Source organism: Watersipora subatra, chromosome 11 (assembly GCF_963576615.1).
Source record: "Watersipora subatra chromosome 11, tzWatSuba1.1, whole genome shotgun sequence".
In the NCBI taxonomy this organism is placed as follows: domain Eukaryota; kingdom Metazoa; phylum Bryozoa; class Gymnolaemata; order Cheilostomatida; family Watersiporidae; genus Watersipora; species Watersipora subatra.
In genome coordinates this window covers 10939074-11001236 of record NC_088718.1, presented here as the reverse complement: position 1 = coordinate 11001236, position 62163 = coordinate 10939074, and the positions used below count along the sequence as shown (strand labels likewise).

The following is a 62163-nucleotide window of genomic DNA, read 5'->3' as shown; positions in this document are numbered from 1 at the left end:
TTTGTCAGATGTGCTTGTGAACAGCAACCAATGAAAATCAAGCTTTAGCTATAAAGTGACTGTAATAAGAATTGCTTTTTCACTCATCATTGTAAATACAGATAGCAACAGAACATGGTGTTGCAGGTTTACATGAACTTAAAAAGAATTTTTAGTGAATTGGTAATTTAAGTTATATGTATAATGCAGTCAAATAAGACCTACAGTAACAAGAAATCTAAACTTTTCACTCATTGTCTTCATTGTAAGTTTTTAAAGACACGATTACTTTTATGACCAATAAACAGATTTTCTGTCACACTATAGTTGGTCCAAGAAAATTATTGTAGATAAAAAAACTTAACTAATCAAAATGAAAATAATAAAATGGTGGGTGTACAGTAATGAAATTAAAACTTCAAGTAGGTAAATTAACAGAATTTTGCAAAATATTTTATTTGTTAGACAAAAAAGGCACAATAGCACAAAGGCCAAACGAGCTTTGACCTTTGACGGCTATTATTGAACCATATAAAAAATTTAAACCAATATCATAAATGCAAAGAATTCAGATTGACAAAAGATGTGGCCCATGTATGCGATTTTTTAATATTTAGTGACCCTTTTTTCAGCGAGGCTAACAATAATATTCTCTATATCATATTGGCATGTCAATTCTTATTGGCATAGAAGTGGCGTTTTAGCGTCTCATCCAATAAGTTGGTCATGCTGCATCAGATGTGTTTTAGAATTTTTTTCAAATCAAACCTTGATCAAGTAGGCATTTTATAGCCTAAGAGTCAGTATCTTACCACTGTAAGAGACAAATTACATCTATGAGACCATCATGATATGGATCAGTTGATATCACATAATAAAGGGCATGCAATTCCGAATCCTCTAAAAAGTCGCACTTCAATTACTTGTGGTCAATTGTGTGTCAATTACTTACAATTACTAAATACTTCAATTATTGTGGTGAAGTCGTAAAAGTAATCTCAGTAATAAGTCATCATTTAAAGTGTGTGAAGCTAGGATTTTTGTGAAAACACAAATCATTTTTAGTTGCAAAAAGTAAATATTTATACTATTACTACGCAGTTTATAGCTTCATTTTTTGTATATTCACATTTGTTTATGAATTGGCAAAAATTTAAACCAAGCACCTTCATTTAATGGTAAATTTTATGGTAGTTTTTTATCCCACGACCAAACACGAGCGAAGCGATTGGTTGAGAGATTTATGATAAATGCACATGTGCACACAACTCTCGAAAACTATTCATCAACAATGAGACGAACCCTTGTCTCAAAATTTCGTCAACAAATTTAAACATCGTTTTGTAGAGTCGTTAAAGTATAATAACGAAACAAAACACATACAAACCTATTTAAATATGTTACCAAGTTTTTGTGCACTGTCGGCATTATTGGTTCCGTTTTGTTAGTTTTTTATGGTAGTAAATATATGATAGTATTTTGGCTTGCTTGATTTTAAACAGAAAATGACAAAACCAATAAAAGTTTTTAAATTTATAATTTGAAATGTAATCAAGTATACAAACCAACAGTGTAAGCAGTTGGTTTGCTATTACGAGAAGAAGTATGCAAGCAATTTTTAAAATAATTTTAAAAATATTTGCTAAATATTTTAGTTGAAATTTCAAAGCAAATCTCAACCAGCACATCTAGTAAGTACATATTGCCCACATTTGTTAAGACGATTGTAATGAAACTGCTACTTCTGTCTCTTTAAGACTTATCTTCTCGCTGAGTACATAACTCTTATGATATTCAGCTCAATTTGTAGTAACATGTTCAAATTGTTTGTTAAATACCATCATCCATTGATGACAGTTTTAATGTTTTTTTATGGTTTTCAAAAAGAGTAAAATTTAGTTTTGTTGATTTCAGCAAGGTACCACATAATAACAAGATCATATCAAAAGCTAATTTAAAAATAGTTTTCCACAGCTTGCAGTATTTTGACCTCAAGCATGGCTGGCATAACTGTCTACTTCGTTCGATTTACAATAATTAAAACTTTATTCTCATGAAACTAACAAGTTATCATCCCTTCTGGCGCAGACAATTACAAAATAGAATGAATAAAATGGTCATTTTCTCATGCAGATATGCTGTTTATCTCATATTTGCTATCAACATACAGCCAAAATCTTTTTTAATAAACAGTTTTATTCAGCTGCAAACAAATTTTTTTATATTACGCATAATGTTTTTTATTTAACCCTTTGAACTTTATTGGCCATTATTCCGACATTGCGTAAGGTGTGTCAGAAGCCCTAGCGACCGGAATACTGGCATTCACATGGCTCTGTTTACAAAAGCTGTTTCTGAGTAACAGTGTAAACAAATCAAATTAATTCTTGCACAGGATGTTAAACCAAAAATTTCACTTCTATTTGAAACAGTTTTCAAATATCTTTATGTACTTCCTTCGTTATAATAACAAATTTTATTTGAACGGCATTGCAAAAAAATCACTACGACTCATTTGTTGGTAGGTCATGGATGATTGTGATGCAAATGAAAATTTTTATGATACTAACTATAATTTTCCAGTTTATTTTGAGTCATGAAATGATGATGAACGTCTGCTCGATGGATATGATACTACTGTAAGTATTTCAATGAGTTTTTTTTAAATCATACAAATTTTTCTAGTTTCAGCTCGATTAATAGTGAAATACTGTTTTTTTTCTGTTTCATGACATTTGCTGTGGGCTGCTCGACTTTTCTTTACTAGTGTTTTACTAAATATCATTGTATTATGAGCATATTTAAATATATTAAATAAAAGTTTGAAAACTTCAGATTGTTAGACAAATTACTTAGATACTTAGACTTAATTACTTAGAAATACTGACAAAAACTGCCAGGATTCAAATGGTTAACTTTGTAAAAAACTCCTTTTGAACAGAGACAGCTATTTTTTCTAGTGTAATGTCTCAAAGAAAAATCGAATTCCGACCCCGTCTACTCTTCCAATCCAAAACGTTTTCTCGTACATACTTGAGCAACACTCTAACACGGTTATTGTTGCTAAGCTCAGCGGGAAACATTGTGTGAACAATCCTTCGAAGGTCTAGTATAACGTCTGCTTATCTTACTGCAAGCAGAGGCGACAATTTAACATTAAAGACATTTTTAACAGCATTTTATAACAATGCTCCTAAAAACTTTTTTAAGAGCATTGTACAAACATAGACATACAAACATAGACATACAACATTGTTGTACAAACATAGACTCTGATCTTGGCGGAACATGTTTGAGTCTAGTAATAGAGAAACCTGAAGACATGCCCAGTTGCAAAGAGCAATTTAAGATTAGATGTCATTCCTGTCACCTCCAGTAGACCTTTTAGAAATTTAACCCCAACCAACTGTTTATAGGTCAGGTGTTCTAGACCTTTACGCCACGATTGTTTTTATGAAAAGATTTTTAACTATTATGAGGTGATCAGTGGCGGATAGTCTATACATACTAAAAAAGCATACTTTGGGACATTAATCTATAAACCTTGATTTCTTTCATCTTTTGAAAAGTGAGAATGTAATATGTATGCCCTTGACTTTGTAGAAGTTTCTTGCAACAGCAAACTTGTCATGGCTTTGACAGACTTAAACCTTTTTCTGTTAATATTGAGAAGCAAACTGGTTACTGTTAAAAAGTTCTGTTAATTCATTCACTAACATAATTAATTTTTAGTCAGGGCGTAATTAATTAGTTAATTAATTAATCAACAAAAGCTATTTAAATAACCTAATATAATTCAAATAATATTTCACAGAACATTGCATAACTTTTTTATTACACATTTAATCTGCGTAATCAAAACAAGAAAATGACCAACAGAAAATTTTTTTTTCATTGATATGATTTCTATCAGTGTTTTGAATCATCATTATACATATTTCACTATTAGAATATCAACTTTGAAAATCAGCCAGCATATTCCAAGTTTACTTCGAACTAGACAAAAAGTTTACTGTAGAACACATATGAATCTAATATAATTTTGTATCAAAACCTATAAATAACACTCTCTTTAAACATTATCATGCTAGCTTAAACAGTTTAGAGGATATTCGCATTTGAATCAATAGTCACAATATACTGGCAATTTACGAACCGGAAATGTGATTATTACTGAAACCAAGAACTTTATACAAAGGCTTGCCATATGTGTTCAATTACAATGGAAATGAAATTTTTATGTTCTTAGTTTAGAGCAGATCTGTGCAGGATGGTTTGGTATGAGCTAAATGTTCACAGTATAGTGTGGAACTGCTCAAAACAGTTTTTCTGGCACAGGTAGCAGTCACAGTGCTCGATTTTATAATGGTTTGACATCCCTTATCAGGAGTGCTGCATACTTTGCAGTTTCTGTGCTCAACAGAGTAGAGAATAAGGTGCTGCTGAGTTAAAAGGTGTTCAACAACTGGGTTCAGAGATGACCTTTCACCTTGTTGTTCTCAGCTTCTTGGGTTACCACAGGTAACTAACTCTAAGCACAGTTGATCTATCAGAATGCGTTTGAAGTTCAAAAGTGGTACCCATTTGGGTGTCTCAGCACATACAGGATGTGTGCATTCACCTGCAATACTTCCAAAATCCATTGAAACAACCTCTTTCACCATTTCGCAGTCTTACACGAAAAGTGAGAATAGTGATTCATGGCTTGATCTAGGGGTCGCAACTATTCATCAAATTGTTATATGCTGCAATCATGGATGGTATCATCACAAGCTGTCATTTTTGCCGCACCGCTTCTAGTTCAGGGGTGGGGTATGTGCTGCCACAGTACCATACTTTTTAGCCTTTTTATTTTGCGAGGCCACACACAGCAGGTCTTGATCTGCTGTAGTAAAAGTGTAAGCTCTCTATGAGCGAGTTTTAGAGCTTGTTTGGATAGATGTTGGGAATCTTACACGGTTTCCCGAATCACTAATCCTACATGAACTCTACATGAATCCTACATGAACCCTACACGAACCCTACATGAACCCTACACAAATCCTACATGAACCCTACACGAATCCTGCATAAATCCTACATGAACACTACATGAACTCTACATTAATCCTGCATGAATACTACATGAATCCTACATGAACCCTACATGAACTTTACATAAATTCTGCACGAATCCTACATGAACTCTATATGAACTCTACATGAATCCTGCACGAATCCTACACGAATCCTACATGAACCCTACACGAACCCTACATGAACTCTACATGAATCCTGCATGAATCCTGCATGAATCCTACATGAGTCTTACACGAATATTACATGAGCCCTACACAAATCCTACATGTTGACAGTTTTATATAAAACATGCTAAAATAGTTTTCATACATGCCTGCGGCGCTTGAATTACTACAAGCAAACTACTAAAAGTACGCTTGAATTACTGAAAGAAAGATATGTGCTCAGACTTCCACAAAAACAAGGCCTGCAGTCCAGTGCGCCATGAAAGATCATGTGTACTGATTATAAGCACAATTATTCTGAATCGAAGCAAGGTGGCTGTATGGTTTAAGGGTTGACTTGCAACAAAATTCCCATTACAGTTATTTGATATCAAAAAATTCACCATGTCTTACTCTGTTGTGTTGTAGGTGCGAAATATGTGGAAATGTGATTACAAGCTCTTAAAAGCTAAAAAACGAACAGTTAATTGCAGCCACACGAGACAGCCATAGTTTGGATTATCTTTCCAAAACGGCTCAAATGTGACGTAGTTGTGGGAGATGGTTTCTGTTTACACTTTCATGCAACCTTATTCGTCGAAATATTTTCACAAATATACTTCACACATTCAATCAAACCATGCCTATTGTTCTTACACGTCTGTTTTATCGTCATTGTAATGCTGTCCCTTTTAGCAGTGATATCTTACAACTTACCGTTAAAATTCATTTAATTTTTTAACCTTACCTCGAAGGAGTACATATCATTGTCTGATAATCGAGACGAGCCTGTTGGTCACCTGTGATAATCGAAAAGTACTGCAAAAATTGTTTGCGAAGTATTGGTTCGCATAATCAGATTATGACTTGACGATTAGATAGAGCCGAAACAAAACTTTAAAGTAGCGAGCATCTATATTTGATACGGAGTCTTCGGTAAAACCCGAAGTGTTTGTCATAAACTAGTGCTACGATAAGTTTTATATTGAGCTTTTTATTGGCCTTTCAATTCACGTAAGAACATCACATGACAAGGCAATAATCAACTGTCATGACTACGTCAGAGAAATAAACAGATTCCAATCTACAGCGTCTTTTCGTTTTTGAGATTTTAAGAGCTTGTAATCACATTTCCACATATTTGGCACCTACATCACAACAGAGTGAGACATGGTGAATATTTTGATACCAAATAACTGTAATGTGAATTTGGTTGCAAGTCAACCTTTAAGGGTAGTGTCTTTGGCTAAACATTCCTCGCTTACATGCAAGTGAATGTATATGTTTGATTCCCGTGAGGTGCAATCTTTTTCTTAATGCCCAGATTGATGGATAGACACGCAAAGCAAAGTTTAATTCTTTACTATAATTTTTAATTATGCAATGACTGGACACAAAAAAATAAACAAACATCTTAATTTAAAAGTTAGAAAAGTAAATGTTGTCCTTGTTGATAACAAATACATTTTCTGCGCTACAGTTTTTTTATTACCAGTGCAACACCGGGCATTTAACTAGTCCACAATAATTCTGCAAGCCTGAAAGATGAACAAGTGGGAAGGTGGTAGTCCGTCTGACAGCAAAGTGTGTGACAATTTAGTTGTCACCATATAGATAATTTGTGGGATGAACCCTGCATGATGTGGTCTTTTCAAAATTTTCAATAGACAGATGGTCACAGCTTTTATTATAGTAAAGATTTTGACTAGTAGTTGAGCTTAGAATAAGTAGAAGACAATAGTATCCTTCAAACTATAAAAGACTACTGAATTCCCGGCGTTGCACGTGTAACAAAAATGTTTCTGTACAGAAAGTTTACTTTTAATCAACATTTTCAACATCAACATTTATCATTCTAATTTTTAAGTGAGGGTGTTTGTTTATTTCTGTTACTGTGTTATTTATGTTTGCTGAGTTTATTTCTGTGTACTGTGTTATTTATGTTTGCTGAGTTTATTTCTGTTACTGTGTTATTTATGTTTGCTGAGTTTATCTTTGTGTAATTCAAAGCAGACCGGCTGCAGGGCCTTCTACAGATCTATACTGATAGCAAGTCTTATTGGCTATATGAGTTTACGCAATTTTCTTCACTAATGGGCATGAATTGCTCTTCTGGTATGGCTTTACGCATAATGCTAGGTGCAGAGTTTAACGAGAGGCCATGAATGGTTGGCACGTATTTCAAGTATCTGCCAAATTTATTCCATGGTATAGCCAGTTGGATATTATAGTGTATTGGATATATGGAGGTCTGCAGAACTGGAGGTTGTGAGTTCAAATCCAGTTCGCAGCGGAAATCTCAATCTTTAAACTTGATCGCTATAGCTGGACAGACAGAAGTACAGAAGGACATACAGGCAAACATTGAGAATTGTAGATAAATATAAACATTATAGTTAACTTTATAAAAATATACACTAATATACCATTAACATTGTGGGAACAAAGAGGGGACAATAGACAATAGTAGTTTTCACATTGTCAACAGAATGGAGCTCTAACAATGTGAAAAACTAGCAATAATACGGTCTGCAACATAAACAATAGATGATAGTATAGTTCACCATATTTATTACTAGTCAAATGCTCAGTGCAACACTGAGCATTTGACTAGTAGAATAATTACCTAATGAATGTGAGTAACTTACCTGGAAAGCTAGATTTTTACTAAAATAATACCCTCATTTTGGGCCAGCTTAAAGGTTGACTTGCAACAAAAATCACTTTACAGTTATTTAGTATCATAAGATTCACCATGTCTTACTCTGTTGTGTTGTAGGTGCAAAATATATGGAAATGTGATTACAAGCTCTTAAAAGCTAAAAAATGAACAGTTAATCGCAGCCACACGAGACCGCCGTAGTTTGGAATCGCTTTCCAAAACGGCTCAAATGGAACATAGTTAATTGTTACAGGATGGTTTTTGTTTACACTTTCATGCAACCTCATTCGTCGAAATATTTTCACAAATATACTTCACGCATTCATTAAAACCATGTCTATTGTTCTTACGCGTCTGTTTTATCGTCATTGTAATGCTGTCACTTTTAGCACTGATATCTTATAACTTACCGTAAAAATTCATTTAATTTTTTATCCTTAGCTCGACGGAGTACATATCATTGTCTGATAATCATGACGAGCCTGTTGGTCACCTGTGATAATAGAAAAGTGCTGCAAAAATTATTTGCGAAGTATTGGGTCACATGATCAGATTACGACTTGACGATTAGATAATGCCGAAACAAAACTGTAAAGTGGCAAGCATTCATATTTGATACGGGATCTTCGGTAAAACCCGAAGTGTTTGTCATAAACTAGTGCTACGATAAGTTTTATATTGAACTTTCTATTGGCCTTTCAATTCACGTGAGAACATCACGTGACAAGACGATAACCAAACTGTAATGACTACGTCAGATAAATAAAGAGATTCCAATCTACGGCAGCTTTTCGTTTTTGAGCTTTTAAGAGCGTGTAATCACATTCCCACATATTTTGCACCTACAACACAACAGAGTAAGACATGGTGAATCTTTTGATACCAAATAACTGTAATGTGAATTTTGTTGCAAGTCAACTTTTAATAATCGTTATGCATTACGGCCACCAGTGCTAGTTATTAGCCTTTTGCAAGCGCTTCAATTGTGAGTATCTTCACCAATGTAAGGACTATTTACCCAATTAATTCATTCTAATCCTGGTAGCATAATTATCAAGTTCGCTGTCTCTAGATCTGAAGGTCCCGAGATCAAATCCAGTGCTGTGTGGATTTTTTAATTGCTAGATTATAATTGCTAGAACTGGACTCAGGGTGTAACAAAAAGACAAACACTGAGATTTATATATATAGAATAAGATTTATATATATCTATAGACTATTATATATAAAATAAATTCTCATTTTGTCCTGATTTCGAATATATAACCCGAACAGCTGTAAAATTATGTTTGTGAATGAATATTTAGGCTAGATTCTAAACAAGCACATGACTTATAAAATGGATTTGGTGAGATCATATCTGTAAAGCTATGTTATATTAGTATTATTTTCAACCATTAAATTCAACCATTCAACCTAATGCCAGTCGTTGCGCCAGCAATAGAATAACTACTTAATGAATTTGAGTAACTTACCTGGAAAGCTAGACCTTTACTAAATCGTTACTACAACAATAGTGGAGAAGCAGCCCAGAGCTATCTTTCACTCTTATTTATATAAACATGGAGAATAAAGTAAGACTAGATTCTTGGCCAGAATTTTATGCTGAGTTTAATGATATAGTTTCTACACCTATAACTGGTCACACTTAGAAGTTCTAATACGATTTTATTTTGAGGGAGGACAACTCCTAAAGTTTCGGAAAATCGGTATTTTTCCGTTTGAAATTACTGCTACGAGTCAAGGTTCCACATTTAAGAGTTAAAAAAGCATGGATGATAAGGAGTGTGTCTTCCATTGTTTGAAAAATTGTGGGGAAACCTTGGTTAGAGTCCCAGCACAGCAGTGAAAAACTGCTCAGGGGTACACACAGAAGTGGACTGAGTTGGATGATGAACTTAACATAGTAATTGCAGCAAACTTTCTTGAACATGAGTCAAATGCAAACCTTGTCTGTCACTATGCATGCTACAAAAAATACTGCAATAAGTTACTATTGGAAAGAGCTGAGGCCAGACATACGAAGAGAAAATCAGCAGAGGATACTGTCAGCTCTGAAGAGGTGGGTACTGTGGTGTCCATCCATTTCACCACTGGGCACTGAATAATGTTGCTCCTCATTGTTTTTATTGCCATTGTGAATTTGTGATACACATAAATTATATATTTACCATTAATAAATCTCTATATTCATATTGTTTTACAAGTTTAGTAAGAGCAAAGCAATGTCATTTGTGCCCCATTTGTTAAAACTTATTTGAAAATCTACATGGTGTTTGGTGACCAGGCCTGCCAACCCAAGAGTGGGGCAATGCGTGAGATTTGGTTTTGGGGCAATTGATGTATCAATGATAGTATGTGTAAAATTGTGGAAATTGGGGCAAAAATCTCACGCATTTTCATTTTTTCTTTGGGGTGATTGCGTGAGTCTCACGCCCAATGCGTGAGAGTTGGCAGGTATGTTGGTGACTTACGTCCATGTTATAGTCATGCACTGTTACAATGACTGATTATTTGTGTCATGGGTTTATTCTAGACAACCACAAAAAGAACAAGGTCATTTGGCACTGTTAGAGGAACTGATCCTCTTTTATCTCAGTTGTGCATCATATGTCAGAAGAAAGATAAATGGTTGAAGAAATCGGGAAAGAAAACTGTAAGAGATACGCTAATCAAAGCACAAACCTTGACAGCAGGTGATGAATCAAGTTTTGTTACATATAAGCTGCATAATTATGACGACCTACTCAGCCCTCTATTACTTCCAAAGTAACCAATCGACATAAATCTTTGGCATTCACTTTTTTATAGGATTGCTGATTGACTCCGCCAGAAGACGGCCAGATGGACAAAAGGTATTGGATTTAATTGGTCAGGACCCTGGCTTGGTAGCTATGGAAGCGAGATACCACAGAGTATGTTTCAGAGAATTCACCCGCCAAGACACTAGGACAACACAGCCAGCCGTACAAAGGTAAGCCATTTTGTTTGTCTGCAATCAATCTAACTTGAACATATACTGTATATCTTATATTATCTTAGAATAGAGCTATCTAGCAATGGCACATTACCTTGCCAAATAGACTGATTACTCTGGGCTTTTTGTGATCATTGGTAAAAGTTTTTCATTGCTTTTTATATTGATGCTTTCAGAGAATCAGATAAATACAATGAAACATACCGGAAATACTTTATGCCATTCTTGAGTAAGGAGTGGAGCAGTGCACAGATCAAACAGGATCTTGATGTATACATAGCATTTTCTTCCAAGTGCAACAAGATCAGTTTTCAAATGGATGGGAAAACCAGTAATAAAAATATAGTGAGTCTATCATCAGATAATGAGGAAGCTGACACAAGAATGATAGCACATATAATGTCCATCATGGAAGAAAAAGGATGAACTGTACGGTGATGATAAAGTGTCAAGATACAGATGTGTTTACGATTTGTATATCTTTGGTACATGAGCTTCCATCAGATCAATTGTACTACTTCTGTGGGAAGAAAGAACGAATGCGATGCATACACATTGGAAATGTATCAGGTATTCTAACACCGCCCTACTGCCAGGCACTTCTGGGTCTACATGCACTCAGCGGTTGTGATAGTATCAGCGCATTTCATTCAAAGGAAAAGAAATTCTTTTTGAATTTGCTCAATCAGAACCCTGAGTTCATCAACGTATTAAGCTCTTTGGGCTTTGAGGTAGGTGATGATCCTCAGTACTCTATAGAGAAACTCATATGCAGACTTTATAATATTGACACAGCTGAAAAGGTCAATGAAGCAAGATATTTGGTTTATTGCTCTCCCTCAAGGATTTCCCAAGCTAACCTTCATCCAACCCAAGATGAATTGAGGCTGCATGTAATGAGAGCTGGTTACCAAGCAGCCATATGGCGTAGAGCTGTGCAGCCAACAATTGATCCTCCCTTACCCACTAATCATGGCTGGACTTTGTATAATGGAAATCTCAAAATCACATGGATGACACAGACCCAGCGCCTTCTGGTGTGATGAAAGACATGTTTTGTCGATGTAAGACAGGATGTTCATCCAATAAATGCCAGTGCCAGAAGGCTAGACTCAAATGTAAAGGTATGTGTCAGTGCAAGGACTGTGGAAACAAAACTGGTGTTGAAGAGGAGAATACAGATTTTGATGAGGATGCTGGTGAAGGTAGGTTATTATACTATACATCAAGTATCAGGTTATTTCTTTGAAAGTTTGCAGAATATTTACACTCATGATACCTTTCCCTGATACCAAACAGAAAAAAAAATTCTACATCTTGGTCCAATCTTTAAACAGCTGTGACAGTTTTTGATTCATTTTTCCTTCTTGTAGATGTGTAGGAGATAACACACAGTCATGGTGCTACATCAGACCAACAGACAAATTATGTAATCCATTATATTATATAATATCGTGTATATGTTAAACTCTATGCAACTTGGAAAGATATAAATATTAAATCTGAAATATACTACAAATTCTGATCTTGATTGATGTATTGCAACCTCTTTGCTTTCCCCAAATGATAAACTGGCGAAATTTGAAATTATATCATTAAATTCATGTATTACATAATACATTATGAAAATGTTGTGGCCAGTTGAGAGAATTGTCAATTACATCCTCGGAACAAGCTCCAAATTTTGGTCCAAAAACACATGGAATTGAGTGGTATTTACAATTATATTTAATACATACTTCAAGTTATGCATATAACTTACATAATAATATTATGTAATATAAATTCAAATCCATGCGTTTTTGAAATCTCATAATATGATATTTGAAATCAGCTACAAATTTGGATCTAGTTTAATGTATCACAGTCCCGCTCTGTACTGGTCGAACTTGTAAATTATAAAAATTATATTATTAATTTATTTTATCACGTAATACTTTATAATTAGTCTGGTGGCTAGTTTAGAAGTGTAGAAACTAAATATTCAGAATCAGCATAAAATTCTGGTCTAGAACATTATTTCAGCATATTGTCCATCCTAATATAAAATAAATCACTTTTTTTGCGCACTTTATGGTAGGCTGCTGCTCCACTACAATACTTGCATATCGGATCAGCATAACAATGGTTACACGTAACTGTCAACAGTGCTAGTTATGATCCTCAAGCAAGCGCTTCAAGCTGGGGTATCTTAACCAATGTAATGACTATTTGCTCAATGCCTATTGTATTCCGTGTAGTTTAATGGTTAGGTTCGCCGCCTCTAGAACTGAAGGTCCTGAGATCAAATCCAGTGCTGCGCGGATTTTTCATTGCTAGATTTTAATTGCTAGAACTGGACACAGGGGTTAACAAAAAGACAAACACTGAGATTTATTTATATAAATAGACACTAGTATAGTCTACAATATAGAATATAAACCATAGTATAGTCTACAATATGGATTATAGAAAATAGTACAGTCTACAATATGGAGTATAGACCATAGTATAGTCTACAATATGGATTATAGAAAATAGTAGTCTACAATATGGAGTATAGACCATAGTATAGTCTACAATATGGATTATAGAAAATAGTACAGTCTACAATATGGAGTATAGACCATAGTGTAGTCTACAATATGGAGTATAGATCATAGTACAGTCTACAATATGGAGTATAGACCATAGTATAGTCTACAATATGGAGTATAGACCATAGTGTAGTCTACAATATGGAGTATAGATCATAGTACAGTCTACAATATGGAGTATAGACCATAGTACAGTCTACAATATGGAGTATAGACCATAGTATAGTCCACAATGAGAAATATAGGCAGCAGTATTCTAGTCCACAATACAAGCAACAGACGTGGAGCAGAAGGTGAGTGTGTTGTCTACAATGGACAAAAGAATTACAAATACGATTTGCTCAAAAGGAGTCCCGTTATCTCGATAATTGCGACAAGTAAACAATGTGAGAGTTATAATAGAGCGTACAAAGCATTTGTACGCTCTATGCATTTGTATGCATTGACTAAAAATGACCACCATTGTTGCATTTCAATATTTCGCTAACACAAGTGTTTGTTTAACAGGTTGATGTGTATTTTACATACAATGAGGTATATTGGCCTACTATTGAGGGAACCATTATATCAATAGTGTGAAAACTTTAGCCTGGGCTAGTAGGATCAAGTGAAAGCTACAGAGTGATTGATGCTTCTGATCCTAGGTGAGTTGATACACTTGAATTCTTGGCAGCGTCATCAGGGCGAGAGATAAAGTTCGTTGTCGATATAAAAGGGAAAAGTCAGTCAGCTTTAGAAAAGAACTTACACAAAATTTTTTGTAGATTTTATCGGAAAGTTTCAGTATTTTTCTATCATTTGAACATTGTTTTTCATGTTAGAGGTGGCCTGATTGCCAGGATATTTCAATATTAAAATTGACAGAACTTGAATAGGGGTTAAAACGCTCAGACAACATTATTTTCGACATGACATCACTAGTTGTTATCATTACAATAGTTGATATCGGCTATTGTGTGTCTATTGCATTACGGATTACGCATCTCTATTCTGTCAGTCTTTTTACAACTCTAGATGGCAATTGCACATTCGTTTGATCTGAGTATTTTAACTGCAATCAGGTGTTGTTGATTTTAATCTTAAAAAATCCTGTCAGTCAGATCACCTCAAATATAAAAAAAAATTGCAAGTGATAGAAAAATACTGATACTTTCTTATAAAATCTACTAAAATTTTGTGTAAGTATAGCTTCATTTTATTGTATTCCTGCTCAGGCCTTCTATAAAGGAATTATTGCACCAATTGCATATCACTACGAGCGACTTACAGAAGACAACTCCAATCGATGTTTTTTGAGATTCGTCATGCATAAGAAAAATTTGGCTTTATTAACCAATAAAAGGGTCATTCTTTGACTCTTGGTTAATTGGGTTTCTTACTTATTAGATGTTATTTTTAATAAATTGTGGCCACTATTTCCAAGCATGCATTGGAACTGACACTAGATAGTTGCGTTCATCAGAACATGCTGATAGCATCTGCAACCGTATATGAAACATTATGTCAACGTTATATTTGACGACATGTAGTAGTGCTTCTTACACCTTAACACTGTTGACAATGTCTTCAACATTGGCTTTCTTTTTATACATGACACTTTTTTGGGTAGCAGGTAAAGCTGTTACAACCATGCGGCGTGTTGAGCCACAGACACTGTGTGGCTGGTCGAGATAGTGACACTGTGTAACTGGTTGAGACACTGATACTGTGTGGCAGGTTGAGACACCAACACTGTGTGGCAGGTCAAGAAACTGACACTGTGTAACAGGTTAAAAAGCTGACACTGTGTAACAGGTTGAGACACTGACATTGTGTAACATGTCAAGACACTGACACTGTGCCACAGGTCGAGCAGTTGGCAGTGTTTGCCGGTCAATTAGCTAACATCAGGTAGCGGCAAAAGCAGCTGACACTGTGTATCAGGTTGTTTTACCTGATAACAAAAGCCAATAATTCAATGTGCGTCGTTTATTTCCTCTAGGGAATAGAACCAGCATTTTAGTGACAATAAACACATTGACTAAGGCTCACATAAATAAAACATGGCGGCATATCATTGTTGATGTAATCATACCGTTCAAATGGTCACAGCATCATAGCATTGTACTACTATTATTGATGTAATTTATATTCACTTTTGATATCTGTTTGTTCCAAAGATAACAAGACAGGAAACACACAATGCCCAGTTAGAAAAACATTCTTGATTGCAGTGTGAGAGCCATAGGGATGGAGCAAGAATTAGAACTAAGGAGGGACCAAAGCGAGGAGAATAGGGAGTTGGTCAGATGCTGTGATATCCATGATTTGAAGATGGTAGCGTTGCTGCTTATCTGCTGGGCATTACTGCTGCTCAGTTTGGCAGCTCTTACGACTTTCTTTTGGACTTTTGCTGTCGGTGAGTTCAACATTCGATCCATTTTATTTACCTTTATTAAACTTTGCATTCTTGCTGACAGAATTATTAAAGACATGGAGTTACCTTATTCTCCTCATCTTGCAGGTATGATTTTATTTTTTTTACAGTAACGCAACTAGTAGTGAAAATGATAACAAAATTAATAAAACTAATAATAATAATACATGTATAAGCGGTATAAAAAAAGAGTGACAGAGATCCAGAAAAAAGGGAGAATGGCAGAGTTGGTCAAAGCACTGAGAAAGATCTGAAAGACTACCATATAGGTTTCTACTGCCGTAGTTAAGGCATTCAGTTTATTCCGTAAGAACACATATTCAATAAGAACAGCACCCGAAGACAATTAATCTTCTGTCCTTGGTAAGTCAGCTAGAATACACGGAAAAAAAATATTTGAACTTTCCAGACCAGAAGCTCTGATCTGAGACTCCAAAAATATTTCATACAGTATAACTCAACAGCTTGTCATGTATTCTATCAATAATAACAATAATAATAATATTACTAAAATTAAAAGTAATAAAGAACAATGAGACGATGAAGAGATTTGTCAAAAGAATTTAGAAAGGAAGAACCTTTCTCATTCTCATTTTACATTCACAGAGGAAAACCTTTGATTACAGAGGTTCTCCTCTGTAAATGTAGTGACTATAGTGATGGAAGAGGTTGAAGCTGTAGAAGTTTAGGAAGATGTACTGACTAGACAGAAAGATGAAATAGACTGCACAAATATAACTTGCTGCAATGTTAGGATCATCAAGATTATTGAAAATTTTGAGACTCCCTAGTTAGTTGTTTTAATCGAATTTCAGAACTAACAACCGGCTAAACACTAAGCATTTTGTACTTATGCAATGTTACTACTACTACTACTACTACTACTACTACTACTACTACTACTACTACTATTACTACTACTACTATTACTACTACTACTATTATTATTACGACTACTACTATTACTATTATTACTACTAATACTATTACTACTACTACTACTATTGCTACTACTACTACTACTACTACTACTACTACTACTACTGTTACCACTATTATTACTACTACTGCTATTACTACTACTACTATTATTACGACTACTACTATTATTACTACTAATACTATTACTAGTACTATTGCTGCTACTACTACTACTATTACTACTACTACTACTCCTACTATTACTACTACTACTATTACTACTACTACTATTATTATTACGACTACTAGTATTACTATTATTACTACTAATACTATTACTACTACTACTACTACTATTGCTACTACTACTACTACTACTACTACTACTACTACTACTACTACTACTACTACTGTTACCACTATAATTACTACTACTGCTATTACTACTACTACTACTACTACTACTATTATTACGACTACTACTATTATTACTACTAATACTATTACTAGTACTATTGCTGCTACTACTACTACTACTACTACTACTACTACTACTACTACTACTGCTGCTGCTACTATTACTACTACGACGGTTACTGCTAATGCTACTATTAGTACTACACAAATTTAGTTACAGGTGATTTCCGTGTAGTATCTCTTAGGTCTACATGTCTCGATGGCCCTTTTGTTTTAAGAATTGTTGTGATTTTCATATTAGGCGCTTTCTGACAAGCAAAGCATGTAATTGTTTTTTTAGATGAATTATTGGAAAGGTTATATATAAACTCAAGGAAATCTCATTCAGAGAAACATATAATAATATATTCGCCAGACCTAGCGTTTGCTTGTAGGATATCGCACCAATACACATTGACCTCAGCATTATGGCAACATTTAAAGCTCGTCCAGATTAGAAGCAGCAACAAAACTTAAAATGAAAGAAGTGCCATGAATAACAATTCTTCTAGCAGCACCGCTGTGATAGTCTTTTAAAAACATTGGAATTATGTTGTGTCAAGTGAGAGTGCAACTCCAAAGAAACAGGGTTCATTGGAGGTCAGCTCTTACCCACTAGCAAGAGAGTGTAAATTGGTTCAAATGTCTGGTCGTTTTACCATAAAATGAATGGCATAAGGTTTATTCTGGCAAAAACTAGATATTATATTTTACATTACATATTATAATATGATGTATTATAAATAATCACCACTATAAATAAACTAATAATAATGATATGAATAATCATCCCTATATTGTAAATAATCACTATTAATTGTAGTTTTAAACAAACTGCAAAACTGTTTAAAGAGTAGAGCGAAGACAGTTAAAAACGGGTGAAGTTAGAATTTCCTATTTATTCTTTATTGGTTCTAACAAACTGTGAAACCTGTGACAATAAAATTGGTGATCAATTGACAATAAATTCAGTGAATCACAAAATATTAATCAGTAAATAAATCAAACAATTCCTGTAATAGCATAATTCAAGAAGAAATGACAAAATGTTAAAAAAAAGCAAAACAAAATACTTACCTGTGCCTTTATTTAATATAATCAATATTCAATATTCAGTTAAAACAGTAAAGCTGTATAACTGTACATCAAGGGAGAATTGTATAAACCTTACGTTGCGTCATAAAGTTTGACATTAAGAAATCAGCATCATGTCAGTACTTTCTTACTCAGAAGACCCATTCATAGCTGCTATTGGTCAGACAAATAAGCCTGTGGCAGAAACAACCAATGATAAAACTATATAACAAGAACTGTGCAACTAATTGATAAAATAAACAGCTACGAATCTCAGTTCAATGTTAAAATGGATAAAAATTGCTTTTGTTCTTTTTAAGTTAAAATTCAAAAAAATTTGTTACAAAGAATCTAGTTGCTGCCTTGCATTTGTTGTTCTTGTAATATAGAACATAGTACAGTAGTTGATAATAATATTATGGCATATATAACAAATTGTAGCAGTAGTGAGACAAAAATCTTACCTTTTTAAAAAAACTTATGACACTTGTAAGTGTTATAATATAATAGTAAGTATTGAAGATATTTAAGACAATACGTGAAAGTATAGGCCAAGTAGTGTTATGATTAGATTTTCGAGATAATTTGAAAACTAGATGAAGCTCTCAGAGCCAAATATTGAATCAATAATTGATTCAATGGGCGTCCCAAAGAGAGGTTATGCTAAGGTTGAATATTATTTAACAGGGAGATGTTTGCTAAAGTACATGTACATAATGTACATACTTCGTATGTACACATTTGTACATACACATACTTTACCCAAAAGTCCCTTTACATGCAAAAGCACCTGTAAAAGAATTTACATGAGCTTTACACGTACCACATGAGAATGTCCTATCTATTTTTGTTTAGTTTAAATAGACCGGAGGCAAAGACTTTGTACTTCCAAAACCTATACCAATAGTAATAATACTACTAACAATAATACTAATAATAATGACCCTATGTTAAAAGTTGAACTGTTGTTTGAGAGAATACGAATGTCAGCTTTGCTTTCACGGATACTGATGTACACTCAAATGGAGTGATAAGTTATCAGAAATAAATGTTCAGGTGATCCGAGAAGTGGGTCCCTGCTTCAGATAATTACCCCACTAATAGTATTATTAATAATTATTAGTAATGGTATTATTAATTATAGGTATGACTTTGAATCATTACGTATTAGGCTTGAACAAAAAACAAATTCATGTCATGTGGTCTAAGAGAGCATAACTCCTAAATGAGCCTGTATTTTGTAGATATGACAACTCACGCCAGGTGCTCAAGCAGACTGCTCTTTGTACCTGGACTAACTGTAGCACTCACTTCTTTATTCATGACTTGTGTTGGTTTTAAAGTTGGCACCAGATTTCTCCTGGAAAGAGTTTGATGCCATGACCTTTAGACCTTTGACCTTTAGATCTCTCCATCATTTCGTCTACTTGTTACCTCAATTTTCGTCCACTTTTATGCATTTTAAGAATTTTTTAGCCAAACAAAGCTCATTTTTAAAGTTATTAATAAGTCATTATAATTGTAGTTTGTCGAAGTTATGTGGCTCTGCAACATCCATTCTTTATATTTTAATAATAAAAAACTCCTGTTATGTACTATTGCAATCAATGCACATTGAGATGGTAAATTCCAGGCATAACAAAAATGCTGCAGTGATGTAACCAGTAGCCCACCTACACACAATCGCAAAGTGATAGAAATACTAGTCCCACAGCCAATTATCATGAAGGAAAATATAGGTCAAGCAATCCCAAGCCAATCATCATCGCTGAAGCGGTACACAGACTGTCATGGATGCACGGCGAAATATTGAGAAAATTTGACAGCTGCAATATTGCCCAACATATCTGCGTAGTCTCAGTTATGTCATCGGTTTACGGTGCACATAATCAACAAATAATTGCCGAGAGACAACCCCGACATACTAGTGTAAACCAGCCTTTATGATTACAGTTACACTAGAGCTTTGCGGTACTAAGTCGTCTGATAAAATAGATGCTGTTAAGCACTTCTTGCACACCGCTTCAAGTTGACAGGCTTTTCACAAAAATTTTGTTGTACTCTATAATATTTGAGAATTGCCAACAATTTGGACTTTAGCCTAACAATAGCCTTGGAATTTTTCTATTCTCCTTGCTACTTACTGGCATGACTAAAGTGTATTCACATGTTATTGCCAACACAAAATGCTGCGGCGAATGTTTGGTTTCTACTAAGACTTGTTGACACTGTTACCATAACAACAAACATTGTTGCCTTAGCGATGCTATTGTTAAGAAATCTCCCCAATAAACGCTATTTTATCAACTATGCAATAATTCTGAGAATTCTATCTGTTCAAAGATGCTAAGATTATTATGAAAATGTAAATTAATTGTATAAATTACTTATTGTACTCTGTCTTAGCTCCCAAGTTTTGCCTGGGAGCTAAGACAGAGGCTGTTAGAGAAAAGAATAAGGGATTGTCTCTACATGATGAATGTTACTTCTCTTAACTGTTAATGTTACTACATTTAACTTTGCTGCTTAAGGTAACTACTAAAACAGCATTTATTGATTATTGTTGAGTGTTACTGGGGACTCAACATCATCTCATTGTTAACAAAAATGCCTTAGAACATAATACATGTAGCCATCTAACTGTACCATGTTTAATATTACATATGCATGTGTTATCAACAGCACTTGGGCTAGTAGTAACACCTACCTGCATGTGTTATCAACAGCACTTGGGCTAGTAGTAACACCTACCTGCATGTGTTATCAATAGCACTAGGGCTAGTAGTGAACCAAGTAAAAAAGTAAATAAGAAATAATTGAGATTGTGCGTTAATAGTTTCCTAAACTAATATCATCACACAGGTAATATGCCATAGACCTAGTTATTTTACTGCAGAATAAGATATACAATATATCTTCAAGTGCTCATTCAGTAAAACAAATATTTCAACAATTAAAACCAACATTTTCATTAAACAAGTGAGAGTAAACAACTCCTAATAGATACATCATCATAGTTAATACGCTTTTATGCAAGATGCAATAGCACATTAGTATTCACCATCTTATCTTTTAGTATAATACAATAAGCAACAAGGCATAATAATAATAATACCAATCATTTTATACTATCATTTTATAATTTACAATAATATGACAGCTAAATTACATGCCAGCCAATAAATAAATATGGTGAGACAACTTCAACTTCTTATGAACCCAACCAGCTTAGACTAACCAGCAACTTTCAACCTTGACATTCGTATCATTGCCACTTTTGCCAAAAGTAAACGCAATGTGGCCTCAACAGACTCTCTATTAAAAGTTTAGTACTGTTGTACTTTCTAGAACCCGGGCTAACAAACTTACTTGAAACTTAATGCCAAGTGTTTTAGCGCATAAGGTTAATAACAAATGCTTACTGTACTCGGGTGGCGCATTAGGGACTCTCGCTTTTACCTTCGTGGCAAGAATGTAAACAGCCAAAATATCAGAGGTAAATAGAAGATAACTCCTCAAACATACAAGTAACACATAAATAACACTCTATGTGTTATTTTGCAATGGTAGTTGAAGCTTACACCCAAAGATCTGCAGATGAGTAAAGCAGTATAACTACATAGCAAAACGAGACTAAGTAAAAGTAAAGCTAGAAAGCAAAGCTTTCTAGCTCTGAACTGCTCAGTTTTCTGTTGATTCTCATACCGCTCTCCTAGTTGACAGCTTTGTAATAAAAGTTTTATGACCTTTCAGTTGTAAAGGTTTTTTAATGATACGCATTGTTAGCTGTTCAAAATATGCTTAGAGTCAAATGTTATGGTTATTTCTTTCACCATAACTATCAAACCCTTCTGCTACGCATACAGTGATTTGGAATTGCACAGTGACACATAACTCCAAAGTGATTATCAAATCTTTACAAAAATTACAAATCTGTTTTGAATTTTTCAATCTGAGTTTGAACATAAACATTTTAGTGTTGCTATAATTGTGAAACTATAGTGAGAGTTTTATTTTTTAGTAAACTTGAAACTGCGGTATATTTAATGTTTGGATCCTATTTGCACGCAAATACAAAGTTAGGACATGAATAATACAAAGTTACTTGACAATTATCTAGATAATTTTTATAATGATGAAAAAAACTAGTTTAATATAACAGTATTATTTAGACAGTTTTTGGTTAACAGAATTCAAATTTTAAAAATTTTAAAAAGCCATAAAAAGTCACCTCAGTAGATTTTTGTTATCAACTAGCAGTAAACCTGGTGATGCTAAGAGCTTATTTCAAGTTTAATCAGATAGTCTGTAGGTGGGTGTTTATGAGGCTGATTTACAAGAGCTAGACAGAATTATGAAACCAATATATTTAATGACCTGACTAAATGTGTGCAAAATTTGGTTGAAATCAACTGAAAAATGACATACATACAAACTAAAAGGCACACACAGACAATCACTCAATTTTATCATAAAATATAGTATTGAATCAACCATAATAAACAGATGAGACTAAACCTGTATAACCTTCTTGAGACCAGCATGCAATGGAATACCAAAGAACTTCTGATATGGACCATGCACATGTACAACTAATGTGGGGACCAGCAGCATACAGAGGCACTGATCATGTGACCAGCGGAAAATAGCTTGTCAGTGTGAAAAGATTTAGCCTGTTGCATAAGAAATCATTAAAATCTGGTACATTTTGATTTCTTCTAAAATGTTTGAATACCGAAGAGAAAAATCTACTAACAGTTTTAGAAAAGGAACTAAAGGAAATGCTTCAATAGCATTTATATTTAGAGTAAAGAGAGTATGTCGTGCAGAAGCGATTTATGTGACATCTGAAGTCTAATAGGATGTAATTTATTGAGTAGTTGACTTCAGGGTTTCATTGCTGGTAGACTGAAATACTTTGTTGGCTGATTGCCTTTGTATGAAAACATAACCAGTGTCGGATATATTTCCCTTTACACGTATCAGTAACGACAGCGTCAAACAATTTTTCTCAAAACATAACAACTGAATTTTATCAAATTCTTGCAGAATTCATTATATAATTGCTCTATGTATATCTTCTATGTTAAAAATATCCTTGATAAGTAAATTTTACTTGGCTGTTAATTTTTTCTATTTATAGGATTGCAAAGGTGGATAGTGCTAGATCTGAACTAGAAAGTTCATTTGTTAGGCTTTGAAAGGTTTCAGTTAATATCAGAAAAAAATAAAAAATTCCCCAAGTGACAGACATTCTTATCTTATGAGTTTACAGTTAAAAGTTGACAAAATTGACAAACTTGACAACTTGTGAAATAAACGCTCAAGTTTAGTTGGTTCTCAAACATATTTTAAGCTATGGTATGCACGTTTTAATTATTGCATAAGAATCACAAAGTGACAAAAATAAACACTATCGCACAAATCAAACAAATAAACACACAATAATGTTTTCACAATTCTGGTGAAGACATTGCGTGATGTCTTCATCAGAATAAACACTTCTAGGCAAAGCTTGAATACGCATCTTAAGATAAAACTAATGCCATAACTACCAGACTAAAAAGGTAAAACTCGCAACAAAACTGAAGACTTTCATCAATCATGTTTTTAGCATCAACGCAGAGAGAATTTGTTGCAAAAATACAAAACTATGATTTGCATGTATTTTATGATATTTTAAATGTAATTAATACTGATTTTATCTTTGCAGTTGCAAGAAAATTATAAAAACTTATATTTAGTCATCATCATGTACTTGTTATTTCCATAATATGTTATATAATATTTTAATATTATATAAATAATTAATAATAACGCATGAAACTGATTAATGAATAAAACTGACTATATAGAAATTTAAAAATTTTAACTGTTGAAAATAGCTCATGGGATCCTATTGTAAAGTTCTAATAATGAATAATATAACATAAAATATAATATATTATAACCTAATCAAATGTAATCTATTCTATTACAATATAATATATCATACTAGAATAGATTAATATATATATAGTATCCAGTTTTTGTCAGATTAACACTTCAGACACTAATTCATTTGGTAAAATGCCAATAAGCGTTTCAACGGCTTTCCTCTCCATTGCTAATGTGCCAGAGCTGAGCCACACAATGACTCCTGTTTTGGAGTTGCTTTCTCGACCTACATAGCTTCAGCCTCGTTTTCAAGGACTATCACTGTACTGCTACCAGAAGGAGCTGTATTAATTGCCCCTCTTACATTTTAAGTTTTTGTTGCTGCTTTTAATCTGGATGAGCTTTAAACTTTGGCGTATTGTTGAGGTCATTGTGTACAAGTGCTCCATTCTGGGAGCAGATGCTGGGTCTGACCAAATATATTATTATATGTTTCTCTAAATGAGATATCCTTGGGTTTATATTGAGCCTGTTCAATAATTTTGTTACAGAAACAATGAAATGCTTTGCGACGATGTGAAAATAACAAATATTTGTTATTTTGCCAACTTGAATAACAACTTAAAAAGAAGAGAGTCATCGATACATTTAGACTGGATAGATACTGCCATCATTTGTAACTAAATGTGGGAATATTTTGTCATTTGAAGATTGTTACATTCCATTCTTCATCATTCCATTACATCACTTTTCTGAGCTTTAACTTTTTCTTGCATGGGTATAGCCGTCACTGAGCTAGAGGAGAATAAACAATCAAAAACTGCACATTTACTCACAAAATACTCAAAACATTTATTAATTTACTTCTACCCCATATCAAACATATATTAAAAATAATGTCCTCACTAGAAGACACTATGCAGTTATGAAACAACGCGGTCTGTCCTCGTACGAGGACAAACAACAATTGGTTAGCAGCAATATAAGTTGCAGTCAGACAGAGTCACTTAGTATGATGCTGATGGTAATTTGCAGATTGTTAAATTTCCATTCTACATCATTTCTTTACATCACTTTTCTGACCTTTAAATATTAAAAGCAGACATCTAATCTCATTGAAGTGACTATGTCCTGTTTTCTGTAGATCCTCTTTTCTGCTATATTCTGTAGCAGAACATACTAACCAGTCCTCTTATAGCAAATTTAAACTCTTTTTTCACTTTAAGTTTCACCACAACTTGGATTTACAACGCTTTGAACTAGTTATGCCAGTGCTGATCAAAGAAGGACATATTCATCGAAGTCTCTGGCCTTATAACTAACTACTCTAATTGCATCTATGAGAGGGCTCGGGGCAATTATTGTGTCCAGGCCAGCTCATATGTACGAGTTATAAATATCTTTTATAATTACTTTATTTGATCATCTTTAGTCTCAATAGAATAAAACCTTTTTGAGTTTTGATTAACGCATCACATTTCCACTAATTCATAACGTTCCCAGACTAATATAGGTAACAATAAAATCATAAAAGCGAGTTCTCAGAATAACGCAAATATTTCAAAGTGCAGGCAGTACAGTTATGAACAGGCAGCATTGCAGATTGCCTAAATGTCACACGGCAGCTCATTTATCTTCATTCTTAATCTTTCCTTCTGTCAAATCACCGCTGCCTCAAGGTATGCAAACAGATTCTCCACACGAGCTTCTAGAACATTCTTCTACCAGAAGCTAGCTAATCTATCGGCTTCCTCTGTTTCTTCCAGAATACTCAACTCTGACCGCTTCTTTGCCGACAGCGTGCTCAAAACCAGTCAAGCATCTGATGCGCGACGTGGCGGTCAGCGAGAGCCCCGCCTAGTCATTGCGGGTCAGCTTCGATCTTCAGTTCTTTGGCAACGCTTTGCATCCATGTGACTGAGCGAGCTCCATCAGGTCTCCTAGCCTTAATGCTGAGAATCAGTAGGTGGTTGGAAGGGCTGAGACACGCGATGATGTAGTGCGCTCCGTTAAAAAGAACCATGGTTCGGTCAGACAACTCCTTGACACAGTAGTAGAGTTTTTCTAGGTGGAGAACATCTGTGCATGCGTCACCATTGATGAGAATGCTCTGAATCCTCTACAATATAAACAATAAATTAATGATGGGAAAACAACAATAGTAATAATAATAATGATTTAGTGACATCAGTTATCAGTGAGCAAATAAAATTATATCCTTTCGCCATAGGGCACCTACAGCAATACGGCAACAGTTAATAATGCAACCTGTTGATATTTTGGAGCTGAGATTGATCTGTCTCCGGCAAAATAAGTATTTTTATTACTACACAAAATATTATCACACTCTTGGCAGCAGATAAACATAACATAGCAATGGGGTTAAAAACCTCTTAGCAAGTAAAAATATCATATCGGTTAAGTTTTACGTTAATGTTTGATAGAATTAAAAAAACTTGGAAAAAACATTGCTTATATCCTTGTTTAGCTTTAAAACTAATTGCTTTAGTATTTGTCTAGCGTTTAAACGAAATATTGTCAACTAAAACCCTTGTTAAGTGTTACTACTAAAGACCTAAGGCTTACCTGGATGTCACATGATGTCAGCTCTACGTCTCCTTCTCTCACAATGGACGCTCCTTCTGGAGATATAAACATTGCCTCTTTGAGTTTAATCCCAGACCTCTTGTAAACTTTGATGTGATGTAGAAATAGCTTCGCCCACGGAGATTTCCTCTGCTTGTTTGTGTTCAGAAGGTTAGCCAGGAGTCGTTTTACCAACATGATTGAGTCTAAATAGACAAGAAGAATGCTATATGATGCTAACAAATTTCTACTCAAGATGTCTATGATTAATGACTGTTGCTTATATTATAGATTGACTCAGTTTTTCTTACCTTGTAAATCTCTAAGATAGATGAAAGAGCTGATTTATTTTCTATGACAATGCGAAACCTTTTACAAGCAGTTGCTGTATGCTCACAGCGCTAGGGCTCTTCTATTTATATATGCCACGCTCCATCAATCATCTCTTCTGATTGGCCAATGCAAGGTGAAAGCTGTGATTGGCTAAGCGGATCATTGTGTATCAATATGAAGTACTGTGACCTTGCTGTCTTGTCAGCCTTAAGGCTGGTTCACACTATGTCGCCGTATCTCGGCGTTGGTGCAACAATACTTCGGTGATTGTCGATGATGACAATGTTCACACTAGCACAAAGCCATCCGCGTTTGTATCAAGGAACAGTCGTCGACATTACGTTTTCATATATAACGCAGTCACTGGAGCGACAGCGATGGGCGTGGCCTAATTAATAACAGACCATTGAGACGCGCGTAAACATTCGCGTTTCGGTTTAGTAGTAAAAGCTAGTACCACGCGCATCGAGTGATCGCTTTTGTTGAAGATGGATAGAAAATTAAAACTAAGAAAAGTACTTGTCTTAGCATTGCTCAGACGAAGCAACCGACTTAGACAACAGCAGCAGCAGAGCTTTACACCTGAAAGAGGCATAAAAGAAGATGGTGGGTGCGTCCAGCCTAAAAGAGAAGAAATCAAGAAGGACAATTTAACGCACTCAATTATACATTGCGCAATGAGAACTGTGAAATGTTTTTTTTGTGAGTAAATATACATAGGCCTCACAAGAATATTTTCATAAATTTATTATAAACAAAACGAGTCAGTATAAAAATGTTGTCGTGTGTCTCTGGTCCCTGCTAGTCCAACGAGTGTAATATAGTCCTGCAGCAACTATCATAAACAGAAACCACGCTATCCGCGATCGCGAATTGTCTTCGCCGAAATGGCTCACATTACACGTGCTGTCGTCGATGCTCTGCGAACTATCGGGAAAGTTTGACAGCTGCAAACTTTCCCGACGTGTCCGCGATGCTTCGTCGATGCCATCAATTCACGGTTCACATAATCGACGATGAACGCCGAAAGGGAAACGCCGAGATACGGCGATATAGTGTGAACCGGCCTTTAGTGAAAATGCTTATTGCATCAGAGCGGATTACTCCTAGAAGCTTACTGTTTCAGCAAATTTTGGGTACCAATATAATAAGACAGCAACATTTTAGTTAATATTTTTTGTAGGTAAATACATATATTCGAACTGACATAGAGACATTCTTACTATTTGATTCTTAGGTTAATTTTGAAAATAACTGAGGCTCTTAGCGTCAAGTACTGAATCAATAATTGAACGGCGTCTCAAAAAAGGGCACACGAAGGTTCAATAATATTTACCAGATTAATTATTTGGGAGAGTACACATACATACACTTGGAAAGATCTTATCTATTTCTCTTCAGCTAAAATAGACCAGTGATAGGAAGAAATGCTAACTCATAGTTGTAAATCCTATAACAATGTTCATAGTAATAATATTATTAACAATAGTAGTAATAATCATGACTCTGTTAGAAGTAGAACTGTAATTTGACAGAATACAGATGTCAGCTTTGCTTTCACGGATATTGATATGGTTTTAAAGATAAGCCTTCACAACATCTTAGTTGATTTTATCAGAAAGTATCAATGTTTTTCTATCCTTTGCGATTATTTTTGATGTTTGAATTTATCTGACTGCCAGGATTTTTCAAGTTTTAAGTCGATCAAACTTGATTGCGGTTAAAGCGCTTAGATCAAGAAGTGAAAGTGTGATTATGATGTCTATAGTTGCAAAGAGACCAACAGAATAGAGACGCGTAATGCTGTAACTTGAACACAATAGCTGATATCAACTATAGCAATGATAGCAACTAGTGATATCATTTTACATGTATTCCTCTTCTGAGCATTTTAACTGTGATCAGTTTTTGTTGGTTTTAACCTTAAAACATCCTGGCATTCAGATCACCTTAAACATAAAAAACAATCACAAATGACAGAAAAATATTGATACTTTAATAAAATTGACTGAAATTTTGTTTAAGTTCATTTTTAAATGGGGGAATAAGCTAAAAGATAAGTGTTCAGGTGACTTTAGGCTCGTATTACAATATATACAATGTAACTTCAGATATGAAAAGTCTTTCACATACCCGAAGTAGACGCTGCCAAGCCACTCACTTGATGCGGATCTTAATGGGATCAGCAAAGTGATATTCGCATCTCAATGTTGACACATTTATTCCCTAGAGATGCTGAAACCTTACCATAGTCCAAATATAGATTCCCAAACGTGAGCGAAATTTGATAATCCATAATTTGGAGAGACTAGCCTATCATGAGATCGATATTACTTCCTGTTAACTGTATACGTAAAACAGGAAAAGCAAGCTTAATTTGTACTAATGACCGTCTGAAGCTAACAGCTTGCATCTCTATTTTTTCGCTTTATACCTGCAAGCGGAAGAGCTACAATTTTGCCTCTAGACACATCTAAAATCCTCGACCAATAGCAATGCTTGAAGCAGCTGCTACAAAGTTCCATACCTCACAGCAGAAAAAAATCCTAGTTTTCTTTCCTAAATAAATCTATCAGCTCCTATTTATGAAATTCCAACTAAATTTAAGCTGCCAATGTTAGGAAGTGGTACCGCTGTATCCCTTCCTTTGTGGCCAGAAAGAATATATTCATGACTACAGAAACATTTCATAATATTGATGTTCAATAAAAGCAGCGTGCTGGTGGTGTAGTGGCTACGCATGTCGCTGATGTTTGTTATTTTGCTATTTTTAATAATGCCCAGGCTGTTGATTCACTATTCAATAATGTTTCATTTTCAAAGCCGTTTTTAAATGATATTTATTTACAGTTGCCAAAATAATTATTGCGGTGACAGGCTCATAGTTTCTAGGAAAAATGAAAAAATTGGGAACAGTGGTAACGAAATTGATCAATGATCGATGAAAAATGAATATATGTCAACATACCAGTATTAAAACTGATGCCATCAAAACATGGACGGATCAAATCAATGGCAAACATTAGCAAGTGTAGTCAAAGTTTTATTTAGAGATGACCTTTGAACTCTCAGCCTAACAACAGTGACCGATTGTTAAGGACACTAGTCCATTTTTCAGAGATTTCGGAAACATGTAGATTTTGTAATCAATCATTGCGTGGGAGTCAAAGAGCTCTATTGCTAAGTGCCTATATCCGCTATTTCTGTTTAATCTAGTTCTATCACTAATCAAGGTCATGGTCTGCAAATATTCATGCATTTTCTATACGCGTTCGCTACGACAGCCCTAGCATAAGTGGAGATGAGAAGTCAATAAAAAATTCACGGCAACAAATGGCTACAGCGTGTTATTTCCTCTGACTCTAGAGAGTTCAGTTATTGATTTCTTCTTTCGCATGACAAGGATATAATCAATCGTTACCATATGAAATTGCAGATATTTACGCAAATGCTAATAGTGGTTCCGGCATGACCCAGCAGTGAAGAAAATAAACTTTTCAAAACGGAATCTTTCTCACCAGTCGCGACGAGAGAGGTTAGTGAGAACTGAGGCTATGAGGTCTTGGCTTCTTAAACTCTGCCGGAATAATCTAGGCTGCATAAATAAACCATCGACCTTTGGAAAATTCAGTGTACTCGCTTATTCCCTTCAGAAAAGAGAGCCAGATATAGGGGCTTGGCTCATTCAACCCTATTTCTATGGGGCTGATGTATCTAAAACTCAATAAAAAGGTGCTTAACATTTGAACGCTGCCGATATGAGTTACTACTAGCTAACAACATGTTATTGCCTACGCTGCCATTACTGGGAGCTATTATTATTAATGTCTAGATGGTATTTATAGAAATAAAGTACTTTTGTTCTGGCAGCGCAGCCTTTCTGCTGCCGCAATAAACACAATGGCTGCTCATCACCAGCATATCAGCAAGGATAACAAGGAAGACCAAAAGGCTACATAAGCAAAACATGCTAGCAGAACTCGCTCATTCATGCTGACTCTCCAAACAGCGTCTGTCTCAACCTCGTAAACACTGCTGACGATATGAGTGATATGTATGTTATGGCTGTGACAGCATTATTAGATGCCTATGAACTGATAGTGTCTATAGATATGTAAATAGTGTCTATAGATATGTAGATAGTGTCTATAGATATGCACATGTAGATTGTGTACATAAATATTTAGATGTGATCTGCATGCTATCTTAGCAACACTTTTATGACAGGTTTTTGACTATCTATTGAGATAGTCAGAAAGAATTAAACATGTATGTTTATATAACTCTTTATTGGCATTAATAATTATCAACAAAATGAAAAGAACAAACCAAAAAATAGAAAGTGCAAAAGCAGAAATCAGGAAATATTTTGTGAGTTGAACAAAAGTGTTTTAAAAGTTGGTTATCTAATAGTATTGAATATAATAGTATCTACTGGATAGTGAATGGTAGGTTGTAGTAACAGTAAGTTTTTAAACTGAAACATACAATGGTAGATGTACGGTAGTATGTTGGTGTCACAGAATAGAAAACAATGTTTGTCGTGTGTAGAAAGATAAATACAAATATTTTGGGTAGGCAGTTTACGCAGCATTTGATTCCTGTAACACAAATGCAGAAACAAGCAAGTTTTGGATAAGGCAAAATAGCTGGAATACATGATCCCAGTTGCAGAAGTCTTCTCCTATAGACTTCTATGGGAGGAGACTTTCTGCATATGAGACTTGTGAAATTGATTAATGATTTATACAAAAAAATGCACAATACAACTTAAGGAGACTCTGCCATACTTATTAAAAATATCTACAAATATAGGGATGGAGAAACGGCAGCGGTTCAACTTCATTAATGCTATAAAAGTCATATAAGCTTATTAGTTGGTGTTATATCTCTTTTGATAAGCTTCATTACAGGTTTCTGTGCCAGGCATTGCTTATTGCTGCAGTCTCTAACCACAGCACTCCCATATAATGTCATATTATTATATTTTCAGACGTCACCCAATCATCTCTGGTTTGTACTGACTGATTGATCGTCATTTAGGTGTGTTAGTACAGAGTCTTGTACCATGCTATTTATTCCACCAGAGATCTCAATCTACCATAATCCCTTTTGCACTGCTCCCTTCCTTCTACTTCGCTTTGCCTGTCACAAGGCATCCGGAAGGTAATCTAACCTACCATTTTACAACATAAAGCTGATTTATAACGCTATGCCAGAGCATACGTACTTTAGTATGCAATAATCAGTTATAATGTTTAAATTTTATTATAGTTTAGTGCCCGTGCTTTGTTACAGTATGTTATATTATATGATGAACTATTATATGGCATGATATAAGATCACATCGTGTATTATCAATCATATATTTCATATTTTGTACCATATCGCATCACGTCATATCATATATCTTATCACACCGAACTATATTATATATTACTATTTTGTACTGTGCTGTATTGTACTGTATTGTACTGTATTGCACTGTATTGTGCTGTATTGTACTGTATTGTACCGTATTGTACTGTATTGTACTGTATTGTACTATATTGTACTGTATTGTTCTGTATTGTACCGTATTGTACTTTGATGTACTGTGTTGTACTGTATTGCGTTGTACTGTATTGTACTGTTTTGTACTGTATTGTATTGTACTGTATTGTATTGTACTGTATTGTATTGTACTGTATTGTACTGTATTGTACTGTATTGCACTGTATTGTGCTGTATTGTACTGTATTGTACTGTATTTTACCGTATTGTACTGTATTGTACTGTATTGTACTGTATTGTACTGTATTGTTCTGTATTGTACCGTATTGTACTTTAATGTACTGTGTTGTACTGTATTGCGTTGTACTGTGTTGTACTGTTTTGTACTGTATTGTACTTTATTGTACTGTACTGTAATGTATTGTACTGTATTGTACTGTGTTGTACTGTATTGTACTGTATTGTATTGTTTTATATGTTTTAAATAACATTATATTATACCATATTTTATTGTATTATATTATTGACAGGTCAGGTGCTTGAACAGTTTTATACATATGAATAGTTTATAAAAGATTGTCTGGTTTCACCCTCTGACCTGATGTTAGTAACTTACAAACAACACTTCAGAGTGTGTATGAATATCCTCTCAATCACTTCAACATGTCCCCTAGTAATTCCTGCTTGTCCACTCCTAGTTGCACTGCATTACGCTGCTGCTAACAGCTAACTGCTGCTGCTGTCAGTAATATGAATTTACCTGGTAGATTCTATTGTATAGACTTCTATAACCACCAGGTTTGAAAGTGCTGACATTTTTGAGTGCATCCTTTATCAAATTTGTGTACCAGCTGTTTGTATACAAAAATGGAGTTTTTCAAATTTCTCAACTAGTGGTTTGGATAATTATCATTTACTTCTTTACAGACATGGTGAGATTTACGCTTCTTAAAATGTGGGTGTAACCACAAGCATGGTAGGAGGTTTGAGGGTGTTTGCTTGTGATAATCTATATACATCTGTTTGTTGTAGGTCCAGTTAATAGTGATTGGTTGAAATACTCATGCTTGCACGCTTGCCGTTTCATGCACCTGGAGAGATCATTATATGCACAATTATGCCAAGCTGTGGCAAGATGACTGCATGGCTTAGTGACAGTGCGCTTGGCTTAACATCCACGCATCTAACTCTATGGGTTCAATTGTCATGAGATGCAATGTTCCTTCCCACCGCTCTTGACTGGGTTCAGACAAACATGGCTCCAATTATAGAAAGGACTGGCTGAATGCCCAACTTCCATGCGTAATAAAAAAAGTTTTTCCATAGAAAACTTATTTTTAAGCAACATATACAACATTTACCATTCTAACTTTCAACTGAAGGTGTTTGTTTATTCCTGTGTGGGTCCAGCCAATGCATAATTCAAATATTCACAAGCTCGAGGTATAGCTAAAACAGATTGTTGAAAAACAAGTCTTACTTCTTATGCTACATATTCACTCAAGGTTTAAAACAGCTTATAAACAGTGACAGGCAATGTAGTTGTCATTGGTCAAGTTTCTTTACCCAATGAATTTTAGTAACTTAAGCTAGCCGTTACTATAATAAAAGCTGTGTTTTCCGTTTCTGAATTCATGCCAAGAGTGCTAGGAAAACGAATTGCCTCACACGGGAATCAAACCCCATATTTAGATTCGAAGCCAAGCACACTACCACTGCCCCACCCAACCACCTTTCCAAATCTAAGAATACTTGTACACATAGGTATTACACGTGAAGGTCTCTCACGATGCAGAGGGCTGCCAGCGCGCTAGTCTTTACTATAATAAGAGTCGTGTCTGAAGCCAGGATTACATAATAAAAAATATTGCTTTCAGTAGGACTCGAATTTATGACATTTAATTGGTAGACCAGCACTTAAACATCCGCACCAACCAGCCATCTGTGTTTCAAAATAACTCTGCAGATATTATTCTCTGCGCCATACTGGCACATCTGACAATCTCTCACACAACACGAGACTGCCAAAGCACTAGTAAAGATTCAATTGCGCAATGTCTCCGAGATGTTCAGTAACTCTCGCTGAGAGCAGAACTACGGAATGTTAAGTAGACAGATACAGATGAACCGAGCCGCGGATAAAGCGGACAACGGTTTATGTAAGCTCCTCTTGCGCCATCGGTTGACTGTGGTTGGTGTTTTATATCACACAGATTATCTAGATACATTAAGAGATTTACTCAGACCGATAAACTCTATAGCAATGATTAGGCAATTAATAAAATTTATTGCCGTCTAAGAACATTCTAAACAGTTTTCAGAGAATCTCAAAAGTTGCGGGATTAATAATTCATGTTAAATCGTATGCTGCTATCACAAATGCGCTCATTTCTGCATTTATGTTACAGGTTTACAGATCAGGCGTAAACTATGCCCAGAATATTTGTATTTATCCTTCCACACAAACGACAAACGTCATTTTTTATTCCATAACACCAATATACTACATCCACCATCGTATGTTTCAGTTTATCAACTTTTTGTTACTACAACCTTCAATTTATTATCCCAACTCCCCTGCGATACTATTAGATTACCAACTTTTAAAACACTATTGTTCAACTCACTCAATAATTACTCATTTCTGTTTTTTTCATTTTGGCATGTAATAAATAACTTCATTTTTTTTCAAGATTACTAATGCCAAAAAAAACTTATACATATATCAGTGCTCTCTCTTTCTGAAAGTGTTTAGACAAGTCCAAACTTCAAGAAGTTGATAATTGACCTCGTTTACAATATCACCAAATTGAAAATCATTCCATTTTGTAGGGCTACAGTGTAATACGCCTTAGCAGTTTGTTTCAAACTCTGGTTATATTATCACCAAACTGATGGCAATATTAAGGGTTTTTGGACTATACAGATCCTAACATGCAATATTAGGAATTTTTGGGCTTTGCAGATGATGACATCAATGTCGTGATTTACCCTAATAAATGGTGTAAACAAATACTAGCGGAAGTGTACAAAGAATAATAATAATAATACAAATAATTATAGTGGTGCAACCCAGAAGCTTTTTAAAAAGTTTGCTAACATATATTAATGCCATAACATTACGCAACTGATTTTAGATGCATTAGAATGACTCATCTTAGCATGCCAAAGAAGGCAACTCCAAATTACATTAAAGTCGTCTTCTCTTCGGAATCGAACTGTTTTATGCAAATTCACAGGTCAGCTGCAAACATCTGTTAGCATTTTCAAGAAGTGTCTTCACCAAGTTTTTAGTTTAATTTTAAAGTTTATTCATTCAATTAAGATTTTTATTCTGCAAGACGATGTATATTTAGTTTATAATATAAACTTATTATATATTGTTATGTCTTATGTTATTTGTTGATATTTTATAGATAATTGTAATTTAGCAAGCGTGAGAGTGCATCAAATATTATGTAATTGGTTTTCAACTATTTCAATTCTAAACTCTACTAGTCTTCAATTAAACAAAGGCCATGTTTCATATGTCGAATTTGAAATTCTTGTTCAGTCTAATGTAATCCCAAAGACACTCTAAAAGTTGATGCCAGATGAATATAGTACTATAATATAGTATAGTACTATAGTATATAATATTCTTAAACTTGATACGTGGATAAACATGTTCAAGTTTTGTTTGAAAAAAAATGATACGCTTGCTACTTTTTATTCTATTATTTTTTGAACCGCAGTATGGGAAAACCAATTTTTTGAGTGCGATTTTTCTATTTTTTACCATTTTAGTACAACTGGTTGTAGCTTCCTTTTGATGTTCTCAATTTATGAAGACAAAGAGTACATAGAAATTGCAATGCTGCTTTTCTACAGTACACTTGTTATAGTAAGTTGCTGGAGTCAAAAAGTATTTCTGCTGCTGATGAAAGATCATTCAGTAAAGAAAGACGACTCCGTCCATATTAATAAATCCTACATCATCATTGTGTGTGTCTGTTAGTCCGTGTAAACACGAGGCAGCCGGGGTTCAGTGGTTAGCTCACTGGCATATAAACAGTAGATCAGTGGTTCGAATCATGGACCTTTGGTGGTGTTAAGAAGGACATCCAGCCACAATTTCTCAGGTGCCAAACCCCATGCACAGATGGTCACAGTGTATTTAGTTTCAGAATAAACCTGGCTCGCAATAAAGCGCCATACATGCGACAGAGAGGGAATAAATCTGGATAAAATTAAACGCAATGAGTTTCCACATTATTTGGCTGCATTCTTTACACGCATATGCTTTGGAAGTTTTGTGGGTGAAGAGCATATCGCTTCTCGGGCACTTTCTGTGCTTTATAATTTCATAACATTTGGTTTTAAAACCTCATCTGGTTTCTGAGAACCAGCCTCATAAACACCACCCTGAGAATGAAATTAATCCGTACATCATCAGGCTTACTGCTAGCTTGTTACTAAATAGTATGGGAACTCAGTCTGTGTTTAAATCCTAACTAAGAAGTTTATGGTTCCCTCATACATATATGACAAAATTTTAAAAGTTTAACAAAAGTTTCATGATCATAATAAATTCGGAAGTCAAATTTAGTCTTGGGTTACTAGCTGACACACATAAAAATATTGGAGAACGGTCTCTTTTGTACTTAAAAACCATTAAATTCAAAGGAAAAGACATTCGTCAATCTAATAAAAAATTTCAAAGATACATATACACGTATCTTTAAATTGACATAACTATATGTATATGCGATAAGTGTTATAAATGAATGCATTTTTATAAAAAGCTGAATCTCAACATTGACAGTATGACTCAAACCGTATCGTGTTAATAGAAGATGAAGCGAAAGTTCACCACAAAAGTTCATGAGAATATGTACACTTTCTTTGCAAAAAGTTGATAAATTTACAAAGAACCATGGCGTGACAGCTTAAATTTAATGTTTACAGGTGTCATCTACCTCATTTAACAATTCAAATACTTTGCACCACAGTAATTTCCAAAATTTAAATGACAAACAATTCGAATTACTCTAACAAGATGAATAAAAAAAAAATTGTTTTGTAAAATAATTAGACCACTCTCAAACTGACTTTTTGGGTTAATACTATGTAAACTACTAAAAATTATTACTAGGGAATGGAATGCAGAGGATTAAGTTGTGACACTGGTGATGCAATAATGTTGTCTTCAACGTATTCTTGTCCCACTGTACAAGAAAACCTGTCCGCTGTAAACCAAATAAAAAAATCAAATGTATAACAGATATTCTCATCTATACATTACTAGCGAGATATTGTAAAGTATGTTACAATATGAGGGCGATTAGAACAGAATATGAATCACACTGCTCAACAAACATGGACTCACTTATTACATCCAGCGACGAGGTTTAATAGGAATTCAAAATTAAATGCTCAGCACTTATATGGCTACGGAAGGTCTTTCAAATTGCTTACAAGTACATAGTATAGAACATTTTATGTAAAATGCTATTTGTCAATAAGTAGGAAAGACACCTGCCTACACATGACAACAACAAAATTGAGACAACGTGTGTCGTTACCAAGCTAATTTATTCGAATCGGCTTCGTTAATCTTGATAAATGAGTTTTTTTCCCTGTTTTGACACGTGAGTCGAAAGAGTGGCGTTTTTTTAATATCAGCCCTAAGAGTGGCTGTAGCAGGTAGCAAGTAAAAGGTATAACAAGTAAACAGGTAGCCGGTGAGGATGTAACAGGTAGCAGACAAAAGGTATAGCAGGTAGCAGGTGGAGCGAGGGTATGGCAGGTAGCTGGTGGAGGGCAGAGCAGGTAGCCGTAGAGGGTATAGCTGCTGGTTGCACACGGAAGATATAGCAGTTAGCAGATGGAGTGCATAGCAGGTAGCGATGTGAAATGTTTTATTGTTCCTTGTTAAGAGTGTAAAGTGTGAATATTTTGTAAATTAACTTTCAGCTCTACAGGGGTGCTGTCGCTGCCCCTTTCACTCCAAATCAACAATTGAACATTTGACTGTTCTTAGACATTACTTCTCTTTTACCTCTAACCCTTCACCTCTACCTTTAACCTTTCACCTCTACCTTTAACCCTTCACCTCTACCTTTAACCCTTCACCTCTACCTTTAACCTTTCACCTCTACCTTTAACCTTTAGCTTCTGCCGCTAAAATTTTCCAAATATCTCTAACAACCTTTTTTTACCTCTCCCCCTAGCCTTGTTTTCACCTTTAAATTTTTACCTCCGCTTTCATTTTTGCTTTCAATAACTCCCCCACCTTGAAATTTTTCTCATTGCTCCAAACCTCCCACTTGTCACTTTTGCCTCAATAAAAAACGTTAGCTTCCTCTCCACCATTGACCACTTTCCATCTACCTCCAAGGTTGCCTCTTGACCTCTAACCTTTTTGCTTCTAGCTTTTCAACCTCCAGCTTCCAACTCAAGCATGGACTAAGCTACAAGCTCTCGCCACTAGCACTCAATATTTGCAGTTAGTCTAAGAGCTACGTTTGTCCATCCATCTGTGAGAAGCCAAGCTTGGGGGTTAAAAAAATGTTACTTCTAATGAGATTCAAACTCCTAATTTTCAGCTACATAGACCACCAGTCCACCAACCAACCAATCAACCTCATCTTGCAATACCACCATAATTGCACAGATAGTGATTCTCTGTGTAATCGGTGCGCTTGCCGATTTCTCACTGGCACACTAGACTGCCAAACAATATGCGCTGCAGATTTCCATTAGCGACAAGACATAATTTGCAACCATGGCAAGTGCAGTAATTTATTTGCAAGTGATGACAATATTCCCTTTTTAACTTTTCTTCAAATGTTATTAGAAGCTGTACCCTTCCGTAACACTTCCTTAATAGAAGGATTGTGTGTCTTTCATCCGCTTGTCTACTGTAAATGAGTATTTGAGGTTAAATTTTTTCCTAATTAAAAAACCCCATGCAATGGTAAACCATTAACTGATACAGGACATCTTTAGTTCAGCAATGATATGCTATTATTCAATTCACAACCGTGTAAACTATCAGATCACACAAAAGTTTTCTACAACAATAAAACAATATTAAAATGAAATCAGTCAACATTTTACTATATTAAAACTAACATAGCAACCACAAGAGCTTAGTTATTGTACATAAGTTAGTCCATTATCTTGCTTAGTGTCATGGTTTGGATGGAGTGGCCAAAAAAGCTCATCCAGGTATTTACTTGCAAGTACAACCAGGGATGCCGAGAGCAGAAGTTATTGTTGCCACTGTATGGATATCCACAAAAACTGTAAAATAGTAAAATAAACTGACGCAATATAATAGATCACAAATAATGCATCATAATGTAGTGTGACATAACACAAAGAACTAGGTGAATGCCCTTCATTGTACTGGTTATAAAACAGACAGCTTATAAACAGTGGCAGGTAATGTACACTGTACATGTAGTTGCTATTAGCCAAGCTGACTAATTAACCAATGAAAAAATTTGAAAACTGGCTAATTTAAGTAACTTAAGCTAGTAACTTAGGCTTGCTTAGATTGCTAAACCTACTATAATATGAGCCATCGAAGCCATGAAGCTGTGAAGTTGTGAGCTGCATAGCACAATGTTGTTATACGTAATTTGACCGCTGTAGTAATTATGCATACAACTATTCAATTATAATGCAAGCAGGTGTTATGGTTAGCTCGCTTGTCTCCAAAATTGAAATTGCTGAGTTCAAATCCAGTGTGTAGCGGATTTTTCGTTTCTAAAACTTTATCGCTATAGCTGGACACACGGACGACATACTGACAAACAAATCGCAAACACTGAGATTTTTATATACTAGAAATTCCACTGTCATACAGCCCACGACCAAAGTGATATTGGAAAAAAGAAAGGGTACTGATGGTTGAGAAATGCAATATTAGCAGTCAAATGACACTGAAGTGCAATAGGATAACTGCAATGGTAGCTGTAATGTACTGGGTGTGGGTGTTATTGTATACAACAAACAGCAATAATGAAAGAAAAGATTATATGTTTATATCTCTCCCCCTGCAATAGGAGAAATGCAATATTGGCCAATATTAGAAGTAAAATGCACTGATATTATTAGAATAACCAATATCATTAATATAGTAATAATATAAAACTAATGCACAATTTTGTTTACATTTCAAAACGTCATAGCTAACAATATCAAGAAGTGAAATTTATATAGATTTTTAGAAAATCTATTTAAAAAAGTGTTTGGTCATGACAAACAGCAATAATGAAAGGAAAATATTATATGTTTACATCTCTCCTCACTGCAATAAGAGAAATGCAATATTAGAAGTAAAATGCACTGATATTATTAGAATAACCAATATTATTAATATAGTAATACAGTAATAATAGAAAACCAACGAACAATTTTGTTTACATTTAAAAACGTCATAGCTAACAATATCAAGAAGTATCAAAAAGAATATCCAAACTTAGTAATACAGTAATAATAGAAAACCAATGCGCAGTTTTGTTTACATTTCAAAACGTCATAGCTAACAATATCAAGAAGTATCAAGAAGAATATCCAAACTTATAATTAAATACCGTAATCTCATAAAAATCGTTAGAAAAAAATATCATCATCATTTCCTTTACTTACACTGCGTTGGACATCAGTTAGAACACCCAAATACTAAAGTGTGTATGAAATGTCAGTTAATTTGAAATCGGAAAAAATGAAACGATTTCAGTACTCCTACGTTAATCACCAAAACCTTCGGCAATTCGACAATGCTATAGACTCGTAAAACATGCACGTTATTTTTTCGTGAAATGCGCTTGATTTAATCGTTCTATTCTTTTTCGCTCGGCGTTTCAGATTCCGGTCTTTTATAACTATTCCGGTAACTTTTATAAAAGTGAGGCTTGGCAAGTTTGAATAACGATTTTCGTCCAAATAAATCTGTCTATTTGTGTATAATCCGATCAGATGGGTAAGTTTTTAGAGAATTTCGATAATTTACAAAGACTTGGTAACATATTTAAATAGGCCTATATGTGTTTTGTATCGTCATTATACTTTAACTAATCTACAGAACGATGATTAAATTTGTTGATGAAGTTTTATACAAGGGTTCGTCTCATTGTTGATGAATAATTTTCGGAAGTTGTGTGCACATGCATTTATCATAAAAACTCCCAAACTTCGCGTCCGCTCGTTTGGTCATGGGATAAGCAAAACATGATATATAATATAATTATCTCAAATAAAATGCTATAATATATTATGAGACTACATTGTGCAACATTCTATAGCATAAATAACCATTTTTTAACATAACGTAGTACAACATAGTTTAATGCTATGTAATATAATACAATATTATAGAATTACATTATTGTAATATATGGAATATAGAATATTACAATACAATACATAGAATACTATAGAATATGCTATAACATGATATATTGTAACATGGTAAAATATAGAATATTTCACTATAATATGAGATAGTATGATATACCATTACATGATTCAGTGTAATATAATATGAGATAGTATGATATACCATTACATGACCCAGTGTAATAGTGGCTCGTTGAAAACCAGCCACTGTTTTAGTAAAGATTTAAAGTAGGCCCTACTAGCTTACATGATAAGTTAATTAAGTTACAGGTAATTATTATATTACCCGTGCAGTGTCGGGCATTTGGCTCATCATAAAAAGAGCCGTTTATCTGTACAATACCACTCTTACAACGTTAAAGAAATACATCGCACGAGAATGGCGCATCGATATCCGGCTTTGCAGCCCAGAGCTCTACCAACTGTGTCACTAGACCACCTTTCCACATCTAAGAATAACTGCGCACGTAGTTATTACGCATGACGATTTCACTCAGTGGACAGGACTGCCAGCGTACTAGTCATTACTATAACAGCTGCATTTATTCAAAGCCACGATTGGAGGTTGGGAAAATAGATTCCGCCATACCGAAGATCATTCTCACAACCTTTGGAATGGTAGACAGACGCTCTAACAACTACGCCAATCAACCACTTCTTGGCATTCCAGAATAATTGTACGTATAGTTATTACATCCGACCACTTCTCATGGTACTAACGCTGTATGAGTGAGAATAATTAGAAGCCATGAGATGATAAAATTTAACAATGAGATTACGCTAAACTGCCAAAAGTTGAAAAGCTTTTTACTTTGTTTAAAAATTACATTCCAAATTTCGCTTATCCTATAATTCTACCCATAAAAACAGCAAAACATTTGTAGCAAAAAAAATCCCATAGAAATTAGTCAATTTTTTGCCATATTTAAAAAAATGGAAGAATTTGAGTATACGTCATGCTGGATTTTCGGCAAAAAAATGAGTTGAAAAAGTCGTGCATAATAAATACTAATAATTGAGATCTTTAAAGAATCTTACAAAATATTTACAAGTTTCAAAGTTTGCTGAAATAACTCATCAGAATGCACACAACAACGTTAAAACAATTTTTCAGGTTTAAAACGACATTGTCGTCAGACTAAGCTCTACCAAATAAACCTTGTTTGTTATTAGCCAAGAATCCTATATCTCTAAATCAGGGGTTTGCAACCTTTTTCATTCAGTTTCCCCATTATGCCTTTTCATAAATTTGATTCCCCATGCAGTTTCAGCCCACATGACTAAAAACAACCGATAAAAGTTACAATCCAATTCTATTGTACATATCTAAACATATAACAACATATTATTAATTTTTATACAGCACGAATACAACATGCAACAATACATAACCTTGGTCTATGACTACGTTAACTTACTATCCAATCAAAATCTGGATGGACGTGCTCACATATATCTGGGTTTTGACTAGTAGCTCATTTTTAGCAACTAGTGTTATAGATAAAACCAAAATGTTAAATAATGAAACCCAAACTCACACGGCGCTGCAGGCCATAAATTAAAAATTTAACAAACCAGACACCTCTCTGTTCTCCCTTGTATATCCAAAATTCCCCCTAGGGAGAATTCCTCCCTGGTTGGGAACCCCTGCTCTAAATGTTGGCAACAGCTGCTTGTCTATGGTCATCCACTAATTAGTTTTTTGTCTTCATTACAAAAACTTTATATGTAATGTACAAAAAACCTATAATGATGAGTCATTGTTGCTTACGAAGTGTATTTTCTATTTAGTCATTTTACATGCTCCGATATCATGAGATTTTTACAGACTGCTTTGCCAAGCGTGAGAAGGAAATGCATTTAGTCTTATTTCTGTTTGCAAACTCTCCCTGTACTCAAGTGTTTAAATCACATAGGGTCATCATCCTTGCATCTACAAAGCTGTGCTACACCAGTACAATTTATCACAGCTGCTTCTACGTTGACGAAGTCTGTTTGGCAGAGAATGAAATACGGTTGTAAAGACGGCTTTGATCTAGTCACTGAAGCAAGATCGGTAAAATGCTGCAGACTATGTCTGTCAGTTTTTGATGGCTGTCATTGATGGAGAACAACATGGAATTAGACAATGATATCTAATATCATAGTATGATATGTAATGTTAACAGCGCTGAAAATACAAGCAAATGTAATGGATATCAAAGTTGTATTTTATTGGCTAAAAAGGTGTCTAAGTTTGTATAGTCATACATTAAATTAGTTTTCTGTTGTCTTTGCAATAATGTGTTTCAAATCATCAACAGACTTGAAGGCATTCCATCTTTCTCATTTGGAAACACGACTTCGACACATCGTCCTGGTGTAAACGGAGTTTCAGTAACCTAATAACAAATTGCCTCACAAGATCAGCCCAATTTTTTTGACAGACCTGTTAAACTGCATCTGGGTTTCTTTGGTAATTTTTGCAAATAAAATATTTTTATGTACCAACAAAAAACAAAAACTAATCTAAAATTAATTGTTGTATGATGATCGATTCTATCAGTTTTTACAGTTTTTATTAGTTTTAACTTTAATTTTTATTTTTGATTTATCAGTTCCGAGAGTTTTTATAACCAAGTGTGTGGCTGCTGTGATAAATACACTTGTGGCAACTGTTCCAACTGTTTTTAAATGATTGATAAAATGACTTACCGAATATCTGCGCAGTTATTTCTACATAAAGGTTTTGTCCCACATATCGTTTCACCAGCAAAATTTTTCGAAAGCAAAACAAGGAAATTTTTTAGCAAAAAAGTTTTCATGGCAAAATACTTCAATATATGAGAAAGAAATGCGTCAGAGATTGAAACAAAACCATTGATTCAGCAGAATGAAAGATTATTGACCAAGCTTTCAAGTTTTCAAAAAAGAAACTTAGTTTGGCTATTGTTGATGTTAGGCCCCGTGCACACTATCGCTTAAATCAATGTTTACCTGTACGATGGACCACAATGATTAGCTGCTTTGCTTCATCACCAACGATAAGATGTACACACCGCGAACGATTACCTGTCGATGATCGCTAACCAACAACCAATAAAAAATACGAATTTGCATTCTTGATATCGCAAGTTCTTTTGTTATTTTTACATAGATCTCGTGACATCACATAAATAATGATTAATTCATCACCAGTGCAGTTTTTTTGCCAAGCTTGCCAATTACATTGATCTTCAAAATTGTTGAAATTAGATTCTTTGCCGTCAACAAACAGCTAGTCAAGATGCTAATAGTTGCATTCATCCGTGTCAAAGTTCAACAAGTTAAAAGTCCATTGCATCGTCACGAGCATCGATTAAGCTGGGCACTCATCGCAAAATGACGTCATAACAGCTTATTGTTGTGGTCTATCATGCAGTTAAATATTGATTTAAGTGATAGTGTACACGAGTCTATTCTCATAGTGATCAAGACATCATACAGCTTTCTTTGTTTAGTTGTACTAGATTATTACCGTCAGCACCTGATGATTTTAAATAAAACTTTATGTAATATTTTTATAAATATAATGCTAGATATCATTAGAAGCCTTGGTAGGCTTATGAGAAGCATAAGTATGTGATTGCTGTTTTAACTATATAGCAGGGAGTTAGAAAGAATTTTGTAAACCAATTTTTTTTTAAATCATACACATATCACACAAACACGCAACTCTTCACACTAAACTTTATCACGCTACGCCGCACCACCACACACACTCACCCACCCACTCACTCACTATCTTCCTCACTCACTCACCCACACATTCACGTCATACCACGCCACACCGTACTATTCACACCACACACACCGCACACACCGCACACACACCCCACACATCCCAAACACACCGCGCAAACACACCGCACACGCACGCACGCACACACAAATACCCACGCACACATACCACATGCTACGCAACACCACATATTTATATATAAATTTGTGATTCTTTATACAACTGTGTACACCGAGAATTGATTTTTGTAAAGTCAAGGTTTCCTTACCATCAAAAGATCTACATATACAAAAACATTTCCATGAAATCCTAATACTTCAATATACAGTGTGATCAGCAGTTTCCATTAAATAGTTGATACAAACTATAACAATTACCACTTACCAAAGCTGACTAACGTGGAGAGTATAAAGCCAAACAAACCTTCCGAGTTCTTAACACAACAGGCACAATAGAAACAATAAGCTGCTGTAGGTAGTATCACACGCTTGGGATATTCTACAAGAAAAACCAACAGTTTAGTAGATTTTTTGAAGTTATCTACTTACAACTGGTTTTCTTCCCTAAACTATCTGAATACCTGACCTGTCTAGCAGTTCCTAGTCTGAGCTCAAAAACAAATAGGTAATATTGAGACTAAATCAAGCGATTAATAATATATGACAGTCGCTGTCAATCAGGGCATCTCTGTCAGTTTGACTACCAAAAGGTTTTTTGCAACTAGTCATTTTGAACTCTCCGATGTCATGAGATTTTTAGAGATTGCTTTGTTAAGCGTGACAAGTAGATGTATTTAGAATGTTTTCTGATTGCAAACTCCCCATTAACTCAAAGGTTTTTAAAATCAAATAGGATCATCATCTTTGCATCTAGTCAGTTTCATTGGAAATGCTATAGCTTTGCTGCCTTTTTGCGGTTTGTTGGCTTTTTGCCCTATAAATGCCCTAATAAAATTTGAGCGCTCTTCACAACAGGGCATAGTTTTTCAATGAATTACAAAAATACATCAATCCCTTTAACAAATACACCCTAAAACTAAATTACTGCATATTTGATAAAAAAGTGAACACAAGTTACTATACACATAAAGTTGCAATAAACTCCAATAGAGTCACATCAATGTTCCTTTTGTGATTTGAACCACTGACCTACTGATTGTATGCCTGCGTACTAACCACTGCACCTTGGCTGCTCCCTCTATGGGTGCTATGAGTGACAACTCTTTGAAATTATCGCTTTTCATATCTTGAAATTTCTTTTTGTAACAAGAGGCAATATTTTTCCAAATCGCTTCAAAACCTGAAAACTTTGTATGTAGAGTTTTTCACAAGTAGAAGTAGCCTACCGCTATATTCGAATCGACCAATTAAAGTACTTCAGCCTTTAACTGAACGGAAGCTGCCTGTTGCTTACTATAATTCAGCAGGATACCAAGAAGTAGTTTTACAATAGAGGCAATGACAGTAGCTGCCCACAATGCCATTGAGTACTCGCAGTTTCTCTGGCAGTAGAGGCACTCCACACTGACTACTGCCAATAGAATGATTGCCAATCTTTGTGACCACATTGCTCTCATCAAAGGCTCTGCAAGTACAGGTGTAAACAAATCAGTGAAGTTATGGTCTTGTTTTCCATATATGGCCATGTGTTGTAGGGATTTTTCAAGCAACCCTCCTTACACATTGAAATTTATTATAATGCATTTTGTTATATGTTGTGCTATGTTATTATTGAATCATTTCTTTGAATTAAAATTGTGCCATGTTATTATATCACATCATAATCATATATATATTGTATATATGACATAAAAATATATATGGTGTATATCGTATCGTATTACATGTATATCTGGTTTGCACAATGTTTTCTAAATATTTCTGTACACCTAGGTCAGACAGTCATTTTGGGTAGCACCAATGTTTGCAAGAGTGTATTATCAGAGATGAACAAACTAACGCTAGTAAAAGTCTGACAGTCAGAATGCTCTCAAGTTGAGGTGTTATGCGGATGTCTTGAATATGGACTTGCATAAAATCTTTAGTAAATTTTATCATAAAGTAAGCGTATTGTTCTTTCCTATGCGATTGTTTTTTGATGTTCGAGGTGATCTGATTGCCAGGATATTTCAAGATTAAATTCGACAAAATTTGACAACGATTAACACGCTCAGATCAAGCGAAAATTTGATTATAATGTTGCGAAGAGATCAGCAGCACAGAGACGCGTAATGCTGTAACTTGAACACAATAACTGATATCAACTATAACAATGATAGCAACTAGTGACATCATTTTGCATGTATTTTTCTTCTGAGTGTTTTAATAGCGATCAAGTTTTGTTGATTTTAACCTTGAATCAAATTTTAATCAAACATCAACAACAATCACAAATGATAGAAAAATACTGATAAGCCTATTTTCTGATAAAATCTACAAAAGTTTTTGTGTAAATTAATCCTTAAGAGGTCTCTCTAGACAACTCTACAGCCAACAAGTATAATAGCCAACAATCAGACAGATTTGGTCTAAATTCTGGATCTGGCCATAAATTCGACAAACATACTTTCGATTGATAAATTTTGCCAAACTTATTTTTGGCTGACTAAAAATCTTTTTGACGAATCAGCCAACTTGAACTCTTCCAATTTTAAAATAGTTGTTTTGTTTTGGCAATCAATCAGAGCTGATCAAATTAAGTTCTATTTTTCTCACAAAGTCAGTGTGTGGTTATAACCAATAAGAATGGCTAATGTATTTTTGCCAGTGTAATATTGATCAGTGGTGTAAATTGGTCAATATGTCACAAAAAATCAGTCAAAAGCTATATGCTAAATCATTTATTTGTTTTGGTTGACTAACTGTTGCCCTTTTTTGTAATTCTTGTATGGCATACATTGGAAAGGATTTCTGCTTGAAATGAAATGTATTACCAATAAAGTAATAAAACAGAAAAATACTGTGACCTTCATTTTCTATTAAAGTAGTTGATATAAACTTTAACAATTACCAAATAAAAAAAACTGCGTAACAAGGAGTACTTTAAGTCAACACCCCTTCCAGAGATCTTAACACAGTAGGCTATTGTAGGTTTTATTATATACTTGGGAAAATCTACACTAAAAACCAATAGTTTAGTAGTTTTGTTGAAGTTATCTACTTACTACAGGTTTCCTACCCTAAATTACCTGACAGATTATTTACAGATTATCTACAGATTATTGACATATTATAGGCAGATTATCAACAGATTATCACAGATTATCGCCATATTATCGACATATTATTGATAGATTATTGACAGATTATTGGCCAATGTACACTCACTTTGATGATACAGAGAAAGTTGCAGCAGGCAGATGCAAGCTCCGAATATGAGCTACATTTAGCTGCTAAGAAAGAGAAATATTATCATGACCAACTAAGGTATAAAGGAAATGATTAATGACATCATCAAGCTCTGGTTTCCTGCCGCAAAGAGTGAGAATACGGCACAGATAATATTTTTGCCTACTAATAAAAATATTTCTTTTGGCATAACACGTGAAATGTGACAGCTAGATCTATCAACTAATGAGGTGGGCCTCTGCCAATTATTCCACAGCTATTAAGGTAATTGTATAATCTATTAGCCAAGTATTTACATATTTGCTTATTTATCTGAACTTTGATCCAACCAAACAAACTGCCACATAATTTCGCTTGCTTCAGTTTTCTAACTAATTTTAGCAACCGCTTGAAAAGATTCTTTCAGAAGCGCCAAAAAATTGGAACCATGATTTTCAGATATTGATAGTTCAAAGAACTTTTAACTCTGCCTGCAGCTGTTTTGATAAACAGTTGAGTTTGATTGAGACAACCGCAACTTTGCTTTAGCCAATCAGTTGGAAGGCTTGATTTTGTTACGAGTTCATCAACTAAAGTAGAAAAGAATTAATTTATTAACTAATTATAAGTCAACCAAAAAAAGAAGCAAAGTAGTTTATCCACATTTTATAGGTCAACAAAACTGAAAGACAACTAGTCTCTCAACTTTTTAGAGGTCAACCAACACAGCAGAAAACTAGTCTATCAGCTAATTGTAGGTAAACTAACATAAAAAAAAAAGTTTTTTCAACATGTGATAGGACAAATAGCATGAACAAAAAGTGGTTTTGCAATTTATTATAGGTCAATGAACATAAAAGGGTAGTTGTTCAACTTATTTTAGGTCAACTATCATAGTAAAGAACTAGTTGTTCAACATATTTAGGTCAACTAACATAATAAAGAACTAGTCGTTCCACTTAATTTAAGTCAACTAAAGTAGAATGTAGATTACAAGGACACAACGCTTTTAGAAAGAAGTACAACAGATTAGAGCAAGTAGTTTATTAAATTTAAAATGTTGAATTGTCATGACATCAGCCTTTATTCCTAAACACAGTTGATGATATACCTAAATGTTTTAGATGCTTAAGCCATAACTGACACGCACAACTTTTATCGTTATTGCTAGGTAAATCAGACACGCTGATTCCGATTTTGTACTCAAAATAAAAAATTGGTCTACTAACTTTTAAAGTCATGAAGGCTTTTTACAGCCTTTCAATACCGGTCTCGAAAACAACACAATCGACACAACAAGCTCCGCCTATAAATGTGTGACGCATGCCAGCTTTTTAGGAACGGAAGTTGGGGATTTTTAGTCCGATTTAAAATGATAAAGATGGGTGTCTTAAAACCTATTATTATCTAAATTCCGCCTTAAAAATAATCTCAGTCTTTTCTGAAAGGTAGATAAGCTATTTAACATTGCTCGTAGCTTTTTACAGGATGTTTAATAGGCTGAAAACCAAGAAAAATGAGCTTAAAAAAGCGCCATTTTATCACAAGCTAGTGTTGTTATCGCGCTAATTTGATTTACCTAAAAAAAAAACGACAAAAGCTGTACGTGACAGTTATGGTTTAAGGACCAGCTCAATAGAAAGATAGACAAGTCAAAGCGAAGAGCGAGAGTTTAGAAAGAAGAGCGTAGTATATTCAGTTGCAGAAGGACGGTATTTCGCTCACCTTGCGGTTGTTAGAGCTGACTCCTGCTGCTAAGTTCCCAGTGAACAAGTAAACACACCTGGTTGATAAAATAATAGAATGCTTACATTGTCTCAAACTACAGCAAACATATACTGTTATTTGTTTTATATTAATTCCAGTTAGACTGAGTACCAAATATGAACTAGTTAGCTAGCTTATTCTGCAATGAGATACTAGCAATGTTACATGAAAGTAGATCTATAGATATATTGATCACAGGTAGAAAGTCAGCATTCAGATTGGGTCCAACTTATATTTACGATCAGTTGAAGTTTCTGGAATGCGACGAGAATTTGAGCATAAGTTTGTCAAAGTGATTTCCAGTAACTTGCCCAACCAAATTCGTGATTTAGATATATTTAACCAAATGCTGCTTTGAGCATGACCAGAGATGTTTGACTGTTCAGGCTCTTCTCAACCAAAGCGTTCAATTTTAGCCACTTTTAAAGGCTACAGATGACTTCTAAGATATAATCTTTTAATGTTGACAAACAACTACTAAATCAATCAAAGTCTCTACATAGAAAGGAAAGTAATGGTTTTTGCAAACTTTCAAATAGAGAAAAAAACTTTTGTTGCTTTTGCAAAAAAGGAGATGTCTCTGTCATAGAATCACCACATCACCACGTCACCAACACATTTTTTACTTTACCATTTATGATCAAGCAAACAAAATATATAAAGGTTACTAAAAATTTTACTATAATAAGAGCTGTATCTGCCTGTCCATTCGTCCGTCCGTCTTTTCGAAGCCGTGTTTAGAGTGTTAAGAAAACGACGCATCATACGAGAATCAAACTCATATATTCGGCTTATCACCAACTGCACCACTGCTTAGTAAAATAATTGTGCGCACAATTAGTACACATGATGGTCTCTCATGGCTCACAGGATTGCTAGTCTCTACTTTAATAAGAGCCAAGTTCATTGGCCACGGTTAGAGTGTGAAAAAAGGATTGCGTCGAACAGGATTTGAACTAATGACCTTCGGCTTAACAGCCCTACACTCTTGTGCCTGCACAGTTATCCATTGTGCTTCATCGGGACACCTGATGATCTCTCACAGCACAATTGACTTCCAGGGTACCAGTTTGTTGTAACATGTTTAAGTACATTGTATAACAGAATAACCATAGTTACTCGATAAAAGGTTGGAGGTGGGCATTGGTAATACGGTAGTTGGTTTTTTTCATTGGAGGAACTTGGCTTGAGGCAAAATCATTTTAGTTAAGTGAGTACAAACAAGTGCTAAAAAAAGTCATGAACTCAAAGGTGAAGATTTTTTTATGTCACAGAACTTTATACACCTACGTAAATATACGCGAATATACGACGGCAACCTAGCCACAAATATTCCATTAACTAGTCTGCCACTACGATGATAGCATAGCGTACTTATACGATAGTTTCTCGTGGTTATCTGTTAGATTATTGTGAGCAGCCATTGTCTAGTGGTCTAGAATGAACGACATGTAAACAACAGGCTGTGGTTTAAATCCCAAAAAAGTCTACTGGTGATGACAAAAATGACATCCAGCCTTAAAGGTTGACTTGCAACAAAATTCACATTACCGTTATTTGATATGAAAAGATTCACCATGTCTTACTCTGTTGTGTTGTAAGTGCCAAATATGTGGAAATGTGATTACAAGCTCTTAAAAGCTCAAAAACGAACAGACAATCGCAGCCCAACGAGACGGCCGTAGTTTGGATTCCCTTTCCAAAACGGCTCAAATGTGATGTAGTTTTGAGAGATTGTTTCTGTTTACACTTTCTTGCAACTTTATTCGTCGAAATATTTTCACAAATATACTTCACGCATTCAATAAAACTATGTCTATTGATCTTACGTTTCTATGTTATCGTCATCGTAATGCTGTCACTTTTAGCACTGATATCTTATAACTTACCGTAAAAAATCGTTAAACTTTTTAACCTTACTTCGAATGAGTACATATCATTGTCTGATAATCATGACGAGCCTGTTGGTCACCTGTGATAATCGAAAAGTGCTGCAAAAATTATTTGCGAAGTATTGTGTCACATGATTAGATTACGACTTGACGATTGAATAATGCCGAAACAAAACTGTAAAGTAGCGAGCATCTATATTGGATACGGGGTCTTCGGTAAAACCCGAAATGTTTGTCATAAACTAGTACTACGATAAGTTTTATAGTGAGCTTTGTATTGGCTTTTCAATTCACGTGAGAATATACGTGACAAGGCGATAACCAAATTTCGTGGTTACGTCATCGAAATAAAAAGATTCCAATTGACGGCAGCTTTTCGCTTTTGAGCTTTTAAAAGCTTGTAATCACTTTTCCACATATTTGGCACTTACAACACAACAGAGTAAGACATGGTGAATCTTTTGATACCAAATAACTGTAATGTGAATTTTGTTGCAAGTCAACCTTTAAATTGCCTTCCGCAACTGGGCATGTTTTCAATTATTGAGCTTCCCTTGTCAGTGAACTCAAACATGTCCAGCCATAGTCATTGTTTTTGCCACAATGCTCTTAAAAACACCACAGCCTCTGCTCGCAGTAAGATAAAGGCTAGTTCACCCTACATCGTCGTATGTCGATGTTAATAGCACAATACTTTGGTGACTGTCTGTAATGTCCATGTTCACACTATCACAATCCCATCCGCGTTTCCATCAGCGAATAGTCTGTGACCTAATGTTCTCATTATACGATGCGAGCACGAAACGAGGTCATAGTAGTCCCGCAGCAAAAAATATAGATTGATCCGAGATGGCCAAGCATCATCACCGAAGAGGTGCACGTTGTACAGGCTGTCCTGGATGCTTGGCAAACTATCACGTTTGACAGTTGCAATCTTTCCTGACGTATCTGCGTTGCCACGCTGCTACTATCAGTCTACGATACACACAGTCGACGACTAATCGCCGAGAGGGCAACACTGACATATGGCGATATAGTGTGAACCAGCCTTCAGCAGACATCATATTCCATCTTCTACAGGTATTTCTCATGCATTAGATTGTTCCTGAGACCACTGAAACTAATTGTAACAGGACAAAACAAAAGTTTCATGAACGAAACAACAAAGTTTATGTAATACTAGTACCCTGGCAGTCTAGCGGGCCTTGAGAGATCATCATGTGTAATATCTATTTTGTACAATTATTCTGGAATGCTAGCAGGTGTACTGATTGGTGCATTTGTGGCTTGTTGCATTACCATGATGTTAGTCGAGAGTTCAAATCCTGCGCAAAGCAATCTTTTTTCATAGTTTTTATTATGATAAAGATTTCAAGAAGAGTATGTGCAGGTAAAAAATCAACAAGGATGACAAGATGACAATGAGAGGAAATGGCTAGTGATGGTATGAAATTTAAATTCAACTGAGGGAGATTTATGACTGGTTGTCATTTAAGGAATCTTTGTTACAGAGCAATGGTAACAAAGATTCGTTATGGAAAGGGGAACCTGTTGCCCCCCTCCCCTTTCCATACTCCCTTTACAGCGGCAATAACACAAGTGACCGTAGAAGGAAATGGTACATACTGATATTGATTCATCCTTGTCGCGAATAAACCATCCAATAATATTGAATCAGAAACTGAGTTCACAAGGACTGGTTTATTGAAGTTTTCAAAAAGCAATAATATGTCAAATCTGGAATGTTTTATTTTAATTGATGATTGTAGGAGCTAAGGCCTTACAGATGCCATTTACGTCAAACATTTAATCCTAGAAGAATGAAGCTAAAAATAAAAAAGTAGAATTCCAATCAGAACAATAGACTTGCCACCACTTTTAGCAACACTGCGTTGCAACAACACTCATGTTTTTAGTTCCAAAAATAAGAACAAAGGCCGATTTATAAAATGCAAAAAAATGCCAACTATGAAATCTTCAATAAAACTTTCATTGTGTTCAAACTTTAGTAATGGAGTACTAGGGTTGTTGTAGTGTAGTAGTGCAGTAGTGTAGTAGTGTTGTAGTGTAGTAGTGTGATAGTGTAGTAGTGTAGTAGTGTAGTAGTGTAGTAGTGCAGTAGTGTAGTAGTGTTGTAGTGTAGTAGTGTAGTAATGTAGTAGTGTTGTAGTGTGGTAGTGTTGTAGTGTTGTAGTGTGGTAGTTTTGTAATGTTGTAGTGTTGTAGAGTGGTAGTTTTGTAATGTTGTAGCGTTGTAGTGTAGTAGTGTTGCAGTGTAGTAGTGTGGTAGTGTTGTAGTGTAGTAGTGTGGTAGTGTTGTAGTGTTGTAGTGGTGTAGAGTGGTGGCTCGTATTGGGGGCAACCAAGCAGCCGATTTGTAGTTTGAGCCTCACTACGGTCTGTCAGGAAGGACATCGGATTTCAAATTCTTCCTGTATTGTAACATAACACGAAGTTGGAGTCACATTAAAGACGAACTTACACCAAATTTCAGTTAATTCTGTGTAAGTATTGCAACTTTTTGGATATTTGATGTGATCTGACAAACAGGATATTTCAAGATTAAAATTGACAAAATGTTGTCGCTGTTAAAACGCTAAGATTCAAGGGAAAGTGCGATTATGTCGTCTATAGTTGCAAAGAGACCAACAGAATAGGGACACGTAACGCTGCAACTTCAATGCAATAACTGGTACCAATAACGAGAGAGACAGGAAGTGATGTATGTACAAGTGGCAGGTGGTACACATCACTCTCCTGAAGAGTGCAGAAGCATGAAACAGACCTGTGGTGGCTTCAGAAAGAAATATCAACCTGGAAAATGGTAAGTAACTTTAACCTATCACTGTATGTATATACTATTGATATAATATATTTATTTATAGTATATACTTTTATAGTATATACTTTTATAGTATGTATATAGTTATAGTACATACATGTATACTGCATATATTTATAGCATATTCGTTTACAGTATATATAATATAATTATATATGTATGGTATATTCATTTAGAGTATATATTTATTTATAGTATGTTCATTTACAGTAGGTATACAGATTTATAGTATATCTATTTATAGAATATATATTTATAGTATAAATAATATATATATACCTTTATTGGGCAGTCCATAATAATTTTTACGGAAAAAATGATTTACATCTCATGCTATTATACATATCAATAAAAAAAGGAATGGCTTGGATAGAATATGATTGAATAGATAAATGAATTATATTGTGGTAAGTTAGCCCAGCTCTACCGACAGTAACCCTTCTCACACATCTGCTTGTTCAATTGAGTACTTCTGACAAACAGGAAGTAGATGCTCTTCCCCAGGAATTCGTAGAAGTTGCTATTCCAACTTCTCAGTCAAGGGGCTAAATATAGTCTCTCCTGCATTCCTTTGGAGAATTCTACAGAGTCAGACAGACTTTGCTCTTTCTCACCTCATCAGCAGAATTTTGTGCTATCAATGTCCACACCTGATGTTTGGATGGGCGATACATTATTTATAATAGCTGTTACTAGGAACACCGTAACTGACTAGCTGCTTGGTTGCTAGTGCCTGAAGAAGTCTTTTCAACCACTTCATAATATTCTAAAAGATGAATTTACTGAAAATTTTAGTGTATTCTATCAGAAAGTATCGATATTTTTGCTATCATTTGCGATTTTTTTCATGTTTGAGGTGATCTAGCCTGTCTTGACAAGCTGTTGTTTTTGCGTAGATGTCCCCCACCCCCCCCCCCCCCCCCCCCGTCGAGCGGCGAGCAACAACAGCTTGTCACAAGACGTACTGCACCTGATGCATCAGCTGCACTTATAGGGAGTTGTTCTCTTCCGACTACGCGGCTTGGCCGCGATGTTATGTCGGTCGCTCCATTGGTAATCATAACGGATTTCATGCAAAATTTTATGTAGAAAAAAAACAAGATTACAACGTTTAACCAAAAACCAGTTTTTGTGATAAACTTTAGTAGAACTTAAGAATAAAATTAACTTAAAATAAAATCCATTAAAACAAAGAAAACTGACTGATACAAAAATAGAAATAAAACTGACTGAGCGCACAAATAACGACATGTTTAGTCGCTGTTGTTGCCTAAGTTCTCAAGTTCTACTAAAGTTTACCGCAGAGACTGGTCGCTGGTTAAACGTTATAATCTTATTTTTTCTACATAAATTTTTGCGCAAAATTCGTTATGATTACCAATGGAGCGACCGACATAACATCGCAGCCAAGCCGCATAGACGGAAGAGAATAACTCCTTATAAGTGCAGCTGATGCATCAGGTGCAGTACGTCTTGTGACAAGCTGTTGTTGCTCGCCGCTCGACGGGGGACAACTACGCAAAAAACAACAGTTTGTCAAGACAGGCTAAGGTGATCTGACTGCCAGGATGTTTCAAGATTAAAATCGACCAAACTTGACTGCGGTCGAGATTGGTTAGAAATGCCCTGCCTTCCTCTCTAAAAGCTCTGTGAACATACGGTAGAAGGATCCGTTGCCAATGAGACCGTATATTTATCACTTATAAACAATATGCACGACTACTGATGTCATTATCAGACAAATCTGGGCACATCTTTTTCTTCTGAGCATTTTAGCCGGGATTAAGTTTTGTCGATTTTAATCTTGAAACATCCTGGCAATTTTGACTAAGTAGACTGAGTGTGAGGGTGCTTGCTGTGAGGGTAGACATTGCTGGCGTGAGGGTGCTTTCTATTAAATACATATTCGTTTATTATAGTTAGATGGATGTTAATTTCTTGAGATATAAACACTTTTTGATGATTTTGCTTAGACAATTTAAAATTATCGAATGTAATTTTAATGATTTTGTAAATCTCCTGTTCGGCTCAGATTTCTGTAGCAAACTTTAGTTGCTTTGGTTGAAATATGGTTCTTCAAGACTATTAACTCATTTTCCATCCGACTACCTCTCACCTCATGAGCCAAATAACAGCATTAGGTCTATATATATAAATTTCAAAGTTTATCGTCTGTCTTAGTCTGTCATCGTTCGGTGTCTGTCTGTCTGTCCAGCTATAGCGATTAAAACCTAGCAATGAATAATCCGTATCACAGAGGATTTGATCCCAGAACCTCCCGTTCACAAGGCGACGAGCTAACCCATTAAGCTACACAAGATGAAATGGACTCATAGGGGTCAATGTCTTGGTTAAAATCCGTATAGCAACTGTGTGTTAAACGCAACATCAATCGCTTGCTCTCACGGCTCTTATTAGTAAGTTTAGCAATACGAATAGTAGCTAACTCAAATAGGCCATTGGTAACTACATTGTCTGCCTTAAGGTGTTTTATAATACCAGTGCAACGTCGGGAATTCATCTAGTACTGTATTTACGATAACAAAAGCTGTGTCCATCCATTTGTCTGAAGCCATGCTTAGCAGTTAGCAAAAAAATTGCACTAAACAAGATTTCAATTCTTGACGTTCAACATGGGAGTTTGTTACTCTAACAACTGCGCCAATCGACTACTCGCTAACATTCCCGAATAATTGTATGTATAGTTATTACACCTGACGATCTCTTACAGCAGACTTCACCACCAGGATACTTGTGTTAATTTATTTGAGAAAATACTGTTAGTGTGACAAGTAACAAAAACTCAGTCAGTATAAAATAATATAACGTTAATGTGAATAAAAATTAGTGTTTTGGAATAAAAGTATTGAAATAGAATATTCAATAAATAAAAATGTATATTACAAAGTGTCATTATAAAATTGATTTTTATAAAAATAAAAATAAATTTTTTTTCTTATGTTTGATTGTAGTACTAGTGTTTTTGCCTATTATATCCTTCCAGTATGTTTCAGCCTCCAGTGGTCTGTTGACTGCATGAGGAGAACATGTCATGACGTATAAAATAATCAGACCCAACCTGGCAAACATATGCATTTTCGGACTTTCTTACCATTAAGTTACATTTATACCATATAAATTTAGAAAAATTGCTTCTGCACCGACAAAGTCACTTTGATGCAAAATAAAGAATGGTTATAAAAATTGCGTTGTCCTATTCACTGGCACAAGATCGATGAAATGCTGTGTAATATGTTTGTTCAATTTTAGCGGCTATTATCGACGAAGTACAACTTGGATTTGACCAATCATATTTCATAATAGTGCAGGAAATACAGTGGTTGACTATTCTGTTATCCAAAAGGATTAGTTATAAATAATATTAATAGCATTAAGAACGTTTAAATCAGGATGATTTAAAAGCAATAACAATTAATAATTAATGGAGTTGTTACGCGTAGATGTACATGATATGTAGCAACGGAGTGACATTCTTTTATGCTGATAGACAGTCAAAAGTCAGTGGATATTGATATTGTACTTAATTAGTTAAAAAAGGATGATCCATTTTGCACAGTCAGGGTTTAAATTAGTTTGGTGTAGTTTTGGCAAAAATCTGCTTTCAAACCATAAACAGACTAGAAGCCTTTTTAACTCCAACTCTTCAGTGGAAACACAACTCTGACACATTGTCCTCATGTAAACGCACCTCAACTATCTTCTGCTCAAATATAATTTCTATACAAAATTATGTGATAATGCGCCGTCATAACAATGACGGCACATTATCACCATAACATATTATTATACTATGATATGTTATGCTGATAAGTGGTCTAAAATGGAATGAATATTGATGTTGTATTTCCTTGGCTAAAAAAGATGACCCATTTTATATAGTCAGAGTTTGAGTTGGTGTAAAGTTTTCGTAAAAATGTATAACCGTAAACAGACTAGAAGAGACGCTGACGTTTTTGGTAAAAACACAACTCCAACAAATCGTTCTGGTGTAAACTCACTATTAGAAAGGTGCTGTAGGATCTTTAGGCATAAATTGAGGAGATACTTCTCACACAGGTGCCATCTTTACTTCTCTCTCAGCGGCTTGATGGTTATATGTGTAATTTAATGATCTATAAGAACTAGCAAAACTTGACTAATGATTGTCGCATACCTTGCAAAGCCTTAGTTGTGCGCTTAACTCTATTTTGAAAGGAAATCACACAAAAATTAAAGAATTGAATAATTGGTGTGAGAAAGCTAGAGAGATAAATAAAAATACATATAAGTGTAGAACACAGGCTAACTTACTAAACACAACTGCACACAGTGTTGTACACACCGGTAGCAAATAGCTATATTGTGACTAGCTTGAGTTCCAAGTGTTTTTGGTTATACATGTAGTTGCAGGGTCGGAAACCTGTTTTTAAACTGATGTTACAAGAATTGCTCAGGGTCATCCAAACTTGTAGATCTCAGGTCGCTAATTATGCAAAACCTTACACAGCACCAGCCACTATTAAACTTTGAGCAAACTGTCAATGACAAAGTCGTTTTTTATTATATGGATAAAGCAAAAGTTGATGTTTTAGATTGTTTTTAATTGCAACAATCGGGAGTTTTGCTATTTTAATCACTTTTTTGGCAACAAAACATTTGGTAGTTCAACTACAATTGTGTGTAAAAAAGGCATGCAGGTGCTTAAAACGTATGTACCATTTTTGTCACATAGAGTGACCAATTTGCAGTATGTCAGCTGACCCGCTCACATCAAAAGTGTTTTTATATTACAGGGATAAATGCTTAGCTCACAACAAGGTTAGTAACATTTGCTTCAACAGTGAGTTGGTCTTGAAAACCTTGTCAGTGCAAACACCTGTGTTACCTTTATATTAGCATGATACAGGTAAGTGACATGCAATTGCAAGTGCTACATAAAACTGCTACATGGTGAAACCAAAGCCAGTTGTATAAATTGAGCTACACAGCAGTTCAATTGGTGTGACAACTCCGAATCGATCATATTACAATTGAAGAATTACATGTAGATAGTTGAAGTTAGGGTTGGCAGCAACATTTGATGTATTAAGGCACTTATTTTCATCACGCGGCAGGATGTTCTTTTGCCAATAGCTACACGAACTCAGCATGCGTATTGATGCTTTTTCATAATACAATTAAACATCAACTTAGAAACATCAATATATTTGTAATATATATACATATCATATATAGATATCTATACATATATTGTATATAAATATCTATATATACACAACTATGTAAAAAAGTAAATGTCGAGAATAAATTATATTAAAAACTAAACAAAGTAACAGCTAATATTAAAAGGTTTTCATATAGTTATTTTATCTTAGAGACACGAAAGTGAAAGCTAGGCAATAAGTGTGTTCAGTGGTAGAGTGAGGGATAGAAATATATAAACTTACTCTAACTTACATGAGACGCAGTTTAAATTAACTTACAATATTTATTTATTGATGATAACTATGTTTTTCTCTTCTTCACTAGCTTCTTCATTTGAATTTACAAAATATATTGTTATAAAATTTTTTTACAAAATCGTTATTAAAACGTTTAAACATCATCTGTCGCAGATTATTTCATATGTCAAGACAAATTACTTCATCTGTCAAGACAAATATTTGCTCAAATTGTACATTGCATTTCGAAAAATTCATACATAAAAGTTTGACCGTGCTTATTATGTAATCACTAATTTTCAACACATCCCAAGATGTGACCAATAAAGTTATGAGAGCAAAACTATATATATTTTAATTAGCTTATTCTATTAAAACTCATCATAAAAATTTTACTTTGTATTTTACCAGCGAGAGATTAAACCCATATTGCAAATCGCTGGGCTCTATTATCAGGAGAAATATTACCAAGTATTTGAAGGACCTTAGCCTATACAAGCTGGTGGCAAGCAAAGTTGAAACTAACACAGCAGTTATAAAACAATCCTACTTCCTGCAGTCCAATCATCCAACAAAAACTAACAAATGTATCCTGTCATTTCTTAAACACATTTCTCCTGTCATAAGCTCTCTGACTCACAGCAGACTTTTTCTCGAGGAGCTGCTATTGTTTTATCAAGTGAAGGATTTGCTCAACGAATCTATTATCCTTAAGACCGGCTTAGCAATGGATTCTCACGCTAAGCTTTGATATTACAATATGCAAATACCCTAAGCGCTACTGAACCGGTCGACTCGATGAGTCAGTGAATACGCTCGAGTCAATGGTCAATGATGGCAGGAATGTTGGTGAAGATACAATGATACGTAATCGACAGGAAGCGATCAGCAATAAATTCCTCTTAATATTTCCTTCTTTATGTATGTGTCCCTGTGTGGAAAGCCATACCCTTTGATGAGTGGTAGTTTGGATACTGTGATGTCATCGGTAGTAACTGAACTGTTACTAATGGTGGCTGCTAGGCAAAGGCCATTATACAACCTTGACTGCCAAAATTCATAGAAGCTTTATAGAAAATTCGGATGACTATTATGATAATAGCCAAATACTATTACAGCCTACCAGCCAGATATCATTTTAATGCTGTCAGAATTTCTGACAGCATTACTGTA

The 62163-nt window shown here is 34.8% G+C and overlaps 1 protein-coding gene and 2 long non-coding RNA genes across 3 annotated transcripts; 1 reads left to right on the top strand and 2 right to left on the bottom strand.

The window, feature by feature from the left end:
• The first annotated feature begins 14010 nt into the window (after window positions 1-14010).
• Window positions 14011-19865, top strand: LOC137408818 (uncharacterized). Its single transcript, XR_010980142.1, has 3 exons — window positions 14011-14060; window positions 15630-15814; window positions 19528-19865. It is a non-coding gene; the product is annotated as an uncharacterized lncRNA (long non-coding RNA).
• A 5692-nt stretch (window positions 19866-25557) lies between these two features.
• On the bottom strand, window positions 25558-27132 carry LOC137408577 (uncharacterized). The gene is made up of 3 exons (XM_068095159.1): window positions 27058-27132; window positions 26747-26952; window positions 25558-26279 (listed from the first exon to the last, which is right to left on the bottom strand). Exons 2-3 carry the CDS (start codon window positions 26942-26944, stop codon window positions 26022-26024), a joined length of 456 nt encoding a protein of 151 aa, XP_067951260.1. The 5' UTR covers window positions 26945-26952; window positions 27058-27132; the 3' UTR covers window positions 25558-26021.
• Window positions 27133-46119: 18987 nt separating this feature from the next.
• On the bottom strand, window positions 46120-50814 carry LOC137408228 (uncharacterized). Its single transcript, XR_010980056.1, has 3 exons — window positions 50774-50814; window positions 47136-47306; window positions 46120-46220 (listed from the first exon to the last, which is right to left on the bottom strand). It is a non-coding gene; the product is annotated as an uncharacterized lncRNA (long non-coding RNA).
• Window positions 50815-62163: the final 11349 nt, after the last annotated feature.

Excerpts from the sequence above, each read along its gene's own strand:
- LOC137408577 (XM_068095159.1), bottom strand. The coding sequence starts at position 26,944 with ATGTTGGTAAAACGACTCCTGGCTAACCTTCTGAACACAAACAAGCAG. Across the intron at positions 26,280-26,746 it reads TGACATCATGTGACATCCAG|AGGATTCAGAGCATTCTCAT; the intron begins GTAAGCCTTAGG and ends TTTATATTGTAG.